Raw genomic sequence first — 60,948 nt, 5'->3', positions numbered from 1 at the left:
ATGACACTGTGGAACTCAGGGCTGCTGATTCTATTTGAGCCCACACTATCTACTTTTACCACCTATCCTCTCAGGTCACTCCCGTTGGTGTATTTGTTTGTCATCTCAACTGGATTATAAACTCCTTTGAGAGCAGGGACTACAATGTATTCATATTTTCCGTCATATTTTCCATGTTTTAATTCATCTTTGGATAATTGACAGTTGGCTGTAGTTTGTTTTAATCATTATTTTGGAGTTACCCCTTTCCCTTTTCATTACCCAGGTTAATAGAAATTAGAATCTACATAAAAATTGCTATATTATCCTTAGAAACCTAGAAACCAAGGGGTTTAATAGGACCTATTCTAGGATAACTTATGTTATACTAGAAACCAAAGGTTTGAATACAGCCTCCTCCAGAATGATTAAGTCACAGCCAGCCTGATGGTGATGAGAATGGCCAGAGCTGGGGGCTGAGTTAGGGAGGATGCTGGCTGCCAAGACTTGTGTAAAAGTGATATGAGATCTCCCCACTAAGCACCCAAGCCACTACCAGCCTTCTTGAGGGAGAATCTAGATGAAAGGGGCAGACAGAGGACCAAACTGGTCAAGAACTAAGCTGCTATATTCTTTCTCCATTCCAAGATGGCTGAATAGGAACAGTTCTGGTCTGCAGCTCCCAGCATGATCGACGCAGAAGATGGGTGATTTCTGCATTTCCAACTGAGGTACCTAGTTCATCTCATTGGGACTGGTTGGACAGTGGGTGCAGCCCATGGAGGGGGAGCCGAAGCAGGGCGGGGCATCGCCTTACCCAGGAAGAACAAGGGGTCAGGGGATTTCCCTTTCCTAGCCAAGGGAAGCTGTGACAGACTGTACCTGGAAAAACTGGGCAGTCCTGCCCAATTCTGCACTTTTCCAATGATCTTAGCAAATGGCACACCAGAAGATTATATCCCATGCCTGACTCGGTGGGTCACATGCCCACAGAGCCTTGCTCACTGTAAGCGCAGCAGTCTGAGATTGACCTGTGAGGCAGCAGTCTGGCAGGGGGAGGGGCATCTGCCATTGCTGAGGCTTGAGTAGGTAAACAAAGTGGCCAGGGAAGCTCGAACTTGGGGGAGCCCACTGCAGCTCACCAAGGCCTGCTGCCTCTGTAGACTCCACCTCTGGTGGCAGGGCATAGCAGAACAAAAGGCAGCAGAAACTTCTGCAGACTTAAACATCCCTGTCTGACAGCTCTGAAGACAGCAGTGGTTCTCCCAGCACAGTGTTTGAGCTCTGAGAAAGGACAGACTGCCTCCTCAAGTGGGTCCCTGACCCGTGTGTAGCCTAACTGAGAGACATCTCCCAGTAGGGGCCGACTGATACCTCCCACAGGTGAGTGCCCCTCTGGGATGAAGCTTTCAGAGGAAGGATCAGGTAGCAATATTTGCTGTTCTGCCGCCTCTGCTGGTGATACCCAGGCAAACAGGGTCTGGAGTGGACCTCCAGCAAACTCCAACAGACCTGCAGCTGAGGGACCTGACTGTTAGAAGGAAAACTAACAAACAGAAAGGAATAGCATCAACATCAACAAAAAGGACATCCACACCAAAACCCCATCTGTAGGTCACCAACATCAAAGACCAAAGGTAGATAAAACCACAAAGATGGGGAGAAACCAGAGCAGAAAAACTGAAAATTCTAAAAACCAGAGCACCTCTTCCACTCCAAAGGATTGCACCTCCTCGCCAGCAACAGAACAAAGCTGGATGGAGAATGACAAGTTGACAGAAATAGGCTTCAGAAGGTCGGTAATAACAAACTTCTCCGAGCTAAAGGAGGATGTTCTAACCCATCGCAAGGAAGCTAAAAACCTTGAAAAAAGATTAGACGAATGGCTAACTAGAATAAACAGTGTAGAGAAGATCTTACATGACCTGACGGAGCTGAAAACGATGGCGTAAGAACTATGTGACGCACGCACAAGCTTCAATAGCTGATTCGATCAAGTGGAAGAAAGGGTATCAGTTATTGAAGATCAAATTAATGAAACAAAATGAGAAGAGACGTTTAGAGAAAAAAGAGTAAAAAGAAATGAACAAATCCTCCAAGAAATATGGGACTATGTGAAAAGACCAAATCTATGTTTGATTGGTGTAGCTGAAAGTGACGGGGAGAATGGAACCAAGTTGGAAAACACTCTTCAGGATATCATCCAGGAGAATTTCCCCAACCTAGCAAGGCAGGCCAACATTCAAATTTAGGAAATACAGAGAACACCACAAAGATCCTCCTCGAGAAGAGCACCCCAAGACAAGTAATTGTCAGATTCACCAAGGTTGAAATGAAGGAAAAAATGTTAAGGGCAGCCAGAGAGAAAGGTCAGGTTACCCACAAAGGGAAACCCATCAGACTAACAGCAGATCTCTCGACAGAAACTCTACAAGCCAGAAGAGAGTGGGGGCCAATATTCAACATTCTTAAAGAAAAGAATTTTCAACCCGGAAATTTCATATCCAGCCAAACTAAGCTTCATAAGTGAAGGAGAAATAAAATCCTTTACAGACAAGCAAATGCTGAGAGATTTTGTCACCACCAGGCCTGCCTTACAAAAGCTCCTGAAGGAAGCAATAAACATGGAAAGGAACAACCGGTACCAGCCACTGCAAAAACATGCCAAACTGTAAAGACCATCGATGCTAGGAAGAAACTGCATCAACTAACAGGCAGAATAACCAGCTAACATCATAATGACAGGATCAAATTCACACATAACAATATTGACCTTAAATGTAAATGGGCTAAATGCCCCAATTAAAAGACACAGACTGGCAAATTGGATAAATAGTCAAGACCCATCAGTGCACTGTATTCAGGAGACCCATCTCACGTGCAGAGACACACATAGGCTCAAAATAAACGGATGGAGGAAGATCTACCAAGCAAATGGAAAGCAAAAAAAAGCAGGGGTTGCAATCCTAGTCTCTGATAAAACAGACTTTAAACCAACAAAGATCAAAAGAGACAAAGAAGGCCATTACATAATGGTAAAGGGATCAATTCAATTAATTAATCTCAGTAGGCTGGGGTAATATTGCTACTGTCATGGTGCTAGTATGGATGTGGCCTTGCTTTTCTGTCTTTGGCACTCTTTGTACTCTGTGCACACCTCCTTCAAATTTCATGTGCCTATAGGCTTCTGAACCCCCAATGCTGGCAGACGCATGTCTACGGCCACCTATTTCACTTGGAAAATATTCCAGGGTTCCAAAATGTCGTCTTTTAAATGCAGCATATTGCTGATACATATCAAATATCTCTGAAGTAAACAACATTGCCTCCTGACCTCCAACTCCTGCAGTTACTTCCAGGATCAAATCATTTTCATCTGTTTCTTCTGATGCTTCAGCTGAGTTATTTCTTTTTGACACAAAGTTATTTCATTCTCTGCAAGTTTCCTTAAATCTTCATTCTCATGGTGCAGCAAGTGCTCGGTCTCCTGCAGCTCCTGCTCCTTCTCGTTCAGCAGTTTTACCACTGCCACCAACTCGGGCCTCCTGACCTTCAAATGGGCCTCAGACCCCACCTGGAGCTTGAGGAAGGTCCACAAGGGCCCGCCCTGGGCGAACAGCTCCTCCAGCAACGGGCCACCGGAGCTCAGGGAACGGCAGGCTGGGCCAATGTCCCCGCGGGGCCAGAGCCACCGGGCAGTGCCCCACAGAAAACGACTCTTTTTTTTTTTTTCAAAATGGAGTCTATCTCTGTCACCCAGCGTGGAGTATAGTGGCGCGATCTCAGCTCACTGCAAACTCTGTCTCCTGGGCTCAAGTGATTCTCCCACCTCAGCCTCCTGAGTAGCTGGGATAACAGGCGCATGCCACATACCTGGCTAATTTTTGTATATTTAGTAGAGAAGGGGTTTTATCATATTGGTCAGGCTGGTCTTGAACTCCTTCCCTCAAGTGATCCACCCACCTCAGCCCTCCAAAGTGCTGGGATTACAGGTGTGAGCCAACGTGCCTGGCAGGAATAACTCTTTTATCATTATAAAATGTCCTACTTTGTCTCTCACAATGATTTTTGTCTTAAAGTCTATTTTGTCTGATATTATTATAGTTATTCCAGCTCTCTTTTGGTTTCTGTGTACATGGAACCTCTTTTTCCACACTTTGCCTTCAACGTATTTTGTCTTTAAAACTAAAATATGTCTCATATATAGCATATAGCTTGATCATGGCTTTAAAAATTCATTCTGCCAATTTCTACCTTTTAATTGAAGAGTTTCATCCATTTACATTTAGTGTAACTACTGATAAGTTAGGATTTATGTCTATTATATTGCTATTTGTTTTTTATATGTCTTATATGTTTTTGTTTCATTTCTGCCTTGTGTTAAACAGTTATTTTCTAGTGTTCCATTTTAACTCCTCTGTCATTTCTTTTACTATATACATTTTAAACATTATTTTCTTAGTAGCCTGATAATTTCAATTAACATTTTAAATTATAACAATCTATTCAGATTAATACCAATTTAATTTTAATAGTATAAAAATCTTTGCTCTTATTTCTTCCATTCTTTTCTTACTTTGTGCTGTATTGTCATACAAATTATATATTTTTGCACCATATACCCATCAATACAGATTTATAATTATGGCTTTATGCAATTGTCTTTAAAGTCAGATGAGAGAACAAAAAGAATTACAAACCAAAAAATGCATTTATACTGTCTTTTATGTTTACCTACATACTTTCCTTTACTAGCATTTTTTATTTCTTAATATGGATTCAAGTTACTGTCTTATATCTTTTTATTTCAGCCTAAAGGACTCCCTTTAGTATAGTCATGCATCACTTAATGAAGGAGATACATTCTGAGAACTGTGTTGTTAGGCAATTTTGTCATTGTGTGAAATAGAGTGTACTTACGCAAACCTAGATGGTATAGCCTAGTACACACCTAGGCTATGTGGCATAGTCTACTGCTCTGAGGCTACAAACCTGGATAGCATATTACCATACTGAATACTGAAGGCAACTGTAACACAATACTAAGTATTTATGTATCTAAACATAGAAAAGATACATTAAAAATACAGTATAAAATCTTCATTATAATCTTGTGGGACCACTGTTGAATATGTGGTACATTGTTGACTGTCATGTGGCACATGACTGTATTTCTTGTAGGACAGGTTTGCTAGCAATGCATTCTCTTAGTTTTTGTCTATCTGAGATTATCTAAATTACTATTTCACTTTTGAAGGGTAGTTTTGCTAGATACAGAATTTTGGTTGACAATCTTTTTCTTTAAGGAATTGAATATGCCATTCTGGCTTCCATGGTTTCTGATGAGAAGCCAACTCTTAACTGTTAAACTGTTGACTGAAGATCCCTTCGTATGTGATAAGTTGCTTTCCTCATGCTGCTTCCAAGAATCTTTCTTGTCTTTGGCCTTAAACAATTTGATTATGATGTGTTTACGTGTGGATCTCTTTGATGTATCCTATTTGGAGTTTATTGAGTTTTTTTGCATGTGCAGATTAATATTTTTCATAAATTTGTAAAGTTTTTGGTCATTATTTTTTCAAATATTATTTCTGCTTCCTCTCTCTTCTCTTTCTTGGATTCTCATTACACACACCCATACACACACACACACACACACCACATATTTTTGATGTTATCTCAAATGTCTCTGAACCTTTGTTCATTTTTCTCCATTCTTTTTTCCTTTCTATCCCTTAGACTGTATAATATCAATTTACATATCTTTAATTCACAGATTCTTTCTTCTGCCTGCTCAGATCTGCTGTTGAGCCCTTCTAGTAAATTTTTCATTTCAGCTATCATACTACTCAACTCCAGAATTTATATTTGGTTCTTTAAAAAAATATATAATTTCTATTTCCTTGTTGATATTCATTACCTGATAAGATATTATTCTCATACCTTTTTCTAGTTCTTTGGATATGGTTTTCTTTACTTCTTTGAATGTATATAGAATAGCTGATTTAAAGTTTTCATCTTATAAGTTCAATATATGGGCTTCAGGGACAGTTTTTATCAATTATTTTTTCCCCCTGTGTATGTGCCTTACTTTCTTGTTTCTTTGTGTGCCTCATAATTTCTTATTGAAAACTGCATTTTAAATAACATAATATAATACAGCAACTTTGGAAATAACTTTCTCTCCCTTCCTCAGGGTTTCTTGTTGTTGATGTTGCTTCTTTGTGTGTTTAGTGACTTTTCTGAGCTAATTCTGCAAAGTCTGTATTTTTTTGTCATGTGTGGCCACTGAAATCTCTCTCTGCTTAGTGTTCAGCTAGTAATTAGACAGAGAGTGCCTTGATGCTTGAGACCAATAAGTCACCTTGTTTTTGCAGAGTGGCTCTGTGTGTATGTTGGGACATGCCTTCAACTCTCAGACAGGACATTGACAACTCCACCTTAGCCTTCCTGCTTGTGCAGAGCCTTAAGCTTAGCCCAGGGTGAGAGCTCAGGACCTTCCTTAGTTTTTCCTGCACATGTGCACAGCCCTGGGCATGTGCACCCTCCTGTGCGTACATATAGCTTTCTATATTCCTTGGGATATTTCAGAGCCTTTCAAGGCCCTTTATAGATATTTTATTCCCCCACATTTTCTTTTTAAGGTTTTTGTTTAGCCCTTTTTTTTTTGCCTCAACTGTTATCCATTGTTTTAGGCAGCCACAAAGTCCAACAATTGTCTCTAGTTGTTTTCAACAAATACCCTTAAGGAAAAAGCTGTTCACTCCAGGCAAGCTTTGAGACAGGTGAAATAAAGACAGTCTTGCAAATGGTATCTTCCAGGGAACCACTAGACAGGTCAAATAATTACAACTCTCTGGGAATGAGGCTTTGAAGGAACTCCAAGGCTGTTCTACCCCTTCTTGTAGCTGCCAGGCTGCTGGTTTCCATGATGATTGTGGTTTGTTGGTTTTCAAAGCTACTGCAGAGTTGGGGTGAGGGGGATGGAATTGGAGCAAGTTAAAATGCCACAACGCTCACTCTTCTTTCTATAATTATGTCATTTTTTTTTCTTGAACGAAGACTTCCCAGATTGCTATAAACTTTTGATTAATTTCTAGAGTTCTGAAAAAATTGATTCTCACCATTTTTTGCCATTTTTCTCATTGCTTTTAGGGGGGAGGAAATTTTCAGAGGATTTTACTCCTACCATTTTCATTGACATTATGTGCAATATATTTTAATTACCCTTCTTTGTGATTGCTTTGTCACTTCTCAAAACTCAGTTCAAATGTCTCCTCCATTGCAAAGCCCTCTTCTTTGTATCCTCAGGGCAGCTATTCCTCTATTCTCCTATACCTCTGGGTTTATGTCTTTGTTATTTCACTTTTCATAATAACAGTTACATACATCTGTTTCTATCCCTTTTTCCAGTCTGTAAGCACCCAGTCTGTGACTTGTTCACCCTCCATGCCCAGGCTAGTTTCTGACACACAGTAGATATTCAGGTTTGTAGTCTGAAGAGTATTGTCCTAGGAGACCTCAGAGCCTAGCCAAGGGCTTCTGAGTTCCAGCCACCATTTCTCTCCTTCTCCTTCTATAATTCACAGCTGACCTCTATCTCTTCATTGTCTTATGTGTGCTCTGGTGTGATGACCGTAAGTTCAGAGTTGACACACTGAGTGTATGATATGGTTTGGATCTGTGTCCCAACCCAAATCTCATGTCAAATTATAATCCTCAATGTTAAAAGTGGCCTCTGATGGGAGGTGATTTGATCATGGGAGTGGATCCTTCATGATCAAGAAACCTTCATGATTCATCATCCACTTGGTGCTATTCTCGTGATAGAGTTCTCATGAGATCTGGTTGTTTAAAAGTGTGTGGCACCTCCCCCTTCTCTCTCTTGCTCTTGCTCCTGCCATGTTAGAGGCCTTGCTCCCCCTTTGTCTTTCACCATGATTGGAAGCTTCCTGAGGCCTCCCCAGAAGCAGAAGTCACTGTGCTTCCTGTACAGCCTGTGGAACAATGAGAACTTCTTTTCTCTTGAAATTGTCCAGTCTCAGGTATTTATTTATAGCAGTGCAAGAATTGACTAATACAGTGTATGAGGAAAATAGGGAGCAAAAAGTTAAATCCTGTGTGGGTGACATTCAGCAACAACAACAACAATAATAATAGCAGCTACTGTTTGCTGAATACAGTCTGTGCTAGACACCAGGCTATGGGCTTTATAGGCAATATCTCAATGAATTCTGACATCAACCCTATGAGGCAGGTACTATTATCCTCATTTTACAGGTGAGGCTGAGTAAGGAAAGTGGGAGAACTGAGGTTGGATGAAGGCCTGACTCTAAAACCTATATTCTTAACTGTCCCTTCTGAGGGGTTTTTGAGCAGCCAATTGGAGGAAAGGAAGCCCCACCTGTGTTTGCCTTCCCCAGGACCTATTCTGCCTCCTTGTCTAAAGAGATGTGCCTGCTCCCAGGTGTGTTTAGCCCCGTGTGGGCTCACCTGGGTCACCTTGTGCTTTGAAACAAGATAGCACTGAGGGCTCCTGCTGCAACTAGCTCCCAGGGCAGACAGGGGTAGAGGCCCCACTTCCCTGGCATTGGGGTGACAGATGTGGCCCTCGGGCAAGAGGTGACAAAGATCTTCCGTCATCACCCCAACAATTCCAACATGGTGACAGCCCCAGACTGCTAGAAAAGCCAACCCACATGGAGGCGAGATAAAATCCAGAGGGCTCAGAAACATTTCAACAAATGCTAATATCGGTCTCTCCAATACAGCTCTGTCAGCAGGAAGGGAGAATTCTGCCAGCATGCATGCATGGGGCACACTTTTTGGCACAAGGGACCTTGTTGCTAAGCAACAGTAGTTGGCCTCCCCTCCTCCCCATAACCTTTTCCTCTGTTTCTGAGTTTCCAGTTAGCAGATGGGAGGGGCTGGGGTTGCCTAGCCCAGCCCAGCCCTTGTCCCCCTTTCCTGCAACAAGGGGCCTATTCATGGGTCCTCAGCAGAGTTCATTGTCTCTGTGGCGCGTGTCTGTGTGAGTGTTGGAGTAGGGATACAGGGAGGGGCCATGTGCGAACCAGGGAGACCTCATCTTCCAACCAAGCTTGCTGGGCTAGCTTTAATCAATGCTGGCCTGAGAACAGGAGCAGAACATTGCCTAGTAGACCCTGAGGCTTTACAACAGTGCCACTGACCCCTATGGTAAGGTTACGCCTCTGTACCATCCCTGCTGTGGCCTCTCTCTCTTTCTTTCTCTCTCCCTCCTCTGCCCTTGGGATTCTAGGCTGGTGGAAAGAGCCTCCTGAGGCAGCTCTGGTACAGGGGCTGGATCCTAGCAGGGGCCCTGTGTGGCCAATTTCCTGTTTCCTCCCCAGGGACTGCCCTTTATTATCCTCTTTCGTCCCTCTTAGATCTATCAAGTGCTTTGCACATACGTGGTGCTCAACAAATCATTATTACGTTGAACTTCCACTCAAAAAGAGGAGCAAGGAGTCCTGTAATTTTAAAGGCCATTTTTTTTCTAGGCTAGCACATGAGCTTGGGCAGTTGAATTTTGAGGTGGAGCAGTACATGAGGTGAGGCCAGTTTATTCAGAGGCTGGGTTTAAAGCCAAGCTTCCTTGGTACTGAGGCAGAAGAAAAGACTGGCCATGCCCTGGAATTCTCTCTAGATCAGGCCTGCCTCTCCACTCAGAGGGACATCAGCTCAAGAGCAATCACACAACCCCAGAGAAGAAATCCAAACCTCACCTTCTGTTGCTGCTTCTCTACTATCTTATGGGTGCTTGACTGGCTCTCCCAAGCCTGCTGTCCTGCAGCCTCACTGCCTGTGTCCTGTGAGTCTCATCTCTAGGCACAAGAAAGAATGTGTGTGGTTTGATACAAACCACGACCTCTGTTTCTCCTGGAAAAGCAAGGCCTGCAGCTCTTGGGAGGTCTAGTCCTATAGGTCCTGGGCTGTGGCTGGTGTAGGGAATAGGGAGGTGGGGCTGGTACCTCTTTCTGTAGGCAAGATGTTGGGGCTGCTGCTCTGTCTGTGAGCTGAACTGGCATGGGTGCTCTGGGTCCAGTGGAATGATTTTCGGGGCAATTTGGAGGTGACTGACCTAGGTGAGTCTGACAAAGTCTTTCCTTTCTCCTGCCGGAGGGTTAGGAAGACAGTTCAGTGGAGTACGAAGGCATGACTGGGGAGGTTTTGGCGTGAAAAGAACATTTCATGTGACACATGAAAATCACATTTAAGCCAATACTGTCCTGGAGTCAGCGTTTCAGGCTTTTATCCTCATTGGGTACAACCCTATGTGTTGACAGGGAAAGATGCAGGGGAGACAGTAGTCTGCAGGGGAAACGGGAGTTGCTTCAGTTTTGAGAGATCTTATCTACCCTACTGGATTATAAATTTTGGGGGGAAGGATCCACAGCTTAGGTGTAGTTCTTATTAATATTATTATACTTAACATTTGTATTGGGCTTTACAATTTTTAAAGTCATTTTAATTCACATTATCTTATTTGTACCTCCCCCTCTGTCTCTCCCTCCCCCCTCCCTTCTTTCCTTCCCTCCTTTAATATACTTTAACTGAATTCCCACTTTGTGCCAGGCTCTGTGCTTAGCCCTGGGATGCAAAAACCAGTGAGAAAGGAGAGAGAAGGAAGTAAATGAGCACAATATAGGGCCCAACAGGTGCTGTATGCATAGAAGGAAGCTTCCTGGAGAAGTGACGTCTGTGCTGAGTCTCAAAGGGTCAGTTGGAGTCAGTTACATGGGAAAGGGGAGAGCAGGTGCAAAGTCTCTCTGTTGTGAGAGTGCCTGAAGGCACTGAGGTATGGCACGTATGTCAGTGTGGCCCCAAATTTTGCTGTGGAGGGAGCAAGTGCTGGCAGTGAGGATGGAGAGGTGAGGCAAGGCAAGATCATGGAGGACTTTGTGAGCGATGCCATGGAGCTCTGGTTTGATCCTGAAGGCCACAAAGACTCATGGGGTAGAGATGGGGCTCACATGCTCATATTTGCATTTTAGAAAGATTACTCTGACTTTATGGCATGGAGAATAACAGAGAGAGACAAGATACTCGAGGAGGGAGATTATTCCTTGGAAAGCAGGAGTTATTACTCTTATTTTACAAATGAGAAAATTGAAATTTGAAGAGATGGCCTGAGTTGTCCAAGTTCACGTAGTAGGTTGCAGACTTAGCTTTGAACTGTCTGGTGTTTTTTTTTAAGATCTTATTTTCATTACTCCTCTTCATGGCTCATGAGCTGCAGACACACAAATGACTTACTCTGCTCTATGCTTTCTTATCCCTGTGCCTTTGCTGATTCAATCCTCTTTGTCTGGACTGCCCAATGCCCATTATATCAGCTCAAACCCTCTTCATCCCTGTGGGCCTGTCTCAGAGGCTGCTTTTTCTAGGAAGCCTTCTGTGATCACCTCAATGAGAAGTAAGCCCTTATTCTTTTGAATGATGATGGTAGTGTATTAGTCTGTTCTCACACTGCTATGAAGAACTGCCTGAGACTGGGTAATTTATAAAGGAAAGAGATTTAATTGACTCATAGTTCTGCATGGCTGGGGAAGCCTCAGGAAACTTACCATCATGGTGGAAGGGGAAGCAAACACACTCTTCTTCACATGCTGGCAGGAGAAAGAAGTGCAGAGTAAAGGGGGAAAGCCCCTTATAAAACCATCAGATCTTGTGAGAACTCACTCACTATCATGAGAACAGCATAGGGGAACTGCCCCCATGATCCAATCACCTACTATGAGGTCCCTCCCCCAGTGTGTGGTAATTACAATTCAAAATTACAATTCAAAATGAGATTGTGGGTGAGGGGAGAGCCAAATCATATCATTCTATCCTGGTCCCTTCCAAATCTCATGTCCTCATTTCAAAACACAATCATGCCTTTCCAACAGTCCCCCAAAGTCTTAACTCGTTCCAGCATTAACCCAAAAGTCCAAGTCCAAAGTCTCATTTGAGACAAGGCAAGTCTCTTCTGCCTACGAGCCTGTAAAATCAAAAGCAATTTAGTTACTTCCTAGATACAATGGCATACAGGCATTGGGTAAATACACCTATTCCAAATGGGAGAAATTGGTCAAAACAAAGAGGTTACAGTCCCCATGCAAGTCTGAAATCCAATAGGGCAGTCGTTAAACCTTAAAGTTCCAAAATGATCTCCTTTGACTACATGCCTTATATCTAGGTCATGCTGATGCAAGAGGTGGGCTCCCATGGCCTTGGGCAGCTCTGCCCTTGTGGCTTTGCAGGGCACAGCCCCACTTCTGGCTGCTTTCATGGGCTGCAGCTTTTCCAGGCTCACAGTGCAAGCTGTTGGTGGATCTACCATTCTGGGGTCTGGAGGATGGTGGCCTTCTTTTCACAGCTCCACTAGGCAGTGCCCCAGTGGGAACTCTGTGTGGGGGCTCCAACCCTACATTTCCCTTCCATACTGCCCTATCAGAGGATCTCCATGAGGGCTCCATCCCTGTAGCAAACATCTGCAAGGGCATCCAGGTGTTTCCATACATCCTCTGAAATCTAGGTGGAGGTTTTCAAACCTCAGTTATTGACTTCTGTGCACCCGCAGGCTCAACACCACAAGGAGGCTGCCAAGGCTTGGGCTTGCACCCTCTGAAGCAATGATCTGAGCTGTACCTTGTCCCCTTTTAGCCATGGCTGGAGCTGATGTAGCTGGGACACACAGTACCATGTCCCAGGCTGCACAGAACAGGGGGTCCTGGCCTGGCCCACAAAACCATTTTTCTCTCCTGGGCCTCTGGTCTGGTAATGGAAGGGACTGCTCTGCGGGTCTCTGACATGCCCTGGAGATATTTTCCCCATTGTCTTGGTGATTAACATTTAGCTCTTCATTACTTATGCAAATTTCTGCAGCAGGCTTGAATTTCTCCTCAGAAAATGGGTTTTCTTTTCTATCACATCATCAGGCTACAAATTTTCCAAACTTTTATGCTCTGTTTCCTCTTGAACACTTTGCTGCTTAGAAATTTCTTCTGCCAGATACCCTAAATCATCTCTCTCAAGTCCAAAGAGCCACAGATCTCACGACAGTGTGATCTAGAACCAGAAATACCATTTGACCCAGCAATCCCATTACTGTGTATATACTGAAAGTATTATAAATCATCTTACTGTAAAGACACATGCACACATATGTTTATTGCAGCATTATTTACAATAGCAAAGACTTGGAACCAACTCAAATGCCCATCAATGATAGACTGGATAAAGAAAATGTGGCACATATACACCATGGAGTACTATGCAGCCATAAAAAAGAATGAGATAATGTCCTCTGCAGGGACATGGATGAAGCTGGAAGCCATTATTCTCAGCAGACTAACACAGGAACAGAAAACCAAACACCACATGTTCTCACTCATAAGTGGGAGTTGAACAGTGAGAATACATGGACATGGGGAGGGGAACAACACACCCCGGGGCCTGACTGGGGGTGGGGCACAAGGGGAGGGGGAGCATTAGGACAAATACCTAATGCATACGGGGCTTAAAACCTAGATGACGGGTTGATGGGTGCAGCAAACCACCATGGCACATGTATACCTTTGTAACAAACCAAGTTCTGTGCATGTATCCTGGAAGTTAAAGTAAAATAAAAAAATCTAAAAAAAAGAAAGACTATATGTCACATGGTTTCATTTATATGAAACTATAAAAAAGGGAACTCTAATATACAGTGAGAGAAACAGACCAGTGATTTTCCAGGGCTGTGAGCTGGGGAGGAGTTAACTGCAAAAAGGCAGAAGGAAAATTTCTGGGGTGACCTTCATGTCCTATATTTTGACTGTGTTGGTCATGTGGGTGTATACATTTGTCAAAGTTTTGATCTGAGAACTTAAAATGTATGTAATATTTTGAATGTGCATTATGCCTCAATAAAGTTGAACAAAACACCCCCCCCCCAAAAAAAAAAACCCACCAAAGTTCCACAGATCTCTAGGGCCGGGGCAAAATGCTTCTAGTTTTTTGCTAAAGCATAGCAAGAGTCACCTTTCCTTCAGTTTCCAAGACGTTCCTCATCTCCATCTGAGACCACCTCAGCCTGGACTTCATTGTCCATATCACTATCAGTATTTTGGTCAAAACCATTTAACAAGTCTCTAGGAAGTTCTAAACTTTCCCACATCTTCCTGTCTTCTTCTGAACCCTCCAAACTATTCCAACCTCTACCTGTTACCCAGTTCCAAAGTCACTTCCACATATTTAGGTATCTTTACAGCAGCACCAATTTACTGTATTAGTTTGTTCTCACACTGCTATAAAGAATTACTGGAGACTGAGTAATTTATAAAGCAAAGAGGTTTAATTGACTCACAGTTCCTCATGGCTGGGAGGCCTCAGGAAACTTACAATCATGGCAGAAGGGGAAGCAAACATGTCCTTCTTCACCTGGTGGCAGGAGAGAGAAGTGCAGAGTGGAGAGGGAAAAAGCCCCATATAAAACCATCAGATCTCATGAGAACTCACTCACTATCATGAGAACAACATTTGGGAACCAGCCCCATGATTTAATCACCTCCCACAAGGTCCCTACCCGAACACATGGGGATTACAATTTGGATTACAATTCAAGATGAGATTTTGGGTGGGGACACAGCTAAACCATATCAGGTAGTTTAGCTGAACTTTCCTTCTGTCACTTAACATATAGTGCTTTACATGACTTATCTTCAGGACCAGACTACAGGTTCTTTGACACAGTCAGAGTGGGGAGTGGTCCACATTGGTTTATTCTGAACTCCCTATAGTGTCCCCTATAGTGACCTGTCCACTTGGACCAAATATCTATGGAATGAATGAATGGGTGGATGGGTGGGTGCATGGTGGAGGGGCACTTCTTCCTCTGAGATAGGAGGGAATGAAGAAGGGTGGGATCTTGAAGCTGAAGGAGGGTGTTGAGGGACTTTAGTAGATGCCTTCAATGTTTATGGAAGATGAAGGAGTGGCTAGGAGTGCGGGCTTTGGAGTGGGCCAAATCTGCATTCAAGTGTTTGCTACTGGCCATGTGAGAGTAAGGTCAGTGGGGTTAGGGGCCCCAGGAGGGCACAGGGGAGCCTGGCAAGGTATTTGTGGGAATATACAGGGAGTCTCCAAGATGAGTAGAGGTTTGCAAGTGGCAATGGAATCATGACTGGGGTTAAAGAATGGGGACTTGGACTGGGCTGTGACTTCTCTCAGCAGTCCTTGATGTGGGGATCCTGGGTGTCTGGCCCTTATTTCCCCAGAGCCTGATGCTGGATGACCAACCCCCTGTGGAGGCCCAGTATGCAGAGGAGGGCCCAGGACCTGGGATCTTCAGAGCAGAGCCTGGAGACCAGCAGCATCCCAGTAGGCCAGACTGGGCCATAGGGGAATGACAGGGTGGGGACAGTGGAGGGCAATCATCCTACATTCCCCGGATCCTCCTTGGGGTCAGCCCCACATGATTGATGGTGAGAGGCTGTCTCACTCTTTATCCCCAGACCTGCTTCTGCTCCCCATTTCCCACTTTAGGGATTGAGTGGGATTTGTGGGCTTCAGTGATCAGGCCCTCTCCATCCTCCCCTGCCCCCACTCCCTCCCTAATCTGGGCTGATGGGGCAGGAGGAGGTGTCCTGTTGGAGCTCTGTGGGTGCCTAGCCTCATGGTGGTGACTTAGGGTGAAGTAAGGCAGGCTGGCAGGAGCAGGGGACCCAGATACCCCTCTGCCCTTTCCCACAGTTTCTCAGGCGGTGTGCTGGCGTTCCATGCGACGTGGCTGTGCAGTGCTGGGAGCCCTGGGGCTGCTGGCCGGTGCAGGTGTTGGCTCATGGCTCCTAGGTCAGTGCTGGGGGCCTTTCTCTGGTGTGGGGGAGGTTGGAAGGGAGAAGCAGGTGCTGAGCAGGTGTTAAAGGTAAATGGGACAACTGTCTTCCTCAGCTACTCTGTGCAGACAAGGGAAGAAAGGGTGAAATTGCAGCAGGAGGGATCTAGGCTCTACATAAAGAAGAACAAAGTGTATGATCCAAGGAGGCCTTAGTCAGACTTTTTCTGGAAATCTATCCCAGTGAGAGAGACACAGAGAGAACACACACAGACAGAGACAGAGACATACTGAGAGACAGCTAGAGAGAGAGAGAGACAGAGAGAGAGAGAGAGAGAGAGGGAGAGAGAGGGAGAGAGAGAGAGGGAGAGAGAGAGAGGGAGAGAGAGAGAGGGAGAGAGAGGGAGAGAGGGAGAGAGGGAGAGAGGGAGAGAGAGGGAGAGAGGGAGAGAGAGAGAGAGAGAGAGAGAGAGAGAGAGACAAAGGAGAGTCAAAGAGGCAGAGATAGAGGCCGAGGCCGAGAGAGATGGAGCGCTATGCCCCTCCTCAGCAGGTTGGTTGGGGAGCTGCCTGAGAGCAAGGTGGCTGATGAGGAGGTCAGCACCTTGACACCTTCCTTTGGAAGTCAGACCCTTTCTCTTTGTTCTTCTCTAAAGTGCTGTATCTGTGTCCTGCTGCCTCTCAGCCCATTTCCGGGACCTTGCAGGATGAGGAGATAACTTTGAGCTGCTCAGAGGCCAGCGCTGAGGAAGCTCTGCTCCCTGCACTTCCCAAAACAGGTGGGCTGCACCCCTAAGGCTACGGGCCTCCCTCCCCAGCAGGGACCTGTCACAGCTGAGGGCAAGAGAACCGACACTGAAGGGCCATCTGTTCACTGCCAACCATATGTGTTTCCCTCCTCTAGTGTGAGGGCGGTGACAAGGTGTCACCTTGCAGAGGTGATCTCTGATTTGGGGCTTTCAGCACTGCCTGATGACTGTCCTGATCTCTAGCTGGGGCAAGGTCCGGAGACCAGGCTGGCAGGAGGGATGGAAACTTGCCATTTGGGGCAGAGTGAGCCAGGGACATGGGGGAGGAGGGATCAGGTGTGTGTGGGAGCCAGTGTGTGACCAGCAGGGCCACCTAGGGACCTGGGAACATCAGCCCACCTCATCCCCACTCTCCCTCTCCTGATTGTCCCCTCCCCTCCAGGTAAGAGTTGGGGATCAGAAGGTACAATGCTGTCCAGAGGCTGGGGCTTAGAATAACCTCATTAGAATAAGGTTGGAGTCTGTCTTTGACTGTGTGACTTTGGGCACATTACTTCTTGTTGCTTCTGTTTCCTTCTCCATAAAATGGAAATATAAATATTTACTGCAAAAATTTTTTAAGGATAAAACAAACTAATCTAAGAAAAGATATTAGCACAGAACTTGTGTAGTAGTCTGTTTGGTTTGCCATGACTAAGTACCACAGACCGGGTGGTTTAAACCACATTTATTTTCTCACCGTTCTGGTGGCTAGAAGTCCAAGATCAAGGTGCTGTGGAATTTGGTTTCAGGAGAGAGCTCTTTTCCTGGATTGTAGATGGCTGTCTTCTGCCTGTGTACTCCCCGGGCCTTTCCTCTGCTCTTGAGGAGAGAGGGAGCTCTCTGGTGTCTCTTCCTCTTCTTATAAGGACACTGGCTCTATTGGATCAGGGCGTCACCCTCGTGACCTCATTTAACCTTAATCACCTTCTTAAAGGCCCTGTCTCCAAATACAGTCACATTGAGGGTTGGGGCTTTAACATATGAATTTGTGTGTGTGTGTTTGGGGGCGCGGACATGAGTCAGTCCATAATAGCCTGGAAAAAGCATACACTCAACAACTGGTAATTATTATTATCACAAGATTTGAAATCAGAAGACCTGGATCTAAGTCCTGGATCCATCATTTCCTGACACTGTGATCTTGGGGAAGTTGCTTAAACTCCATGCCTTAGTTCTCCTTCTGCAGAATGGAGAGGATGGCAGTACTCATTGCACAGGGCTGCTGTGACAATGAATGGTAGACCACGCTTAAAAACACATGGTTAAAATAGAAAACTGAAATGCTCTACCAAAAGGGGTGATACTGCTCTTGGGACTGGTCTCACTCTCCGGGGAGCAGGGAACTTGGCACTGGGTGACCCAGATGCTGTCATTAAGGCCTCTTCAAGTACTACAGAATCCTGGGTCCAGCTCTTCCTGTCCCACCCTACCACCACCATCCTCTCCCATGTGGTTTTCATGCTGTGATTTCAGTATCTTTCAGAATAAACAGCGAAGACTTCTTGCTGGAAGCGCAAGTGAGGGATCAGCCACGCTGGCTCCTGGTCTGCCATGAGGGCTGGAGCCCCGCCCTGGGGCTGCAGATCTGCTGGAGCCTTGGGCATCTCAGGTAACAGGAGTTAGATGTGGGTCCTGTGAATGGGGAGGCCTGGCTGGTGTGGGATGGGAGTTGGAGACCTCTACCTGCCCGTCACTGGTCAATGTGCTCAGGAAATGTCAAGAGGTCTTTTTGGCCATCTTCTGGCCTCTGGGCACAATGGTGCCCCAGCCCATTTCTCTGTTTGGAGTATTACTGCTTTTTAACAAGCATAAACCCCAGCAGTAATCATTATCACAGTCTTGCGGTCACTATACTAGTATTATATCTCGTACATATTCCAGTTATGATTTCCTCCTGTTCTATTCCCTTCTTCTGCCAAGACTCACTCACCACAAGGGAGTAAACCTCACTGACATCAAACTCAACAGTTCCCAGGAGTTTGCTCAGCTTTCTCCTAGACTGGGAGGCTTCCTGGAGGAGGCGTGGCAGCCCAGGTAGGACTACTGAGGCTGTTAGGTGAGTGGGGTCCCTTACTTCCTGGTGGTCAGTCCAGCAAAAATCTCCTTTCTTGGGATGCCGGTGGGGAGGACACTGGTGGCCTAAGATAGGAGGACAAAGAGGAACATTTCCTAGTTAGAAATTACAAACTCAGTTCACATGAGCCCTGTCTGTCACCACTTCACATCTGCTATTTGCCCTTCACAAGAAATGTAGGGTTGGTTATTATTGTCACAAGATTTGACATGGTACTCATCACCATTTTACAGGTTAGGAAACTGAGGCTTAATAAGGTTAAAGAGTCTTGTCCAAGGTCACATAAGTAATAAGCAGCTAAGTCAAGCCTTGAAACCAGGCTCCTGTCTCCAAGCTAAGTGCTCTCTGAATCCTGCCACACATTATTTGGATAACTCGGATATTTCAGGAAAGAGATGGTTGAGTTGCTCTGGCTAAGAGTTGCTTGTAGTCTGGAGAGTCTCCTAGAGAAGAGGGCTGTGGAATGGAGCAGCCCCTTCCCCAGATCCTGGGGATGGTTTGGTATGACTGGGGCACAAGCGGAGAGGGTCTTTGCGCCTTCCTAGGCTTCCTCAATCTGCCTATCAGCCTCCTGGGATAGAAAGGTGGGCACCCCCATTACCACATTTCCAATTTGAACTGTTCCTTCAGGCCCCTCCTGTCCAGCTCCTGTGCTCAGAAATGTGGCTGGAGTTGGGAAGGTTCTGACAGGGTTCTTGTCTTGGATACCTGAATGGGAAAATGGAAGTAGGGGTGGGGCTGACTCCTCCAGGAGAGCCGGGAGGGCTGTGGATTTGGGAAACTAGGAGAAATGAAGAGGGTCTAGACATTGGACTGCTAGGGGCAAGAGGTGAGTAAAGAAAGAGAAGAGAGTTTTGGTCAAAAAAGGAACTAAGAGCTAAGAGAGAAGAGGGGAAAGAGGAGAGCAAGAATATGAATATGCAAAGCCCAGGCAGAGGGACCAGGGTGGAGAATACAGCAAACCTAGGAAGGAGCATGGGGTGAAGAACCCTAGTCACGCACACACTCACCTATCCGTTCATTCATTCATTGAGTGTGTATTCATTCAGGACACTTAGTGGGAACAGTGTGGCTTTCTCATCTGTAAACACGCTATGTCCCAGTTGATCTGCAAGGACCATGAAGTCCTTCTGTTGCCCTCTGGGAGACTAGGCAGGAGGTGTGCTCCTGTCCTGGGGACCACTGACGAGGAGGGGTCTGAGTGTTTGGGTGGGGGCAGGAAGGAAATGGTGGTATTCTTCAGGCTGTGGCTACATGACAGCCTTAAGAACTGTCCACCACCCCCACCAGCCTCCCCCATTCTTCACGTCCTTGGTTGTGTGTAGCTGCAGGGTGGCCCCTGCCCAGCTTCTTGTTGGTACCTCTGTTTTGCAGGAACAACTGCACTTCTGGTCGAGTTGTTTCCCTCAGATGCTCTGGTGAGTCATATCTTGGTCTAGGGGAGGTGGCGGTGAGAGGAAGGGGTGTTCCCCCTGCCTCAAGTGTGGAAGAGCCCTATGGTGAGACTCTGCTGGGCCTGGGGTAGGGGTCTTGCCCACCTGCCCATCTGCCTGCCAGGCCCCTTCTTGCAGTTGCTGTTCTGCCCCAGCCGAACCCTTTCTAAGCCTCCATCATGTCCCTCACCAGCCACAGATCTGGGCTGATGATCTCCTTCCTTCACTACCTGCCACTCTCTTCCTTGGCCTCTGACACCAACTCCATCTTTCTTCTGGAAAGCCCCAGAGGTGAAATTATTATTGGCTATTGAGTGACCTGTTAGCAGCTTCAGGAAACTAAGGGCAGGTGGTGAATCAGGTACCAAACGGGAAGCAATCTGTGGAGTTCCTTTCATTGGTCTTCCCGTTCATCTACCTGTCTCTTCATCTGTCCATTCACACATCCTTCCACACACCAACACTTCGACCTTTACTACAGGACAGGCATTCTGTTAGGTACTAGGACTCCATTAGTGCAGATACAGTTTCTGCTTTCAGTGGGCCCACAGCTGGATGGGGCAGGCAGGGGTGAAATCAACACTTCTACCTTCCCATCCCCCATACTTAGGACCAGGAATAAGAAAGGAGAGCTGTCCACACTGGCTCTCTGGGGCTTAGCACTGGGCCACGCTCCCTGAGAGTTAGGACCATGCTGACACTCACCTCTCTCTCTCTTTCTATCTCACCCATCTCTGTTGGCAGAGTGTGGAGCGAGGCCCCTGGCTTCCCGGATAGTTGGTGGGCAGTCTGTGGCTCCTGGGCGCTGGCCGTGGCAGGCCAGCGTGGCCCTGGGCTTCCGGCACACGTGTGGGGGCTCTGTGCTAGCGCCACGCTGGGTGGTGACTGCTGCACATTGTATGCACAGGCAAGTCTCTGTGGCTGCTGAGGACAGAGAGCCTCAGTTGCCCTTTCTGTTCGGCTGTTGGTATGTCCTGTATCAAATGTTCGTGTCCAACTGTCTCCAGCTTTTTGCTCCAAAAGGGTAAGACTGGTGTTTGTGAAGTTCTCTCATTCAGTATCAAGAACAGATCTGCACAAATAACAGTAATAATATGAGGATTTGTTCTTTATATTCATCAGTTTTTTTTTTTTTTTTTGAGACAGAGTCTCACTTTGTTGCCCAGGCTGGAGTGTAGTGGCGCAATCTTGGCTCACTGCAACCTTCACCTCCTGGGTTCAAGCGATTCTTGTGCCTCAGCTGGGCACCACTATGTTCAGCTAATTTTTTGTATTTTTAGTAGAGATGGGGTTTCGCCATGTTGGCCTGGCTGGTCTCGAACTCCTGACCTCAGGTGATCTGCCTGCCTCAGCCTCCCAAAGTGCTGGGATAACAGGCGTGAGCCACCGTGCCTGGCCTCATTAGCTTTTAAGTGTTAAAAATACTTTCACATTCACAGTATCCTGTGTTTCTTCAGGCTTATCTTTGGTTCAATCATTTTCCATGTAATTATTTGGTTAATATGTTTCTTCCCCTTTAGATGGGAAGCTGTGCAGGAGCAGGGACTCTCAGTCTTATTTACCACTAAATCTCTTTGTAGATTTATCCACTGCTGTGTCCCCAGGGTCTAGAACAGTCCCTGGAATATAGTAGGTGCTTAATAAATATGACTTGGAGGAATGAATGAATGATGAGTGAATGAGCTCTTTGATCTTCTCTTGGTGCCGGACAGGGCAGAGAGTGTAATCCCCATTTTACCGAGGCTGGGAGGGAGAAGTGCCTCTCCCATGATCACTCACAGTAAGTTGAGAGACGGGACCAGGGGAAGTTTTTCCAACACAAGGCCCTCTATGTGTTTGTTATAAAACTTGGAGGGAAGTTATGCAGGAAAGAGGGAGTGGTGGTTGCAGATGACCCATAGTCTTCTCTATCCATCAGTCCTGCAGCATTTATTAAGCACCTACTGCATGCCCAGTGTCATGCCTGCTGCTGGGGTGATACTAAGAGGCATAGTCTGTGGGGCCTGGGAGCTCACCGCCTGCTGACGGCCCCCCGACCAATGGCTGCTCTGGCCAGCTTCCTCCACCTGCTACCTCGCTTAGGAACACCTCTTCTGCCCCTTCCTTCCCCGCTCAGCATGGCCCCTGTGTGCAGTTTCAGGCTGGCCCGCCTCTCCAGCTGGCGGGTTCATGCGGGGCTGGTCAGCCACAGTGCCGTCAGGCCCCACCAAGGGGCTGTGGTGGAGAGGATTATCCCACACCCCCTCTACAGTGCCCAGAATCATGACTACGACGTCGCCCTCCTGAGGCTCCAGACCCCTCTCAACTTCTCAGGTGCGGCACTGGCTTGAGGGTGGGCAGGCTGGAGACTATGGCGAGAGAGGGCGGGGGCTGGGTGGGAGAGTGGTGAGCTGATTTCTGAAGTTTCCTCTGAACACCGTAAACCTTAAAACATTCTATTTATTTTGGGACTAGTGAATTTTGGCATCATCTGGTTCTGAAATTGTTATCGACTCTTGTACAGGCTCTTTTGGGAAAAGAGGTTCAGACCCTTTTCATGGCTGGGCTGCAGGTGGGCTTTGCCTTGAGGTCTGAAGCAGCTGCCCCATCCACCAATAGGCTGCTCCACCCCTGTCCCCAGGCTAGCCTTGGGTCCTAGCCATTTGGTGCCATGTTACAGTTTATGAGATACATTTTTTCAAATATCTTCTCTTTCAGTCCTCGTAACAACCCTGATAGATAGTCGAAACAGGTAGATACAGACAAGAGCACTGCAGTGCAGGGAGGGAAGCAACTCTCTTCAAGGTCATGTGGCAAACAGTTCCTAAGCCTGATGCCAGGGCTCCTCCTGCTGCTGCACCTGCCCGTGAGCCCAGGCTGGAGCTATACCAGCAGCCACTCTCCCCGACACATACGTGCATGTGGGCATTCACCTACAAACACACACACACACGCACTCACACAGTCACGTGCACATAGACTTACACGTGAGCATTCACACATGCTCACACGTACGTGCTCACATGAACACACTTGCACACACACACCACACACACAAACATGTACACTGTACACACACATATACATTCACATATACTTAACACTCCTTCCTCCTGTCATCACCTGTAGCCTTAAGTTTCCCAAATAACAGTCATTGCCATACACATTTCACAAATTGTATCACATACGTGAACTATCGTTCAACAGATAATATTTCTAAGGCTGGGCATGGCGGCTTACGCCTGTAATCCCAGCACTTTGGGAGGGTGAGGTGGGCAGATCATTTGAGGTCAGGAGTTCAAGGCCAGCCTGGCCAACATGGTGAAACCCCGTCTCTACTAAAAATACAAAAATGAGCTGGGTGTGGTAGCTCATGCCTGTAGTCCTAGCTACTCGGGAGGCTGAGGCAGGAGGATCACTTGAACCTGGGAGGCAGAGATTGCAGTGAGCTGAGATCATGCCACTGCACTCCAGCCTGGGTGACAAAGCAAGACTCCGTCTCAAAAAGAAAAAAAAGAAAAGAAAAAAAAGAAAAGAAAACTTTCTTAGTTGACCGAAATAAGTGTATTTAAAAGAAAAATATGACTATGTTAGTATCTAAGTAGTAGATACTACATGGGTATCTACTGTAGTAGTATTTCTCTTTTAAATATACTTATTTAGTTATAATAAATAGTATATTTACTATATAGTATAGTAAGTAAATAGCATATTTACTATTTAAATATACAAAATAGGTATAGTAAATAGATAATAATTAGTATCTCTAGTTAGAGAACCTATATTACTTACCTAACTAGAGAACCTATGTTACTTATAATAAATAGATCCTAACCACAAAAATATGTAGCATGAAAAGAAATCAGTGTGGAAGTTCTAGGTAGCTGAGTCCGCTGCAGAAGTTGCTGCACCTGGGCGTGCTGTCTCCTGTTTGGTGGGAGGACGGCAGGCAGTAAGAAAGGCACAGACCAGCACCAAATGAAGTCTTTCTCTGTGATGCGGTTAGAGGGACTGAAAGAGAATTGAAAAGGACATGGCATTCTCCCCAAGTGAATGCTTTACTCAATGGTGTGCCTATGTACTACCTAAAATCATGCATGGCTGCACCCATGGGATATGTCACGTTTTTGGAAACACTGTCCTCATTAGAAGTTGGGTGCCCATGGCCTGAAAGAATTTTCACCCCCACTCCATCCCCAGGTGTGGGGAGGGGGCAGCATGGGTCCTGTCCACCCATAGAGGGCGCCATGCACACTGCAGTTTGCTTGCTGTCCTCTGTGACAGGGGACCCCAAAGATGGGACAGTGCCCCACTTGCATAGCCATCTAGGAGGCCTGGCTGGTGGAACCCAGGAGCCAGGACTGTTTGAGAAGGGGGGTGAGGAGGACTTGCCAGTCCTGGGTCCTTCGCCCAGGCTCTGCAGTGGGGGAAGCCAAGCCTGACTGGGGACCAGGACCATGTGCCGCTCTGCAGTGGGGGAAGCCAAGCCTGACTGGGGACCAGGACCATGTGCCTCTCTACAGACACTGTGGGCGCTGTGTGCCTGCCAGCCAAGGAGCAGCATTTTCCGAAGGGCTCGCGGTGCTGGGTGTCTGGCTGGGGCCACACCCACCCTAGCCATAGTGAGTCAGCTCCCTGGGCCCTCGGTGCAGGGGCGGGTGTGGGAGGCATTCTTCCCCAGGGTGAGGCAAGGCCACATCCCCTGGCCACATGACAGTGCCAGCCCTGTTTTTCCCTGGCATCACCCTTGGCCAGGCCTAGGGGCTCCAGTCTCCCCTGCTTGGGCCTTTCTGGGGAGAACATCTACTGCAAGTTTTCCCTAAACCCAGACCCTTTTACTCCCCCTCCCCTTGTCCCAGGAGCGCCATGGTCTCACATTTGGTGTATGTGTGAGTCCTCCTGCTCTTCCCACTCCCAGCCCCCAAGTCCGATAGCCTACTGCTTCCTTGCTCAGCGTCACAGCTCCCACCCTGGGCTCACCTCTTTGGGTCTCCCTGTCTCTGGGACTTCGAATTACCTCCCCTCTTGCTGCTCTGCCAGCCTGGGCCTTGCTTTGTGCCCTGCAGTTTTTCTCGGTGTCTCTCATAGCTTACAGCTCGGATATGCTCCAGGACACGGTGGTGCCCCTGCTCAGCACTCAGCTCTGCAACAGCTCTTGCGTGTACAGCGGAGCCCTCACCCCCCGCATGCTTTGTGCTGGCTACCTGGACGGAAGGGCTGATGCATGCCAGGTGTGGCCTGTGGTGGCTGGGGTGAGGGTGGGAGTGGAGGTGGGGGTGGGAGGGCAGGGGGCCTGCTGTGACTTGGCCCCCTGCCCTGGTCTGAGCTTGTCGGTGGTGTGAGACAGCCTCTCTAGAAGGAGGGGCACCTAGGCAAGTCTGGAGCTCATGCTAAGGGTTTAAGGAGGGGTGAGGCCAGCAGATATCTCAGCTAGAAGCAGGCGGGGCCCAGTAAGGAGATTCCACTTGCCATAGTGGTCTGGTGCTCTCCATCAGGAAGAACTAACTGGCTGTTTCTCTGTGTCTCCATGCCTGGATCCCTTAGGGAGATAGCGGGGGCCCCCTAGTGTGCCCAGATGGGGACACATGGCGCCTAGTGGGGGTGGTCAGCTGGGGGCGTGGCTGCGCAGAGCCCAATCACCCAGGTGTCTACGCCAAGGTAGCTGAGTTTCTGGACTGGATCCATGACACTGCTCAGGTGAGTGTGGGGGCAGGAGTAGGGCAGGGAGATTTCTAAAGGACCTGCCCTCGAATGCAAGGAACCTTACCCCTTAGGCCAGGGCCCTGCTGGGGACTGGGGAGGGGGCTAGGACATATTCCCCAGAGTGAGTGGAGGAAGAAGTGAAGCTTAAACATTGAATCCATTGGATTTCTATCAATTTAAGGATGAACTGGGTAAGAGTATGCCTGAGTTTGTATCCCAGATCTACCATTTCCTGTGTCAACCTTTGGCAAATTTCTAACTTTGTTAAACCTTAATTTCCTGATAATAACCATGATGGCTACTTATATGCTATTGTTATATGCTATTAAATAAGACCCGTACAATGCCTAGCACAGTGCTAGGCTTAGAGTGAGTGGTCTGCAGTGTTTTTTGTTTTTTTTTGAGATGGAGTTTTGCTCTTGTTGCCCAGGCAGGAGTACAATGGTGCAATCTCAGCTCACTGCAACCTCTATCTCCCGGGTTCAAGCGATTTTCCTGCCTCAGCCTCCCAAGTAGCTGGGATTACAGGCATGCACCACCATGCCTGGCTAATTTTTTGTATTTAGTAGAGATGGGTTTCACCATGTTGGTCAGGCTGGTCTTGAACTCCTGAGCTCAGGTGATCCACCAGCCTTGGCCTCCCAAAGTGCTGGGATTACAGGCATGCACCACTGTGCCCGGTATCGTGTTATTTATGTGTTTATCTGTTACCATCATTCATCCCTGGTCTCTAAGGCAGTTACTAGTGGCCACATTCCCTGCACTGTGGAGAGAGCTCAGCATTTAGCAGTTCGGGTTCTGCACCTACGTAAATTGTGTGACTCCGGGCAAGCCACTCTCCTTCATCTGTTCAATGGGAAGGCCAAGTGAGATAATGTGTATAAAAACACATTACTGGTCGGGTGGGGTGGCTCACGCCTGTAATCCTAGCACTTTGGGCGGCCGAGGTGGGCGGATCACGAGGTCAGGAGTTCGAGACCAGCCTGGCCAACATGGTGAAACCCCGTCTATACTAAAAATACAAAAATTAGCTGGGCATGGTGGCACGGACCCAGCTACTTGGGAGGTTGAGGCAGGAGAATCGCTTAAACCTGGGAGTCGGAGGTTCCAGTGAGCTGAGATTGTGCCACTGCACTCCAGGCTGGGCGACAGAGCAGGACTCTGTCTCAAAAACAAAACAAAACAAAACAAAACAAAACAAAACAAAACAAAAACATTATTTACATAAAGTATTTTACAAATTTAGGGCATGATCATGAAAAGCATCTTCCTCTAAGGTTGGGCAGGGGTGGGGGTTGGTAGATAATACATTCGGAGTTTACAGGGAATGTATGTATTGATCTTCTCAAAGAAATCTTACAAAAAATCTTGAGCAGCAGATATTTTTAGCCCCATTTGATAGAAGTGAAAATCAAGGCCCTGCATGGTTAAGTGATTTACTAAAATAAAAGTCGCTTGGCTACTGTAGAGCCATGCTGTGAATCAGTTCCTTTCCCTTTTGGTCTAGGACTCCCTCCTCTGAGTCCTGCTGTTTCCTCCAGTCTCACTGCACACCACTGCCTCATGCTTCCTGGGGCCTCCAGCAGCTCCACTAATGGAGGAGAGGCAGTAGCCTCCAAAGCAGAACGCATGGACCTCCTACTACTGTGTGTGAGGAACAGTCACTACCCACCGGCCAGCCACCTAGCCAACAGGTCTCTCCTCTTGCGCCCTGATTTCAGAGTCCTCTTTCTCACTAGAGACTCAATGACAGAAGGGAGGCTGGGACTTGGTTGGGCATGCTGTGGTTGCCGAGGGATGAGGGGGAGGAGAGAGGTAGGAGCTGGAGATGAAGAGGCTGCTGGAAGCAGCAGGAAGCCTGCCCTCCTGCCCTCTACCCTCCCTGCCCCTGTGTGAGTCTTTTGGGAGGGTGCTGGGAGGTGCCCCCCGTCCCGCCTTTTTCCTGTGCTCTAGGTGGGCTAAGTGCCTCCCTAGAGGACTCCATGGCTGAGAGGCTCCTGGGCAGATGGGGTCAAAGCTGGCCCAGCCCAGATGAAGCCTACGGGAGTCAGGACCCTCTCCACTCTCCCTCTCCATTCTCCTTCCTGTTCTCACCTGGCCGTGGCTGGCCCTGTGTGGGGTGGGTACACTGGAAAACAAGAAGGTTGGAGTTGGTCTAGGACATTGGTTTTAAATGACAGTTCTGTGAACTGGTCCAAGGAGTTCTGTTATTAAAGTGATATATGGTCTTGGTCCAGTTTTCTCTGTCTCCTCTCTCTCACTTGCACAAAGACAGACAGACAGACACAAACACATATTACAGGGTAGAATTACAATTTTCCTTCTATCTTCTATACATATTGAAGCTTTGGTGCTGACTCCTGTTCATCTACTTGAGAAATTTTGGTTTGTGCTTATTTGTTTTGCCCAGGCTGGAGTGCAGTGGCACCATCTCTGCTCACTGCAGCCTCGATGTTGTGGGCTCAGTGCCTGCCACCTCAACCTCTCTGGTAGCTGGGACTACAGGTGCATGCCACCACACACGGCTAATTCTTCTTTTGTATCTTTTGTAGAAATGGGGTTTGTTTAATTCTTTAAATTTGTTAAATCTATATGTTGGCCGGGCGCGGTGGCTCACCCCTGTAATCCCAGCACTTTGGGAGGCCGAGGCCGGCAGATCACGAGGTCAGGAGATCGAGACCATCCTGGCTAACACAGTGAAACCCCATCTGTACTAAAAATACAAAAAATTAGCCAGGCATGGTGGCGGGCGCCTTGTAGTCCCAGCTACTCGGGAGGCTGAGGCAGGAGAATGGCGTGAACCTGGGAGGCAGAGCTGGCAGTGAGCCGAGCTGCACTCCAGCCTGGGCGACAGAGTGAGACTCCGTCTCAAAAAAAAAAAAAAAATCTACATGTCATGATCTGCAATGAAAAGCCTTAGCCATCCAGGTGCTCTGAGATCTTGAGTCTGAGAAGCACTTAAGTTGATGCTCTCTTGGGAAGGTCTGGTTTCCCTGCAAGGCCCATCTCTCCTTCTCTCTCCTTTTTTTTTTTTTTGAGACAGAGTCTTGCTCTGTCACTCAGGCCGGAGTGCAGCGGTGCCATCTTGGCTCACTGCAACCTCTGCCTCCCGGGTTCAGGCAATTCTCCTGCCTCAGCCTCCCAAGCAGCGGGGATTACAGGCGCACTACAACCACCATGCCTGGTTAATTTTTTGTATTTTTAGTACAGATGGGATTTCACCACGTTGGCCAGGCTGGTCTCGAACTCCTGACCTCAGGTGATCCACCTGCCTCGCCCTCCCAAAGTGCTGGTATTACAGGTGTGAGCCACCGCACCTGGACCCATCTCTCCTTCTTAGCTCTTGTTTTGGAACTGGGCCTTTGACTTGGCCTCTCTTTTTGAGTTTTATGCCCAGTTAGCATTTCCTTGGGTAAGCCTCTCCCCAACTCTCTCCTCTCTAGCAGTTAAAATGTAACTGGCATCTTGTTTCTAAAAACTGCAGTGAATTTTTTATGGTGCTTACCCAAGGAAATGCAACTAGTGTTTAGCAATAACAGAACTTTGTGAGTTTATCAGCATATTTTTTGAGGAGTTGTACAAATGATTACTCATTTCGAGAGGGTCTGCTCCCTTTACATGAAGTGCACTAGAAAATGAAGGTTTCAATTTACTGCCAGTTTTTTAACCAGGGAAGTAGTTGCTGGGAGTCTGCTGTCAAATTGTAGAAGCAACGTGGGAGAAGTTCTGCTGAATGGCAAAATAGCCTCACCCTGTGTCCCTGGAGGTCAGACCTTCAGCCTCTACCCTGGGATCAACATTTACTGCCCAGCTCCCTTAAGTCCCTGCCTCAGGAGGCACTGATGGGGTAGTGGATCCCCCTGGGCAGGGATAAGTTAACAGCAAATCCAGCAGCTGTGATCTTTTTTGTGTTTCTGATGTCAATCATAATCATTTGCATATTTAAAGGGAAGTTTAAAAAAATTACAGCCATCAAGGTCTTTCAATACTCAGTAACATTTGAATAGTGTTTTACAGTTTAGAAAACATGCCCATATGTGGGAGCCCACAAATCTATGTGGTGCAGATGTTATTATTATTGTCCTCATTTTCCAGATAAGAAAATTAATTCAGAGAGATTAAGTGACTCCCCCAAGACCACCCAGCTGGTAAGCACCAGAGCCAGGATGTCAACCGTGGGTCTTTTTACTCTAAATCCACATTACTGTCATGCACATGAATGAATGAGATGGTCCAGTATTGCACAGAAGAATAGAATTGGAAGGTACTTGCTCAGGTCACCTGGTGTAAGTCACCTGCTTATAGTAATGCCTTCGCACACCTACCTTTTTGTTTTTTTTTTTTTTTTGAGACAGTCTTACTCTGTCACCCAGGCTAGAGTGCAGTGGCATGATCTTGGTTCACTGCAACTTCCACCTCCCAGGTTCAAGCGATTCTCATGCCTCAGCCTCCTGAATGGCTGGGAGTACAGGTGTGCGCCACCAAGCCTGGCTAATTTTTTTTGTACTTTTTTTTTTTTAGTAGAGATGGGGTTTCGCCATGTTGGCCAGGCTGGTCTCGAACTCCTGGCCTCAAGTGATCCACCTGCCTTGGTCTCCCAAAGTGCTGGGATTACAGCCGTGAGCCACCACACCCGGCCTCCCACACCTACTTTTTTTATAGATGAAGGAACCAAAACCCAGGAATTTAAGAGGCTCCTGCCAAAGACCCTTCTCAACAATATTCTTAGAAATTTCCAGTTCTCCCTGAGATTCATGGTCTTGACTAAAACTTACAAATGAATATCTCCTATAGGAGAGCTATAAAGGGTACCCTAATTAGAGAATTTGCTAATAAAGATTCCTTGCTTACCTATACAGAAGTTCCTGTTCTCTTTGGCCAGGCTACCAGTCAGATATGCAGATGCAGAATCTCTCACTTTCCTTGTTAGCATCTGCCAGTCCAGCTCTTTGGAAAGGGAAGGGAAGCGAGTGGCCTGGCCAGCTCTGTTCCCCTGAGCCTGCTCCTGGAATGAAGGGGTGGAGGTGGGGCCAGGAAGGTTGGGAAGATTCGGGTTCAGAAGGGCCTTAATGAGGACCAGCTGGGTTCGCAGCTATCTTAAGCTCTGTAGGGAATTCGGAGGTAGAAAAGCCGACTGTCTTATTGGAGAAATGAGACTTATTTGCAATAAATTACTAGTAGCCAGCCAGGCATAGAGCTGAGTGGGGAGGTAGTAATTGCTCAGGGAGTTCCAAGAGCCTGTTGTTACAGAAGTCAGAGCAATTCTGTATGTGGGAAACCTCTGTCTTCCTCCAGTAGGATTCAGTATCCCACCTGCTTGGGCAGAGCTTTCGAGCCTCCTGAGATATTCCAAGAGGGTCATTCCTGGCTGCCATGATGGGTGCAGATCCCTTCCCTCTTCTTCTGTGTGCTTGTGGGGTCTTAAGGATGCTAGAGGGTTCAGCATCCCTCTAGCATCAGATTCAGGTTCTCCCCTCCTGACACCTTCTGTGGAGTTGTGCTTTTCCTAAAAGGGTTTCTGGGAACAAGGGGCGGCCCTGCCATTCCTCAGGAACATTTCTCAGGCTCTTTCTTATATTTTCTTTTTGGAGGTGCTTGGCTCACCCACAATAGGACAAAACTGGAAATGCTATAAATGCTTAGAGCTGGTTTGGTAGCTGTCAGATGTTTTCCCAAGTCCCTCTGATGCTTCTTCTCTCCTCTCTCCTCTGCCGTCTCCTGGCCATGCTCTCAGGACCCTCTTGCTGCTCCACAGCTACTCAAAGGAAAACCTACCTTCACCTGCCCCCACTTTCCAGTCCAGCATCCTGGGCCTGAGCCCCGTCTCTACGTCCCTAGCAGACATGCTGCAGTGAACACTCAGGGTGTGCCGCACCCTCAGGACTCTGTTTCCTACTAAACTAATCAGAGCCAGGTGTTGTTAATGACTTTTTCAACTGTGTGTTAAATCCCTCCACCTCTAGGCAGGTTCGTAAGGAAGTAGGTAGGCAGCAGCTTCCTACTCCTGAGGGCTGAGGCTGGTCTCTCTCATACATTCAAGGCTGGGAAAGAGAGAGGCCAAGCCGGCCGGCCTGCTTGGAGTCTCCCCAGGGTGGAGCACTCCAGGGGTATCTGTGGAGGCTTTCACCTGGAGGTGGTGCTGGAGGGAACCAAGCTGGGGAATCAAACAGAATGGAGAGAGAAATCGTGGCTGCAGAGGCACAGAGTCCTTGCTACTTAGCCTGTCCCGGAACAGCACGTGGGCTCCAGGAAGGCAGAGACTTGCAAAAGGCTGGCATCATCTCGGAGCTTTCTCCCTTCCAAGGAACCTCTGGCTGTGACATCTGATAGTAGGAAACAATGGTTCTAGATGCAGAGTCCCATCACGTCCCAAGTGGGAATGTGCTGCTCGAGCAGGTGACTCATTCTCCCTGGATTTTGGTCTCTCATCTGTCAACTTAGAAGTCTGGGCAAGATGATCTCCACGGGATCTGCCTTGTCAGACCAGCTTTAACTCAAACTTCTTTTGCCTCTTTAGATGTCTGCCCACCACTTCCAGTTTGGATAACCTTTAGGAGCAGCCTGTTCCCTGGGACAGATCTACAGAAGTCAGCTTGCTATAGCTTCACAGCACTGCAAGGCTGCCGTCCCTGGGAGCCCTCTGGGTCCATGGGAGCAATAGAAACCGGGCAAAAGACTTGGAAGGCAGCTTTCGCCATGTTGCTGTACCTAGCATTTGTACCCTGGGCAAGGATTCAAGGAAAGGTTGAGCACCTCAATCTGGCAGTTTTTTAGGTGCTCTCCAGCTCACTTTCTGATACCCCAGGCTCTGTCTGAAGCCTCATGGGCCCCAGCTCTGCAAAGGCAGCCAAAGGAATTTCCTCTCTACCACAAAGACCGTGAACGCTTTCCTTCTTTCTGTCTTCCTTGACAGCTCCTAAGCTGGCCACGAGGACCCACTCCTTCCTCCAGCCTTTCTTCATGCCTAGAATAGTGAGGAAAGTTGTGGGTTAGCAGAACCGCTAGAAAACATCTGGGATCCAAACCGTGCTCTGGACCCAGCCACATGCCAGGCTCAGGGAGGGAGGATCGGTTTTCCCACAGCCCCTCTGTTAGGGTGACCCATCTTCCAAGTTGGCCCAGGACTGTCCTGGTTTTAGCACTGAAAAGCTTATGTCCTGGGAAACTTTTCAGTCCTGGACAAACTAGGACAGTGGCTCACCCTAAGTCTAATGCATCTCTTCTGTATAAATGGAGTGCTGCAAAATTCAGTGCACCCCCGAATCCTACTATCCTTCCTCAGTTTGAGCTTAATGGAAGCACTCCCTGGTGCACAGAGTTGGAGGAGGAAGGTCCTGGGAATTCTCAAGTCTGAACTGTTTTGCAAAGGCTGTGACACCAGCAGATGCTGCCTTGCCCTGGAGGCCCTTAAGGAGAGAGCCCCTCCTTCCTCAGGGCCTGCAGCTGCCCTGGTTGCCACTTCCCTGTGGTAGCTTCTGAGCCTGCAGCCAGGGCAGCCCTCCCTCACCTTACCTAATGTTTTGCGCAAAACAGCCTGGCCCTCCCAGGCCCAGAACTTCTCTGGCAATTTGCGGGAGGCTAGGAAGGTGAGTCAGGTGTAGTGTTACTCCGGCAAGCCATGCATATCGATGTTCCAGTTTCCCCAGGTCACTCTGATTTCTGGTTCCCAGAGCCCGGTGCGGGCTCAGCATGTTACAGGTGCTGGCTTCGAGTGGTTGAGCCCACTCAGGAGGAGGAAGAGAAGGGCCTGCCGCCCCTACGGGAGCTGGATGGGCTTCTTCTCCTGGCCTCTGCCTTCCAAAGATCATCAGAGAGGAGCAAAGAAGAGACTGCCAGACTGCCAGAGCCCACAGGGATTTTGTGGGGTTTGTTTTTCCTCAGCACTCCCTGCAGAGGTGAGGACATGAATAAAAGAATGAGGGAAGATTTATTGTTCCCACTTCTTGGCAGTGAGCCTGTATTTGTATAGTGGATCCAGGAGGGGGCTGGAACAGTTGAGAGGACTGCTGAGGCCCAGGCAGAAAGTCAGACCTTGCAAGGTTTTCTGGAGGGACCCAGGTGGGTGGTGGAGGGCGAAGGTGAGGCTGGGAGGAGTGGATTTAGACCAACTCCTCCCCAACCATCATGGGCCAGAGTGTCCCCACCAGCCACCAGCCTTTTCCCACATGAGGTGGGACAGTGAACAAAGTTTTGGGCTAGCAGAACCATCAGCAGGCAGCTGGGATCCAAGAATCTCCAAACCCAGCGGCACGTGGTGGGCCTGACAGGGTGTGTTACCAGTGAGGATCCCAGAAGAAAGGGCTCCAGCTGAGCTCGTCTGTCACTCCTGCTCCTGATAATGGACGCAATCCAGAAATAACTTTTATCACGGCCTAGCCTGCCTGGGTGGGCCTGGGTGGTGGCTGAGACTTGGAACCTTGCAGCTGAAGATGACCTTGCAGGTATGTTACCCCTGCATGTGTGTCTAAGGCTGTACAGCCCATGTTTTGGTGACATTGTACTGTCCCTGGGGCCACCAAAAGATGGGCCTCAATTTGCATGATGTCAATCCTAATGGGTCAAAACTGGTGGCGGAAGGTAGCAGGAGAGTGGAAAGCCTGGGGGGCTTGGGAGGCTCTGAGAGATCACAGGATCCATGTGCACGTGTGTATGTTGATTTTGTGGGAAGCTTGAAGGGCCTGAAGGAAGCGGAGAAAGGGAGGGACTCGAACTTCTGACCTAAAATGATCCGCTTGCCTTGGCCTCCCAATGTGCTGGGATTATAGATGTGTCACTGTGCTCGACTGAAGGGAGGAAGTGTAAGGACGCTGAGGTAAGACTCTGCAGAGCTGCTCCCCTAATTGTGAGAGGGACAGATCTGATTCTAGCCACTTTCCATGTGCAGGGCCCCACCATGTTTAGCTGCCTCCTTCAATGGACAATGTCAGGGAAATTCTCTTGCAAATGACCATGCTTCACCCTCGGCAAAAATGGCTCATCCTTCGTGAGTGACCATGTTAAGCCTATCCCCTCATACACATGCTTACATACCACCTGGACACTTTACCTGGAAGGCAGGATCATAAATCAGACAAAGAATTCATTGCAATGGTCCTATACAAGAAATAGAGACCTATAGTAGTAGGTGTGTGTGTAGGGGTCATTTCTCCACAGAGTCTTCTGAAGTTTAGGTCATCCTCTCTCAAGACTCCTCCAGGCTCACATTTATGGGGTCCAGATAAGAGTGTGGATAGAGGCCCATATACCACATGTCTAAATAGTTCAGAGTAATACGTCACCCTAACACATTGTTAAACTAAAAACGTTCTATCTTTCTACCATAAAAAATAGACCATATAAAAATATGGAAGGTCAGATCCAAATTTTGAATCCTTGAATTTTTGGATTCTGTCCTGGAGCTTGGTTGATGAAGAGAGTAGGCTTCTGGCCACCTTTTCTTCCCATGCCCTCAGCTAAGGGCTGTCTGCACAGCCGTGCAGACACTCCATCCTGCTTAGGGGTATGCCCAGCAGGGGTACCTGTGCAGCCTCTGGAAGCGGGCTCAGGGACCTTGGGAATTTCAGGATCTAGAGAGAGAGAGACGCAGGTCTGGGTAGGCACAGGACATCAACATTGCAAATTCTCCCCTTACGGGGGGGTCTGGTCAAAGAAGGGCCAGGACAGCAGGGCTGGGACTAGGGCGAGGCAGGTGACGTGCCTCAGTGCAAAATTGAAGGAGGCATCACTCTCAGGGTCATACAAAGGCAGGCTGGCTCCTGCCTCACTCTGGTCTTGGCCCTGCGGGGGGCGGGCCCTCTAAAGTGAGCAGCTCGGAGCAGGAAGGGCTTCTCCCGTCTGGTCTCCATGGGTATTGAGGGTTACTCCTAACCGTTGGAGTGAGACAAAAAGGCAAGATGACAGAAATAGACCTCTCTCCTGTGAGTCCCCACTTCCCTAAAGCACTGTAAAGCATCCCCTGATTACATTTCAGGGAGCTCCACGTCCGCATCAGCCCAGCCCCCATGGTGGTCCCTGGGCTCATTCTCTGCGGAAAAGTACCCAGAGTGATTCATTATCATCCCCACTCACATAGCCTCCTAGAAATTAATGTCGATATACACCAAAAAAAACTCTAGTGTACAAATACACCGTACTCCAGAACTCTCGCAGGGCAGACTTCAGTGAAAACTAAGGTAAGCCAAAGCTAATTAGGAAAAAAGGGATGTGCAGGGTCAAGGAAAAGCTGTGGAAGAGGAGCTGGGCTGTGAGTCCAGATGCATTTTGGAGAGGTCTGCATTAAACTAAATCACATAGAGGATGCTCATGAAACAGCGGAGAAGGTATGGGAGTCAGTTGCGGGTGTTCTGGAGCCTGTTGAGCAGGTACTGGCTGTTCAGTGTGTGGAGGCATTCGGTGGAGTGGGGCAGGGCGGGGGGCTGCGTGAGGAGGAGGGGAGGGTGTTTCCCCAGGAGCTGGCAAGTCTGGGTTCTAACCTGGATTCCGGTGCTTGTTGACCAGCCCAGCTAAGTCACTGGACTTTGCTGAGTTTCTATTTTCTCCTTTGCATAATGGAACTAATAATATGTCGCCTGTTTAACTTGCGGAAAAGGTGGGAAGACCAAGTAAAGTAGCAAGAAGGCTTTGAAGGTTGTGTAGGGCTAGGACAGTGTAAAAGGTTGTGGTTAACCTGTGTTGGCAAATCTGCCAGTTGTCTTGTTTATCCAATCAAACCCCATTTACTGAATGTCTCCTTGGTGCCATTCCCTATCTAATCCTTGAGCACCCAGAGATGAATGAAATATCACTACCTTCACGGAGCTTACCATCTAGTTGGAGACAGATGCTGAAAAGTAGCTATATTTATTGTTTGCTGTTAGAGCACAAATATGGAATATTTTGAAAGAGTTTGCTACAATTACTTTACAACCATTTATAGAGAGATGCTTGTTGACAAGAAAGAATTGATGTGGTAAATGTAAAAATTTCTCATCTACTGTCAGCATGTAGCATTTTAAGAACACCAATAGAGGCAAATGGTGTTTTGATTGCAACCTCAGAAGCATGGTTTCCATACCAACCTGTTTGCACAGAATAAAAAGCCCAAGGCAAAATGCTGCTTCTAATTCACGAAATGGTAGCTTTGGCTGAATCATCTCTTTAATAGAAAAGACTAAGCCATGTCCCTCCCACCACAGTGCCCCACCAAAGTGTGCATACTTACACACACATACATATGAACTGAACACACAGTGATGGTAAACTGGGCCCTTAGAGGAATTAGACCAGGCCCTTGGCAGAATTCTGGCCCATCACCTTATGTCTCTGGTCTCAGTTACCTCATCTGTGTAATAGGAGTAACGCTGCTTCACAAACGTTATTCAGTGTCACCACGCTGAAATGGAATCAAAGGTATTATTATCTTGAAAGAGCAGGGAAAAGAGTAGTCATGCAGGTAGTCCAGGAACACAGCTTAATCTGGAAGGGCTATTTCTGTGATCCTGGGAGGTGGGCAGGCATGGCATGAGAGGCTTGGCTGTCACTTCCTCCCCTTCTGTCCTCTTCCCTCTTCCCTCTTTCTCCTCCCTCTCTTCCTTCTACGTTATTAAACACCTGTGTGTGCCAGAATATAAAGACAAATACATCACTACATCAGCAGAAGCTCTCAATCAGGTGGGGAACATGGAGATGCACGCTGATGATTTCACTATAGAGCCAGGCGTAAGGCACTACAGGGGCACCAATGAGCCATGGGCTGCTTAAGGAGATGCTGCTTGAGTTGGGTCCTGACGGATGAATTTCAGAACTGAGTTGGAGTGAGGGGAGGTGGCTGGGAGCGGGAGAGAGATAAGGGCATTTGGGGCCAAGGGAATAGCATGAAAATACCTGACATTTCCTAGGAAATACCAAGTAGTTCTGTGCAGCTGGAGCAGGGACTGATGCCAGGGAACAAGAGATGCCAGTGAACAGTGTGTGGGAATGAGATTGCTATGCCCTTGTCTGCCAAGCCGAGGAGTCCTCACTTTGTCTTATGGGGAATGGGAGGAGCCGCTGAAAGTTTTCAAGTAGGAGAGAGTCACAATCATAGGCGTATAATGGAGAGATTGCATTGCTCTGGGAGAGGCGTGGAGGAGGGTTTTGAGGGACACTGGCATACATTATAACAATTATAGTGGGATTTCAGACTTCTTTCAATAATAAAATATTTATTTGGAACCCTTAAACACATAAGAGATGAGAGCAGCATTTTATGAGCATGCATATATTTTGTAATTGGTGATACCTACTCTATATCGATGTGAATGATGTTGTTTTGATGAGCACAGGAAATTGAAATCAGGGCCTATGCATCAAATTACAAAGTTGTATCAGTCTTGGCAACCAGTTTCTCTCTAGATTTTGGTTTGGGTTGCATAGCACCAAGAAATCCCGATTTATACAGTTGAGTAGTTGCAAACAGCAATAGCCTTTTCACAGCTTGACTTTTAGTCTCGGGGTAATTTTTAATTAAAACGAGAAAACTTCATTCAGAGGCCTGCATAAAAATAAGTTAATTTGGCATCCTAAGCTAATGGGCTGGTGGCCTCTATGTATCAAAATTGGGTATATACCACATTGTCATTATGGTTTGTTTAGATGGTTAAAATAAATTTTAAATGAGATTTAAATAAAATGTTTGAGAACCCCCCTAGCCATATATGAGAACTGAATATATATGAAATTATTCCTACCTTGAGAGTGAAGGGTATTTTGTGACTTATTTGTGTCCGTCATTCACTGGGAGACCACAATTGGCCTTCACCATGGCTGACGCTGGACTGTTGGGGTTGCATTGATAAAGACTTCTTTACTGTGGCAGTTGAGGAGCTTCTCTCAAAAATATTGGAAAGCGGGGGTGGGATGACTACACTGGGCTCATCTTTCTTATAGACAGTGTGTGAAATGTGCATAATCTTGGTCATTGTCTGAACCATGACTGTGGACATTGGGGAACTCACACAAAATGTTGCTGATGTCAGGATTTTGAGAGACCCCACGTCCATCTGGAAACTTCTGTCTGTGTACTCCCAGGGAGCTCCGTGCAGTATAAAAGTCCATCAAGAGGAGACTGGCGAGTGCTCCTTTTACTGAGCACTTGCTATCTGCTGGGTGCTGTTTTATGCGCTTTATATGTACTGACACTTTTATTCTTCACAGCATCCCTACAAGTTGATTGCTATTATTATTTCTATTTTACAAATGAGGAAATTGAGGCACAGAAGAGGTTAAACATCTTGCCCAAGTCACACAGCTAGCAAGTGGCAGAGCTTGGATTTGAATGCAGTAGTTTGGCACTAGAACCCGAATCTCTAATTACCATGCTGTAGTGTGCTTCTTTAAGGAAAGAATTCATATTGGACCTTTGAAGTCAAATCTCTTTTAATTGGGAATGAACACTGCATTTGTGCTTTAATTGTTCCTAATCATGCCCCCAGTGCTAGTCAGAGAATGTGGGTTCTATGATGATGTTCTTATGGCGATGTTCAGGATGGGGTTTCAGTGAAATCATACAATATGCAATACCGGTGGGGAGGGGGTACTTTACATCTATTTGACATTTTTTGAAATGTACTCTCTGGAGCTGGGCTTGAGCCAGGCATTCATGACACTCTCAGGTGCCATGAAGTCAGTAAATTATCCTCGGGGTCTGTGAGCTAGGCAGTCTCTGCTTTCTCTTTTAATTGCAGGATCCAAGGTACAACAAGGATGGAACAGACCCAGAACAGCAAGGGTAATGCTCAGGCTCTGGGTGTGGTCCTGGCCCCTGAATCCTTCTCAAACCCACCCTTATCTGGCATTCGTCCTTCCAAGTAGAGAGAAGCGGCCCATTTAAGCCTCCATTGTGACAGGAGGCTGAAAAGTGTAAGAGAAGGCTGGAGTGAAAGTGAATTGGCAAAGCAACTAAACTGAGAGGAAACAGCAGGGTCAGAGTAGTGACTGCAACAAAACCAGTCTATTAATGGAAGGTCCTAAGGGACCAGGCTGGATTTTCTCAAGAATGAACACTAAGCCAAGCTGACTGAATAAATGAAGACATGTCCATCAGGGACGCACTGATTGGCAGGAGCAACATGCTGTAAAATCAAGTCACGGTCAGGGTCGAAGCTGACATGTTTGCTGAGTCTCGGAGTGACCACCACTCCTTAATGCTGGACAAAATTTATTTCAGGATTCACGAAAGAAATCTCCTGCTGGGGACAATTTTATGGCACTCCTTACTCTGATATTCGAACCACAGAATGAAAATAGCATCAAGAAAGGATTTAATGAGTTCTTGGAGAGTGAAGACAGAAAGGGCTTATTAAGGAAAATCAGGGAGGCCCAAAGAATTTGCCCAACTGCGTGGGAGAGCCACTGTGAAGTTCAGCATGCTTCCCCTGACCCCTCTGATGCCACTGCACACTGAAGTGTTCTTAAGTCATGATTTCCAAGTGTCCCTTGAGGGTTTCTGCTGTACTCACCCCCAACCTCACATTCGGGGTTTTGTGTGAGCATCATGCTGGAAAATCTCACACCCCTTAGTCATAGCCCACAAACCTCAAACTGTCAGCTCCTGGGGCTCCTGTCCAGCTCAGGACTCTGACAATGAGTATGTGGCCCCTTTGCATGTGGCTAAACTGTTGCCCCAGCACAGAAGAACAGAGAGAACCAGCACTTTTTGCACAGCTACTTTGTGTCATGCACTAAGCCAGGTGTGTTATTAGAGTTGATTCACTGAGTCTTTACAAAATCCCTGTGAGGGGGTAGCCTGTTCTTCTCTGCGTAAGAGGAGATGGAGCCTCAGAGATATTAAGTAACACACTTAAGGTCACACAGCTGGTGAGGGGTAGGAACGGATTCAAGTCTACATTTTCTGGCTCCAAAATCTGTGCTCTTCTACTATTCCTGCCTCCTGAACAGAAGACAAGAAGCTACCACTCTTTGCCCTGAAGTCTAGAAGCAGTGTCTCCCAGCAGGGATGAGACCAGAATATTCCATAGGGGAGTTAGAAGCTCTTAGTTCTTGCCGTGACCTTTGGGCAAGTTATTTGACCTTTCTGAGTTTCAGTTTCCAACATGGATAAAATAGGAATAATATACTCCCTCACCTCTTTGCAGAGCTGTGATAGATGTAAGATAAAAGCAAATGTGCAGAAGCACTTTGCCACTGTCAAGCATGCATTTGATTGTAGAATAACCCTTGTTAAATGCTGTGAGTTTACCCTCTTCATCCCACATCACGATTCATCGAGGTTTGCTGAGTGACTGTTGATCCACAAACATTCTGGGCTTGGACTGATCAAGATCTCACTACTCTGCCAAGAGGAAAAAGTCATTTGCTATTCCTTTCAGAGTCTGGTCATTGTGGGGAAGAATGGTGAAAAAAACCCATCTAAGGGGCAAAACTTCCTTTTGTGCCACCATAGGAAAGAAAGTAACTTTTGGATTTAAGGCCTGGCAGCCAGCCAAGCTCCAGAGAACAATGGAAGCTGCCCAGGCACCAGGCAAGAGGGGAGGGCAGGTGATGAGTCCATTACCTGGGATGAGGACGGCAGCTCCAGCCAGAATCACAGGCATTTCAGTACTTTCAAGAGTTAGACTGGGGAGGGGGTAGTGATGGCAAATGCAGGAGGTGATGTCTGTGTAGACCCTGGGAAGGACTGTGGCTCACCTGGGCTCAGTGGTATAAGGAGGAGCCATTGTGACGTCTGGAGCCCTCCTGATCTCCAGCTGTCCCACTTGCCTGCTCGTGGTGGGGTCCTACTGAGATTGCCTCTCTCTCAAAGTACTTCCTTCATCCTACATCAGAACTCCCCTTCCTGCTACCTGTCCCTCCAATCTTGTTGTCTGCTGCCTGTCAGGGATGGAAAACAGTGTGATCAACACCTCCCACTCCAACCCTTGTGTGTCTCCTGAGACATAACTGGTTTTTCTGTGCTGCTCTTCTTAGTCTTTTCTGTGAGCAGCCACTGAACCATCTGCTATGGCCAGGCACTGTGCTGCAGGCAGGAGGAGATGGATAAATAAATCAGCACTGACTTTATCATGTCTTTTTATTTTCTGTATTTTTTGATGTTTTGACATCTGGGGCCTGGCTGATTCTGGAAGGACTGCCCCTCCTAGGGCTTAGTCAATTCCTGGATATAGAAAGGACTCACTTGCAAGTGTGCCTTTCAAATGCAAACCAACCAATCCAAAGCTCATACCCCCAACTACCTCTTTTATTGGGCTCTCACAGGGTACTCACACTCTGGGCCACTCTTATTAGAAACAAAACAGAACAAAACAAAACAACTCTGTAGTTACTGATGAGGAAGAGAATGCCTTGAGATGACTTCAGGTCAGAGTAAAAGAGTAATCTGAGTGTTTGCCCCTAGAACACCACTCTTAGGGCTGAGAGAGGTACCTAGGGGCCGAGGAAGCCCCTGAAGGATGGTCTTAACCACCAAACAGAAACTCTGAGATACTAGGATTCTGTTATGTCAGCTTGACGGCTCTGAAATAGTGAGTGATCTGGTCTGAGATCGCCCCGCGGGGAGCAGATCAGTGAAAGAAGCGGAAAGAACAGGAAACAGGATTGGGCCTGTTTGATAAAGGATGTGCTTGTGTGTGTGCGTGTGCGTGTGTGTGTGTGTGTGTGTATGTGTGTGTGTATTGGAGGTCTTCAGGAGGAGAGAAGCGTGGAGGGACAGCATCAACACCTGGCATGGGAGCCAGGCTTTGGCACTGGTGGTAGTGGGGAGGCAAGGTGTGTTATGGGGCATGCAAGCACCCTTACTCCTTGGGACACTCATCATTCCCCAGACATTGCTTGCCTGTGACATCTCTGTGGCAGGGGTGAGACGTGATGCTGACAGGGGCAGTAGAGTAGGGGTTAAGAGCAAGACCTTTGAGGTTGCACAGACCTGGAATTTCAGCGTCAACTTTTACTGTGCCCTTGGATGAGCTACTGATCCTTTCTGTGGTGTTTTTTTTATTATTATTATTATACTTTAAGTTTTAGGGTACATATGTACAACTTGCAGGTTTGTTACATATGTATACATGTGCCATGTTTGTGTGCTGCACCCATTAACTCGTCATTTAACATTAGGTATATCTCTTAATGCTATCCCTCCCCACTCCCCCCACCCCACAACAGGCCCCGGTGTGTGATGTTCCCCTTCCTGTGTCCATGTGTTCTCATTGTTCAATTCCCACCTATGAGTGAGAACATGCGGTGTTTGGTTTTTTGTCCTCGTGATAGTTTGCTGAGAATGATGGTTTCCAGCTTCATCCATGTCCCTACAAAGGACATGAACTCATCATTTTTTATGGCTGCATAGTATTCTATGGTGTACATGTGCCACATTTTCTTAATCCAGTCTATCATTGATGGACATTTGGGTTGGTTCCAGGTCTTTGCTATTGTGAATAATGCCGCAATAAACATACGTGTGCGTGTGTCTTTATAGCAGCATGATTTATAATCCTTTGGGTATATTCCCAGTAATGGGATGGCTGGGTCAAATGGTATTTCTAGTTCTACATCCGTGAGGAATCGCCACACTGACTTCCACAATGGTTGAACTAGTTTACAGTCCCACCAACAGTGTAAAAGTGTTCCTATTTCTCCACATCCTCTCCAGCACCTGTTGCTCTGTCACTCAGGCTGGAGTGCAGTGGTGTGATCTCTGCTCACTGCAACCTCTGCCTCCCAGGTTCAAGCAATTCTCCTGCTTCAGCCTCCTGAGTAGCTGGTACTAGAGGAATGCACCACCATGCCCGGCAAATTTTTGTAGTTTTAGTAGAGATGGGGTTTCACCTTGTTGGCCAGGCTGGTCTCGAACTTCTGACCTCAGGTGATCCACCCACCTCGGCCTCCCAAACTGCTGGGATTACAGGCATGAACCACTGCACCCAGCCTGCTGATCCTTTCTGAACACTGGAAAATGGGGATAATACCTCCCTTAAAGGGTTGTGTGAGAATAAAATACAATGATGTCTGCAAGGAGCTTAGCACATGGTAGGCATACTCCTACCCTAGGGTAATCCTCCACCGCCTGGATTGTTCTTTCTCCAAATGTCTGCAGGGCTACTTCCTCTCTCTGACTTAAGTCTCTGCCATTCTAAAAAGAGCAAACCCTCCCTAGTCCTGGGCAATTCCTGGTCCTATTCTCTGCTTTATTTTTTCCCATAGTACTTGTCACCATTTAACATAGCATATATTTTACTAATTTGTTATTCCCCCCACTAGGATGTAAGTTTCATGAAGGCAGGAATTTTTGTCTATTTATTATATCCTGAATGTCTGATATGTAATAAGCATGCCATAGATATTTGTTGAACGATTGACTCACAAAATATATCATAAATTTTAATTATACATATTAGTTGTTGGACACTTTTGCCATGTCATAGCCTTGGAATAATTAAGTCTCATGAACCTCCTTATCCAAGAGTCCAGGTCTCATTATCATAGGGGACCCTCCTTTCTTAAGCATTAGAGACCAGACAGAAGGAAGATGGGATTCACACAAAAACTTTAATCCTCAGCAGTTCTCAACCCTGGCTGCATGTTAGAATCACCTTGGTGGCTTTCTGAAAATAGCAATGATTGAACCACTTCTAGAAACTCTGATTTAACTGCTCTGGGATGTGGCTTGGACTTAAAATTTCCTTTTAAGCTGCCCTGTTGATTCTACTGTTGAGGATCAATAAACTATGTGAACTCGAAGCTGCTGAAGGCTAGAGAATGAGGGTCTTGCACAACAGCCTGCCATTGAGGTTGGAGGAGACATTGTTCCCAGACCAAACTGAGGGTCAGGCTGCTTATTCTTGCAGCCCAATATGGAGATGCAGATGAACTGGGAAAGAAGAGAGTTATTTTTGTAACCGGGTACAGGGAGAAGACCTGGAAAAAATCGCCAGACCAACTCAAAATTACAAAGTTTTCCAGAGCTTACATACCTTCTAAGCTATATGTCTATGTGTAAGTGTGCAGGCGTCTAAAGATATAAGTGATTAACTTCTTCTCATCTATAACTAAGGTCTGAGTCCTGAAGACATTCCCCTGGAACCTCAGTAAATTTACTTATTCTACATGGATCCCAGTGCTGGGGTCATTACCCTTATCTTGTCTCCTGCTAAATCATGGAGGTTTGGGGAGTTCAGACCTCCAAACCTTCAGACCTCCAATAAACTTGTTTCTGGAGGTCTGGAGAGTCTCTTCAGACCTCCAATAAAAATTTGTTTAATCCTAAACGGGTCCTGTTAAGAATTCTTTCATTATCTTGTCATGCTTCAAGGCCCAGGAAAGGCCTAGGCAAAACTCTTGGTGGGCTTTTGTTACATTCTAGCCTTTGTATAAGGGGACTCCTTCAGCTTTTAATATTTAACCACTCAGTCAGTGCTGAAACAGCTGTTACAGAGGCCTGCCTGATCAGCCAAGAGTGAGATCTGGCCTGTCACAAGGTAGAACAGTCTCTGGATTGACCAGGGCACTCTAACCCTTTAGCCACAGGCAGATGGAACATTCCAATAACCAATTAAGAAAATAAGAGGCATATCCTGAAGGAGGACTTGTTCTGCATTTATAATTTTGAGTTTAGGTTTAAATCAGCACAGTTCAGTTCCAAGCAGCTGTAAAACTCAAGTGGAGGTTTGAACTTACAATAATGTGAATATCAGTCTGGATCTAGGATATTCTGGATCCCTCCTCTCATTAGGGTGAGTAGAGGTCTCTGCTTTCACTACACACAGTGCTCCCCCTCTTGTCTCCTTTCTGCACTCTTCTACACTTAGCCAGTGGTGGGGATGCAGGAGACTTCTGTGACCTAGAGTGAGGCTTTTTCACTACTAGCCACATGCAGGTGGGCTCCATAGAGGGTGAATAATCTCACCTTGCCCAGCTCCGTGCATATGTTGCCCCTAATTGTGCCTGGGCTTCTCCCTGCTAAGTCCAAGCAAAGGCCGGCTTTCTCAGCTAACAGAGCTATTGTTCTTCAGCATACATCAGAATCACCTGGAGAGATCATCAAAGCACCAACTGCTGGGACCCTCCACCAAAGTTTCTGATTCTGTAGATCTGGAGTGGGACTTGAGAAATTGCATTTCTTTTTTTTTTTCTTTGAGATGGAGTCTCCCTCTGTCGCCCAGGCTGGAGTTCAGTGGCACAATCTCAGTTCGCTGCAACCTCTGCCTCCTGGGTTCAAGCAATTTCTGGCTTATTTTTGTATTTTTAGTAGAGACGGGAGTTTCACCATGTTGGCCAGGCTGGTCTCGTACTCCTGACCTCAAGTGATCCGCCCTCCTTGGCCTCCCATAGTGCTGGGATTATAGGCGTGAGATATCTCACCAGGCCATGAATTTGCATTTCTAACAAGTTCCCAGGTGGTGCTCGTCTGGGGACCACACTTTGAGAATTTCTGCTTTAAAGAAACAAGATCCTTTCAGTCTGGATTCTCTGGGTATTAACCCAATTTAGGGAACCAAACCCTGGGCATATTTCTGGCAATGCAGGATATAAAGCTGTGTACTTTGTTCCTTCTTCACAGAAACCACTTAAGCAACCTATTTTTAGTCTTATTGACTGTTTTCATTTCTCTTAGTTCTCAGCCTTTTATTCTATTCTGGATTGAAGTTTTCATCTTTTCATAAATTCCAGGCTGTTGTATGACTTGGCTGTGCCTGGAATGCCCTTTCCCTTTCTCTGTCTGGCTATTTTATTTGTCTCTTTTGGTTAGAAGGCATAGGCACTCACTCAAATTACAGTCATCCCTTGGTAGACATGGGTGGATTGGTTCCAGGACGCCCCATGGATACCAAAATTTGTGCATACTCAAGTCCCACAGTCAACTCTGTGAGACGCGTGTATACGAGAAGTCAGCCCAAAATATACACAGGTTTTTAATTTCATGAATACTGTATTTTCGATCCCTGTTTGGTTGAAAAATATCTGTGTATAAGTGGACTTGTGAAGTTCAAACTGTGTTGTTCAAGGAGGTCAACTGTACTTCATTTCATTTTAAAGATCCCCAAAGAAGCTGAACAGATCTCAGGAAGAGCAAGAACAAGTACATGGTTCTGATTTCAAGGTGGCAGAATGGGCAAGAGGAGCAGAAGAAACTTGCGTGTCTTTCTTTCATCACTAGAAGTCCAATGTGCTATTCATTGCACCACAAAGCCATCTGTTTGTGTGTCTTTCTTCTATTGTTTGACCATTAAGTGAATCAGCAGCTCTGTGTATCTGCTCCTTACTTGGCTCTCTACCAATACCTTATACTTCACCAGTACTCTATTTTTGTTGACTTTATAGCTTCCGCTTACTCTTCCTCATCTTATTTATCATTTCTGTTTCCTTATAACTTTGGCTGCCAAGGCTTAAGTTTTATCTCACTGACATTCTTTCAGATACAGCCACCACTAGGGGTTTAGGGCCCTGTTTACATAAACAATTTAAAGCACTCTGGAATGATCAGGTGAGAACCTCTTAAAATCTTTGCCTTCATAAAAGCAACAGGAACTCTGGAAAAAAATAGTCAAAATTAATTTTTCAAAATTCTGGAAATTAACCAAAAACTTGCAATAATTTGAAAATGTTTTAAGAAATGACTAAATGTTAGTAAGAATAGCACATTTTTGTAGCATTTAAACTTATCCTATCCTTCTTACGAGCTACTCAGTAATCTTGAAAACCAGCTAGCCTCAGAACTGTGCTATGAAAACCAGCAGCCTAGTGGCCACTGAAGAAAACAGAATGAGTCTGGAGCTCTTCAGAAAGCCTCATACCCAGAAAAGGGTCACTATTTGACCTGCCTGGCAGATCCCTGGAGAAGATCATTCTCAATGCTTGTCTTTATTATAGCCAACTCAGAGCTTAGACTTGCAGGAAATCATCAAGTTACCAACATAGCTTATGTGAGTCCCGGAAGAAGAATGAGAGAAAAGGACAGAAAGAATATTTGAAGGAGTAATGACTAAAGTCTTTCCAAATTCAATAAAAACATTAATTTACACACACCAGAATGTCAACAAACTGATAGCAGGATAAACCTAAAGAGATCCATACCTAGACACATTATAGTCAAAATATCCAGAGCCAAAGCCAAAGAGAATCTTGAAAGCAGCAGGAGAGAAGTAACTCATCACCTACAAAGGATCCTCAATAAGATTACTATCTGACTCTCATGGAGGCTAGAAGGTATTAGGATAATGTATTCAGAATCCTGAAAGAAAAAGATTAGGAACCAAAAAAACTAAATCCAGCAAAGCTATCCTTAAAGAAATGAAAGTAAAGTTTAGACAGTTCCAGATAAACAAAAACTGAGAGAATATCTTGTTAAAAGACCCTCTGCAAGAAACACTGAAGGGAGTCCTTCAGGACAAAAGGAAAGGGCACTAGACAGCAACTTGCATCCACATGAAGAAATAAAGAGCACTGATAAAGGGAACTACATAGATGAATATAAAAGACAGTATAAATATTTTATATCTGTAACTGTTTTTCTCTCCATCTGATTTAAAAGACAACTGCATAAGGTAATAATTGTAGAACTGTATTGACATGGTTATAATGTATAAAAATGTAATTTATGTTACAATAAAAGTAAAAGGGAGGGAAAAGGGAACAGAACTATATTGGAGTAAAGATTTTGTATACTATTTTGAAATTATTTGTATTTTGAAATTAAGTTGATTTTAATTCAAACTAGATTGTTTTAAGTTGTACATTTTAATCCCCAAGGCAATCACTAGAAAAATAACTCAAAAAATAATGTAAAAGAAACAAACGAATTAAAATAGTATACTAGAAAATATCTATTTAGCACAAAAGTAGGCAGTAATAAAGGAATGGAGCATCAGAAAACACATGAAATATAGAAAACAAATAGCAAAATGGCAGAAGTGTATCCTACCTTACTAGTAATTACATTAAATGTAAATGGCCTAAACATTCCAATCGAAAGGCAGAGATTGGACACAAAACCATAATTCATCTACATGCTGTTTATAATACAGATATTTTAGATTCAAAGACATAAACAGGTTGAAGGTAAAAATATGGAAAAAGGTATGCGATGCAAGGAGAAACCAAAAAAGAGCTGGAGTGGCTACATTAATATCAACAAAATAGACTTTAAGACAGAAATTATTACTAGACAAAGAAGGACACTTTAGGCCAGGCACAGTGGCTCATGCCTGTAATCTCAGCACTTTCAGAGGCCAAGGCAGGAGGATCACTTGAACCCAGAGGTTTAAGACCAGCCTGGGCAACATAGCGAAAACTTATCTCTATTTTAAAAAATCATTAGAAAAGAGAAGAACATTTTATAATAACAAGGTGCAATTTATCAGGAAGATATAACAATCAAACTTATACACATCTAACAAAAGAGCTCTATGTGGATTAAAGGAACAAAAGGCAACTCAATAATGGTTGAAGCCTTCAATACCTACTTTCATTAATGACTGAAGATCAATAAGGAAATAGTGGCAGCACTATCAGCCAACTAGACCCAACAGACATCTATAGAACACTCCACCCAACAACACAGACTACACTTTCTTCACAAGTGCATATGGAACATTCTCCAGTATAGACCATAGTCCATAAAACAAATTGTTATAAAAAAGATAGACAATGACAAGTTTTAGTGAGGGAGTGAAGAAATTGGAACTCACATATATTGCTGGTGGGAATGTAAAATGGTGCCAGCCACTTTGGAAAACAGTTTGGCAGTTCTTCAAAAGGCTAAACATAGAGTCACCATACAGCCCAGAAATCCCACTTGTAGGTGCATACTTAAGAGAAGTAAAGACATCTGATCATATAAGTGTCTTTACCTGAATATTTATTTCAGCATTATTTATAGTAGGCAAAAAGCAGAAACAACCTAAATATCCAACAACTAATGAATGAATAAATAAAATGTGATATATGTATAAGCATACAATGGAATATTATTTGGAAATAAAATTGAATAAAGTACTGATATATGCCATAACATGGATGAATCTTGAAAATATTATGCTAAGTGAAAGAAGCCAGAAACAAAAGACTACCTATTGTATGATTTCATTTATATAAAATGTTAGGAATAGGCAAATCCATTGAGGCAGAAAGTAGAGTCATATTTGCCAGGGTCTGGGAATGGGAAGTGACTGCTCATGAGTATGAGGTGTTGGAAGTAAAGCTCGGAGTCACAAAGAAAATGAGTACTCAAACAAAAGATTTTTCAGTAAGGCTAATTTACTTCTGTAGAAGGGTGTTTTCTGCAGGACTGGTTGTCATGAAAGTACACTGAACAAAGGAGGGAAAGAGTTTTTATTTTTAATGAAGTTTGTCCCTACTACTGTGTCCTTTCTCCGTTGGCTGAAGTTGGACCACACAATCTAAACTGAACCCGATTGACTAACTTGAAAGACAGCTTTGGCGGGAAGAGCCGTTACAGCTGGAGGGGTAAATTACAGAGTGAGTAGCAGACGTGGGCTCTGTAGATAAGGACTGGCGGGAGAGTTATTTACTGGAACCAGGAGCAGGGAGGCACAAAGGATAAGGAAGTTGGACCTTGAAAGTAGAGAACAAAGAAACTAAACAAACTAAACCTTTGAAGAGGAACTTCTCTTGGATCTGACAAAGGTTTCTTTGAGGATGTTTTGCAGCGAGCAGGTAAATGCAAACCTACCCCAGACGAATCCAGTTTCTCAGAGAGAAACATTTAATATGGACTTACAAACAGAAGTGATATATTAGGCAACTGCCAGACAGTAGATCCCCACACCCACCCTCCAGAAAATATTCTTTATATAGTAAGCTTTTTTGATAAAACACTTGCATCTGTCATGCCTCAGACTTTCTTGCGAATACTCATGACCACTGGGGAGGTTAGATAAACATCTTTATGAGGGATTCTCTGCGCTACATGAACACTTTTGTACGCAGGAGTCAAACATCGGTCATCACGGCAGTTTTGCTTCAAGGCGGCATCACTCTTACCATGCAACAGGCTGTTTTCCTACAAGGGTGGTGAAAATGCTCGATAATTAGATAGTTATCATGGCTGTGCATCTCTGTGAATATGCTAAAAACCACTGAATTGTACACTTTAAAAGGATGGATTTTATGGCATATGAATTATAGCTCAATAAAGCTGTTATAAAAATGCATGATAAAATCCATAGGTCCATGTGAAGCACAGTAATTTACCAGTAAAGATTTAGAATAATGGGTAGAGAAGGGGTACTTATGTATTTGTTTATCATCTAATCTGATAAACAAATTTATCTTTCTTCATAGTGTCTAGGCATCGGCTGTTCCTAGGAGCTATCACCTCATGGTCTTTATTGTTAAATTTACAGTTTCTGGCTAATTTTATACCTCCTACTGAGAAAAAAGCAGGAATTTGTTATTATGCATAATATCATGGCTCTTAGAAATGTGTTTTTTATTGAAATGGTATAATCTTCTTGCTACTGCAGTTCCCTAATACCATGCATTTCAGACTGGTTACATCATTACTCATGACCCTGTATCATGTGTCACACCACCTGTGAGTACTGACTTTTAATGACTCTCTCAAAGGTTGTTACTATGCTTCTTTGTTGAGGATGACTACTAACACAAGTCTTAACCAGAGTATACAAAAAAATGTGACCAATCCTTTGTACTATGATCACATTAAATTCATCCTTTGGAATTTTGTAGCATAAACTTTGAACAACACATTTTACAATAATGTATTGTTTTGACTTTTTTAGGGACTTAAGAATATGATTTTTTCCAGTGTTGACTGCTCTCTGGTCTTTCACACACTGCCACCTGCAGAGAAGATAGATGAGGGAAACACAGGTGGAGGGATAAGGGCAGTCTCTTGTCTGAGATGGCTTAAGACTAATCTAGAAGAACATGATGTCACCACTTCAACTGAAATCAAGAGAGGACCTCAATCAGAAGGGCCTGTTGGCACTGTGGAGCAATGATGTTTAAAGACCTTGGAGGGGATGATTCAGCTACCCCAGGCAACTGCCTGACATGTGGCACAGAGCATGGATGCCGGGGTGGGAGTGCATGTGCACCCCCATTGCTTTTGGGTACTGTCAACTGAAGGTGGCACCATGATTGGAACATAGATGGATGAGAACTGATGCATGGGCCCCCACACATAGTTTAAGCCCAAGGATGGGTGGTGGATTTCTGATAGCCTAGAGTTATGAACTCATCTTGTGTCTGATGTGACTGTCACCAAAAGAAGTGTGACAACACCACTTTGGCAGCCCAATCTTTTGCAACCCCATGAAAGAAATACTGCAGAAGCCAGTAGAAACAATCCACTTGCCAGGTTGCCCTCCTGGAACCAGGGTCCACCCATGAGAGCCAACGACAACCACATCAGCCCTTGTGCTCCTTGGGGCATCTGGTCAATCTCCTGCATGGGATAGAAGCTCCGGGAATACCCCAAAGGGGAGAAGCAGAGAAGAGGGCCTATGCCCTTCCTTATCCAGGCTTGGAGTGCCTCGCTTGGATGATACTGCTAGCCCGAACAGGTCCCAGACATCAGAGAGGAAGTGTGGTCCTCCTGAGGTTTGGGGCCCAGGACAGGGGCTCTGCTTGCTCTGATCTAAAAGCAGTACTGTTTCTAGGTTTACTACTCACTACTAACTACCTTATTGATTTTGTGCTTCTTGATTTAAAAATTCCAGAGAAAATGGTTGTCTTAGCTAATCAGTTTTGCTCTGAGCCAACAGTATTCAAAGCATGGCCTGTGGACCCCTAGTGGGTCTCCAAGACCCTCTCGGGGTCTATACAGTTAAAACTATTTTTTTCATGATAATGTTAAGATGTCATTTGCCTTTTTCACTATGTTGACACTTGCAATGATGGTACAAAAGCTATGGTGAATAAAACTGCTGGCACCTTGGCACAAATCAAAGCAAGGCCACCAACCATTCTAATAGTTGTATTATTTTTTTTTATCATTGGGCACTTTTTTTTTCTTTTTTCTTTTTATTATTATTATACTTTAAGTTTTAGGGTACATGTGCATAATGTGCAGGTTAGTTACATATGTATACATGTGCCATGCTGGTGTGCTGCACCCATTAACTTGTCATTTAGCCTTAGGTATATCTCCTAATGCTATCCCTCCCCTCTCCCCCCACCCCACAACAGTCCCCAGAGTGTGATGTTCCCCTTCCTGTGTCCATGTGTTCTCATTGTTCAGTTCCCATCTATGAGTGAGAACATGCGGTGTTTGGTTTTCTGTCCTTGCAATAGTTTACTGAGAATGATGATTTCCAATTTCATCCATGTCCCTACAAAGGACATGAACTCATCATTTTTTATGGCTGCATAGTATTCCATGGTGTATATGTGCCACATTTTCTTAATCCAGTCTATCATTGTTGGACATTTGGGTTGGTTCCAAGTCTTTGCTATTGTGAATAGTGCTGCAATAAACATATGTGTGCATGTGTCTTTATAGCAGCATGATTTATAATCCTTTGGGTATATACCCAGTAATGGGATGGCTGGGTCAAATGGTATTTCTAGTTCTAGATCACTGAGGAATTGCCACACTGATTTCCACAATGGTTGAACTAGTTTACAGTCCCACCAACAGTGTAAAAGTGTTCCTATTTCTCCACATCCTCTCCAGCACCTGTTGTTTCCTGACTTTTTAATGATTGCCATTCTAACTGGTGTGAGATGGTACCTCATTGTGGTTTTGATTTGCATTTCTCTGATGGCCAGTGATGGTGAGCATTTTTTCATGTGTTTTTTGGCTGCATAAATGTCTTCTTTTGAGAAGTGTCTGTTCATGTCCTTCGCCCACTTTTTGATGGGGTTGTTTGTTTTTTTCTTGTAAATTTGTTTGAGTTCATTGTAGATTCTGGATATTAGCCCTTTGTTAGACGAGTAGGTTGCGAACATTTTCTCCCATTTTGTAGGTTGTCTGTTCACTCTGATGGTAGTTTCTTTTGCTGTGCAGAAGCTCTTTAGTTTAATTAGATCCCATTTGTCAACTTTGGCTTTTGTTGCCATTGCTTTTGGTGTTTTAGACATGAAGTCCTTGCCCATGCCTATGTCCTGAATGGTAATGCCTAGGTTTTCTTCTAGGGTTTTTATGGTTTTAGGTCTAACGTTTAAGTCTTTAATCCATCTTGAATTGATTTTTGTATAAGGTGTAAGGAAGGGATCCAGTTTCAGCTTTCTACATATGGCTAGCCAGTTTTCCCAGCACCATTTATTAAATAGGGAATCCTTTCCCCATTGCTTGTTTTTCTCAGGTTTGTCAAAGATCAGATAGTTGTAGATATGCGGCATTATTTCTGAGGGCTCTGTTCTGTTCCATTGATCTATATCTCTGTTTTGGTACCAGTACCATGCTGTTTTGGTTACTATAGCCTTGTAGTATAGCTTGAAGTCAGGTAGCGTGATGCCTCCAGCTTTGTTCTTTTGGCTTAGGATTGACTTGGCGATGCGGGCTCTTTTTTGGTTCCATATGAACTTGAAAGTAGTTTTTTCCAATTCTGTGAAGAAAGTCATTGGTAGCTTGATGGGGATGGCATTGAATCTATAAATTACCTTGGGCAGTATGGCCATTTTCACAATATTGATTCTTCCTACCCATGAGCATGGAATGTTCTTCCATTTGTTTGTATCCTCTTTTATTTCCTTGAGCAGTGGTTTGTAGTTCTCCTTGAAGAGGTCCTTCACGTCCCTTGTAAGTTGGATTCCTAGGTATTTTATTCTCTTTGAAGCAATTGTGAATGGGAATTCACTCATGATTTGGCTCTCTGTTTGTCTGTTATTGGTGTATAAGAATGCTTGTGATTTTTGTACATTGATTTTGTATCCTGAGACTTTGCTGAAGTTGCTTATCAGCTTAAGGAGATTTTGGGCTGAGACAATGGGGTTTTCTAGATATACAATCATGTCATCTGCAAAGAGGGACAATTTGACTTCCTCTTTTCCTAATTGAATACCCTTTATTTTCTTCTCCTGCCTCATTGCCCTGGCCAGAACTTCCAACACTATGTTGAATAGGAGTGGTGAGAGAGGGCATCCCTGTCTTGTGCCAGTTTTCAAAGGGAATGCTTCCAGTTTTTGCCCATTCAGTATGATATTGGCTGTGGGTTTGTCATAGATAGCTGTTATTATTTTGAGATACATCCCATCAATACCTAATTTATTGAGAGTTTTTAGCATGAAGGGTTGTTGAATTTTGTCAAAGGCCTTTTCTGCATCTATTGAGATAATCATGTGGTTTTTGTCTTTGGTTCTGTTTATATGCTGGATTACATTTACTGATTTGCATATATTGAACCAGCCTTGCATCCCAGGGATGAAGCCCACTTGATCATGGTGGATAAGCTTTTTGATGTGCTGCTGGATTTGGTTTGCCAGTATTTTATTGAGGATTTTTGCATCAATATTCATCAAGGATATTGGTCTAAAATTCTCTTTTTTGGTTGTGTCTCTGCCTGGCTTTGGTATCAGGATGATGCTGGCCTCATAAAATGAGTTAGGGAGGATTCCCTCTTTTTCTATTGATTGGAATAGTTTCAGAAGGAATGGTACCAGTTCCTCCTTGCACCTCTGCTAGAATTCGGCTGTGAATCCATCTGGTCCTGGACTCTTTTTGGTTGGTAAGCTATTGATTATTGCAACCATTTCAGATCCTGTTATTGTTCTATTCAGAGATTCAGCTTCTTCCTGGTTTAGTCTTGGGAGAGTGTATGTGTCGAGGAATTTATCCATTTCTTCTAGATTTTCTAGTTTATTTGCATAGAGGTGTTTGTAGTATTCTCTGATGGTAGTTTGTATTTCTGTGGGATCGGTGGTGATATCCCCTTTATCATTTTTTATTGCGTCTATTTGATTCTTCTCTCTTTTTTTCTTTATTAGTCTTGCTAGTGGTCTATCAATTTTGTTGATCCTTTCAAAAAACCAGCTCCTGGATTCATTAATTTTTTGAAGGGTTTTTTTTTGTGTGTCTATTTCCTTCAGTTCTGCTCTGATTTTAGTTATTTCTTGCCTTCTGCTAGCTTTTGAATGTGTTTGCTCTTGCTTTTCTAGTTCTTTTAATTGTGATGTTAGGGTATCAGTTTTGGATCTTTCATGCTTTCTCTTGTGGGCATTTAGTGCTATAAATTTCCCTCTACACACTGCTTTGTATGTGTCCCAGAGATTCTGGTATGTTGTGTCTTTGTTCTCATTGGTTTCAAAGAACATCTTTATTTCTGCCTTCATTTCGTTATGTACCCAGTAGTCATTCAGGAGCAGGTTGTTCAGTTTCCATGTAGTTGAGTGGTTTTGAGTGAATTTCTTAATCCTGAGTTCTAGTTTGATTGCACTGTGGTCTGAGAGACAGTTTGTTATAATTTCTGTTCTTTTACATTTGCTGAGGAGAGCTTTACTTCCAACTGTGTGGTCAATTTTGGAATAGGTGTGGTGTGGTGCTGAAAAAAATGTATATTCTGTTGATTTGGGGTGGAGAGTTCTGTAGATGTCTATTAGGTCTGCTTGGTGCAGAGCTGAGTTCAATTCCTGGGTATCCTTGTTAACTTTCTGTCTCGTTGATCTGTCTAATGTTGACAGTGGGGTGTTAAAGTCTCCCATTATTATTGTGTGGGAGTCTAAGTCTCTTTGTAGGTCACTCAGGACTTGCTTTATGAATCTGGGTGCTCCTGTATTGGGTGCATATATATTTAGGATAGTTAGCTCTTCTTGTTGAATTGATCCCTTTACCATTATGTAATGACCTTCTTTGTCTCTTTTGATCTTTGTTGGTTTAAAGTCTGTTTTATCAGAGACTAGGATTGCAACCTCTGCCTTTTTTTGTTTTCCATTTGCTTGGTAGATCTTCCTCCATCCTTTTATTTTGAGCCTATATGTGTCTCTGCACGTGAGATGGGCTTCCTGAATACAGCACACTGATGGGTCTTGACTCTTTATCCAATTTGCCAGTCTGTGTCTTTTAATTGGAGCATTTAGTCCATTTACATTTAAAGTTAATATTGTTATGTGTGAATTTGATCCTGTCATTATGATGTTAGCTGGTTATTTTGCTAATTAGTTGATGCAGTTTCTTCCTAGTCTTGATGGTCTTTACATTTTGGCATGATTTTGCAGCAGCTTGATTTTGGCATGATTTTGCAGTGGCTGGTACCGGTTGTGCCTTTCCATGTTTAGTGCTTCCTTCAGGAGCTCTTTTAGGGCAGGCCTGGTGATGACAAAATCTCTCAGCATTTGCTTGTCTGTAAAGTATTTTATTTATCCTTCACTTATGAAGCTTAGTTTGGCTGGATATGAAATTCTGGGTTGAAAATTCTTTTCTTTAAGAATGTTGAATATTGGCCCCCACTCTCTTCTGGCTTGTAGGGTTTCTGCCGAGAGATCCACTGTTAGTCTGATGGGCTTCCCTTTGTGGGTAACCCGACCTTTCTCTCTGGCTGCCCTTAACATTTTTTCCTTCATTTCAACTTTGGTGAATCTGACAATTATGTGTCTTGGAGTTGCTCTTCTCAAGGAGTATCTTTGTGGCGTTCTCTGTATTTCCTGAATCTGAATGTTGGCCTGCCTTGCTAGATTGGGGAAGTTCTCCTGGATAATATCCTGCAGAGTGTTTTTCAACTTGGTTCCATTCTCCCTGTCACTTTCAGGTACACCAATCAGACGCAGATTTGGTCTTTTCACATAGTCCCATATTTCTTGGAGGCTTTGTTCATTTCTTTTTATTCTTTTTTCTATAAACTTCACTTCTCGCTTCATTTCATTCATTTCATCTTCCATCACTGATACCCTTTCTTCCAGTTGATTGTATCGGCTCCTGAGGCTTCTGCATTCTTCACGTAGTTCTCAAGCCTTGGCTTTCAGCTCCATCAGCTCCTTTAAGCACTTCTCTGTATTGGTTATTCTAGTTATACATTCGTCTAAATTTTTTTCAAAGTTTTCAACTTCTTTGCCTTTGGTTTGAATTTCCTCCTGTAGCTCGTAGTAGTTTGATCGTCTGAAGTCTTCTTCTCTCAACTCGTCAAAGTCATTCTCTGTCCAGCTTTGTTCCGTTGCTGGTGAGGAACCGCGTTCCTTTGGAGGAGGAGAGGTGCTCTGCTTTTTAGAGTTTCCAGTTTTTCTGCTCTGTTTTTTCCCCATTTTGTGGTTTTATCTACTTTTGGTCTTTGATGATGGTGATGTACAGATGGGTTTTTGGTGTGGATGTCCTTTCTGTTTGTTAGTTTTCCTTCTAACAGTCAGGACCCTCAGCTGCAGGTCTGTTGGAGTTTGCTAGAGATCTACTCCAGACCGTTTGCCTGGGTATCAGCAGCAGTGTCTGCAGAACCGCGGATTTTCATGATCCACGAATGCTGCTGTCTGATTGGTCCTCTGGAAGTTTTGTCTCAGAGGAGTACCCGGCCGTGTGACGTTCAGTCTGCCCCTACTGGGGGGTGCCTCCCAGTTAGGCTGCTTGGGGGTCAGGGGTCAGGGACCCACTTGAGGAGGCAGTCTGCCCATTCTCAGATCTTCAGCTGCATGCTGGGAGAACCACTGCTCTCCTCAGAGCTGTCAGACAGGGACATTTAAGTCTGCAGAGGTTACTGCTGTCTTTTTGTTTGTGCCCTGCCCCCAGAGGTGGAGCCTACAGAGGCAGGCAGGCCTCCTTGAGCTGTGGTGGGCTCCACCCAGTTCGAGCTTCCCGGCTGCTTTGTTTACCTAAGCGAGTCTGGGCAATGGCAGGCACCCCTCCCCCAGCCTCGCTGCCGCCTTGCAGTTTGATCTCAGACTGCTGTGCTAGCAATCAGCGAGACTCTGTGGGCATAGGACCCTCCGAGCTAGGTGCAGGATATAATCTCCTGGTGTGCTGTTTCGTAAGCCCGTCGGAAAAGCTCAGTATTCGGGTGGGAGTGGCCTGATTTTCCAGGTGCCGTCTGTCACCCCTTTCCTTGACCAGGAAAGGGAACTCCCTGACCCCTTGTGCTTCCCGAGTGCGGCAATGCCTCGCCCTGCTTTGGCTGGTGCACGGTGCGCTGCACCCACTGTCCTGCGCCCACTGTCTGGCACTCCCTAGTGAGATGAACCCGGTACCTCAGATGGAAATGCAGAAATCACCCATCTTCTGCGTCACTCACGCTGGGAGCTGTCGACCGGAGTTGTTCCTATTCGGCCATCTTGGCTCCTCCTTCTATCATCGGGCACTTGAAGTAAAAAAAGAGTCCTTGATGAAGCAGCAAAGATTATTAATTTTACTAAATTGTGACTCTTGAGTACATGTTTTATTAAAGTCTGTGTGAAGGGTATGTATAGCACTTCCGCTGTATACTAAGGTACAATGGGACTACCTAGGAAAAGCACTTACATGACTGAATTGCAAGCTGAACTAGCCACTTTTTCCTTTTTTGAGACAGAGTCTCACTTTGTTGCCTAGGCTGGAGTACAGTGGCGTGATCTCGGCTCGCTGCAACCTCCTCCTCCTGGGTTCAAGAGAGTCTCCTGCCTCAGCCTCCCGAGTAGCTGGGATTACAAGCGTCCACCACCATACCTGGCTAATTTTTTTGTATTTTTAGTAGAGGTGGGGTTTCATTATGTTGGCCAGGCTGGTCTCGAACTCCCGACTTCAGGTTATCTGCCCACCTCAGCCTCCCAAACTGCTGGATTACAGGTGTGAGCCACTGCGCCCAGCCCCACTTTTTTCATAAACGTCATTTTACTCGTGAGAACAATTGACAGAAAAACTATGGTTATTCAGATTTGATTTTTAGCAGACATTTTCTTGAAAATGATTGGCGTGAACCTGCCACCTCAAGGAAAACAACTGACGGTGTTGATGATGAAATTTGATGTTACAAGTGAACCATGAGGATCCACAATGAACTGGAGAGATTTCTAGTTCTTAAGACTTTTCTGATGGGATTGGTGGTGATATTAATCAATGTGACATTTGAAATATTCTATAATAAAATGTGTCATTTGAAAAGTCTACATAATTCAATAAATCAATTTTTTTTTTTTTTGAGACAGTCTCGCTCTGTCATCCAGGCTGGAGTGCAGTAGTGCAGTCTCAGCTCACTGCAACCTCCTCCGCCTCCTGGGTTCAAGCGATTCTCCTGCCTCAGCCTCCCGAGTAGCTGGGACTACAGGCATGCACCACCACACCCAGCTAATTTTTGTATTTTTAGTAGAGACAGGGTTTCACCATGTTGACCAGGCTGGTGTCAAACTCCTGACTTCAAGTGATGTGCCTGGCTCAGTCTCCCAAAGTGCTGGGATTATAGGCGTGAGCCACTGCGCCCAGCCAGTAACCAATATTTTCTAAATGACCAAGACATGGATGTTACATCATCGTTCAACAGTGAAGAGTCCAGTTAAAGTCTGGGATACACCAGTAGATTTCAAAATAATAGAGTATACAAAATTTGCCAATATGGTTTCTGGTACCCCATTTAGGATCTACCCCTTGTCAAGTCTTGATGCAGTATCAAAGGAGAACAGCCACGATTATCTGAGATGGCTGTTAAAGTTTCTCCCACCTTTTCCAACTATATATCTGTGTGAGGCTGGATTTTCTTCATAGGTCAACCCAAACAACACATAAAAGATTGAATGCAGAAATAGATAAAAGAATCTGGCTGTCTTCTATTAAGACAGACACTAAGCAGATTTGCAAAACCATGTATTCTTCTCACTAAAATATTTGTTTTCAAAACTTTAGTTGTTTTTCATAAAAATATGTTGTTTATGGGCCAGGCGTGGTGGCTCACGCCTGTAATCCCAGCACTTTGGGAGGCCGAGGCGGGCAGATCACGAGGTCAGGAGTTTGAGATCAGCCTGGCCAACATAGTGAAACCCCGTCTCTCCAAAAATACAAAAAATTAGCAGGACGTGGTGGTGGGCACCTGTAATCCCAGCTACTTGGGAGGCTGACGTGGGAGAATTACTTGAATCTGGGAGATGGAGGTTGCAGTGAGCTGAGATCCTGCCATTGCACTCCAACCCCAGGTGACAGTGTGAGACTCTGTCTCAAAAAAAAAAAAAAGTTTATGTTAGGATATAATAAGTTTTCTATTTTTATTTTTAAATGAACTCCTGAATGAATGTTTTTAGAGTTAAAAATATGGTAATGTTGATAGATATGTGGTGTTGTGTAAAAATATGTTTAATATTAGTAGATATAAGCCACATAAACAAAAGTTTTCT

The 60,948-nt window shown here is 45.4% G+C and overlaps 1 protein-coding gene and 1 pseudogene across 1 annotated transcript; one reads left to right on the top strand and one right to left on the bottom strand.

The window, feature by feature from the left end:
* Nucleotides 1-741: 741 nt before the first annotated feature.
* Nucleotides 742-8,622, bottom strand: LOC100992330 (peptide chain release factor 1-like, mitochondrial; annotated as a pseudogene).
* A 423-nt stretch (nt 8,623-9,045) lies between these two features.
* TMPRSS5 (transmembrane serine protease 5) lies at nt 9,046-28,013 on the top strand. The gene is made up of 13 exons (XM_008971732.4): nt 9,046-9,177; nt 15,243-15,345; nt 15,718-15,816; nt 16,456-16,578; nt 18,064-18,199; nt 18,511-18,624; nt 20,039-20,082; nt 20,842-21,004; nt 22,232-22,410; nt 24,600-24,698; nt 25,165-25,307; nt 25,621-25,773; nt 27,287-28,013. The coding sequence occupies exons 1-13, from the start codon at nt 9,175-9,177 to the stop codon at nt 27,299-27,301; spliced, it is 1,374 nt and encodes a 457-aa protein (XP_008969980.4). The 5' UTR covers nt 9,046-9,174; the 3' UTR covers nt 27,302-28,013.
* The last annotated feature ends 32,935 nt before the right edge of the window (nt 28,014-60,948 follow it).

The sequence above is a fragment of the Pan paniscus genome, chromosome 9 (genome assembly GCF_029289425.2).
Source record: "Pan paniscus chromosome 9, NHGRI_mPanPan1-v2.0_pri, whole genome shotgun sequence".
Classification (NCBI taxonomy): domain Eukaryota; kingdom Metazoa; phylum Chordata; class Mammalia; order Primates; family Hominidae; genus Pan; species Pan paniscus.
The sequence above is the reverse complement of the archived record's forward strand: the minus strand, read 5'-3'. Positions and strand labels throughout refer to the sequence as shown.

Coding starts and splice junctions, on each gene's coding strand:
- TMPRSS5 (XM_008971732.4), top strand. Junction 15,817..16,455: donor TGTTGGCTCATGGCTCCTAG/GTCAGTGCTGGG, acceptor TCTTCTCTAAAG/TGCTGTATCTGTGTCCTGCT. Junction 16,579..18,063: donor CCCTGCACTTCCCAAAACAG/GTGGGCTGCACC, acceptor CTGTGATTTCAG/TATCTTTCAGAATAAACAGC.